At 44.5% G+C, this 72,089-nt stretch overlaps 1 protein-coding gene across 1 annotated transcript; it reads right to left on the bottom strand.

Annotated features, from left to right (window-relative positions):
• Positions 1 to 31,625: 31,625 nt before the first annotated feature.
• Positions 31,626 to 62,531, bottom strand: GINS3 (GINS complex subunit 3). The gene is made up of 3 exons (XM_086947795.1): positions 62,077 to 62,531; positions 52,847 to 53,080; positions 31,626 to 32,337 (listed from the first exon to the last, which is right to left on the bottom strand). Exons 1-3 carry the CDS (start codon positions 62,242 to 62,244, stop codon positions 32,107 to 32,109), a joined length of 633 nt encoding a protein of 210 aa, XP_086803921.1. The 5' UTR covers positions 62,245 to 62,531; the 3' UTR covers positions 31,626 to 32,106.
• Between the last annotated feature and the right edge of the window lie 9,558 nt (positions 62,532 to 72,089).

The following is a 72,089-nucleotide window of genomic DNA, read 5'->3' as shown; positions in this document are numbered from 1 at the left end:
TTCCCCCCTTCTCGATGATCACCAGGGCAGCATCTCAGGTCCGCAGGCCAAAGGCAGACATGGTCCTGATAACACCTGTCTGGGGGTCTCAAGAATGGTTTCCAGTTCTTCGGGAACTTTCTTGGGCTTCTTCAATCCGACTCGCCCACTATCCTCAAATTCTGAAGAATCCGGACAACGAACCACATCGGCTGGTGTCAGAGGGTTCTTTACATCAAATGGTGTGGTGGATTACAGGCAAAGAAGGAAACTCCCAGGCTTTTCGAGCCACACAGAGTTCATCTTATCCAGAGCATTGGCAGACAGCACAACAAAGTGTTACCGCTCTGCTTGTTCGAGATAGGTATGTTGGTGTCTTCGAAGGGAAGTGGATCCCGTGGGATTTGATATAATCCAAATCCTTGATTTTCTATCAAGCCTCGAGGAGGAGGGGCTGGCATATTGGTCAATCAATGGCGTTCATTCTGCCATTTCAGCGGGCCATGCCCCAGTAGATAGCGTGCCACGGGTAAACTCCTGTTTGTTTGTAGGTTGATTGGGGGAGGGGGGAGAATTCGGTATCCCTAACCCCTGAACCTTATTATGCAGCGCTCAGGGATGTTAATTTGGTATTAAATTTCTTTTTGTCATGCTAGCCGAATCTATTCTTGTCTCGGATAGAGATTTCGGCGAAATTGGCAATGTTGCTTTGCCTTATATCGTGCAGAAGGGTCGCTGAGGTGCGGGCCTTGGACATAACGGCGAAGGTGTTTTCCCCTGATGGAGTGACTTTTACCCTAAGCAGGCACACCAAGTCGAACACTCGAACAATTGCTTATCCGGCTTTCAAAAGACAGTTCGTTATTGCCCTCAGAAAACCGTACAGAGCGGTTATTTCTCCCACAATAGCCCGCTGGGTTAGATGGGTGATGCAGGAGGCTGGTATTGATTGATACAAAGGTTTTTGTAGCACATTCAGCTAGGGGGCAATGGACTTGAAAGCTTTTAGCCTGGGACCACGTTTGAAGGATCATATGTGTGCAGCGGATTGGTCTTCGATCTCAACTTTTAAGAGGTTTTATTCCAAACCAGTAGTAAACGTGGCTCATGTAGTGGTAAGTAAGCTTTGAATAGCATAATCCTCGCCTCCAGTCCTGACATAGAATGAAAATTTGCCTAGCTAAAGTGAAGGTAAGTTTCAATTCTATTAAGGACACGGAAGCGAGGATTATCACACCCGGCAATCAAGTCAAATGCTGACCCGCCCATACTGGTGTAAGTAGTCTGTTTTCATTCCACATCCATTTTTGTAAGGTATGTTGTTATATGCTCTTGATTAATCTGGTTAAACAATACGTTTATACTCATTGACCTATCCTCTCTGTTGTTCAGAAGTTTGGGTAATTGGTTATTGATGGAAAGTGTCTTTGCAGGAGGCGATGGGTTGAAACAGGACGCATAAAGAAACCTGTGGGCATGATTTGTGCGTAGATATAGTAGGAGGAGCAAAGTGTGACAGAGGACTGTTAGAACCGGCTGTCTCTAGTTGGCAGAGGTATACACTTCTGACAAATAGGGACACACCTTTTCTAGACAGGGCAAGGGGATCACACCCTTTGATAACCCCTGCTCACCTCCTCGGTAGCTTGGCAGAGCAGATAGGCTTATCTCAGAGGCTGTGTGTTAAGCATTTATGACCACATACAATAATAAAGTGAATGCACTACAAATGGACACGACACAGTAGTATTATAAAAATAAGTATTTTTATATAAGGCTTAGCACAAGACCAAATAACGACAAAAATGTACACAATCTTAATAAATACTCTGGGAAGGGAAAAATAGTTCAAAGGTAGTTTCTTCTTTAGCACAAAGTTTTTAGTATCAAAGCAAATCTTCTTCTTGGGAACACAGTTCTTAGCAACAGGGTAACTCACACGGGAGCTACACGACGTCGAGGCAAAGTTAATACAAAGGTCCGGCGTCGACCGCGAGGAGCGCTACGTCGAGCCCGGAGTCACACGGACCCCCAACAACACAGTACCTTAGGAAAATGAAGCACACGATGATCAGCGGCGTCGAGCAATCTGGCGTCACCTCTTCGGTGTTGATCAGGCCTCAGCAGGCGTCGTTGTCGATGATGCGGTTGCAAAGCGTGAGCAGCGCTCACGGCGTCGAGAGGGCACGAGGGCGATGCGATCAGCAGCGGTGCAGACACGAGGTCCCTTGGAGCGGGAGCCGTACTCACTACTCACTGGCGTTGCTGCTGGCGTCGATCGGGCCCGGCGGCCGGCGTCGAGGAAGCGGGACACTGGGGCCGTTACCCACTATGTCGAGCTGGGTTCGGCGACGTCCGTCGGCGTCGAGATTGCTGGTTCTTTCCGAGGTGCTGGATTCACAGGTTCCAGCAAGTAGCACTTTAAGCAGATGAAGTCCTTTAGCCCTGTGACTTCAGCAGGAGACTGGCACTCTTCCAGTCCTTGGAGATTTTCTTAGCAAGCGTGAGAGTACACACACAGTTCCTCTCTCCTGGTTTTCTTGGCAAAAATAAAGAAGCACTGCAGGATTCCCCCCGGCAAACAGCACACTGGCAGAAGGGGTAGGCAAGTCCTCAGATCAGCAGGCCTCTTGTCCTTGGTAACAGGGTTCCTTGTCAGAAGTGATCTGATTTCTTAGTTCAGGGGTCCTTCTCTTATACCCCTTTTCGGCTTTGATCCCTTTGTCCATGCCGGGGACTTTCCCAACATCCTGGGTCTGTTGTGGGTGGAGCCAGACAGAAGCACCTGGCTTATTCACTGAGCAGGGCTGAGTCCTCAGACGCCCAGCAGGAGGTGGAGCCAGCATTGTACTGGCAGGAGCAGAGCTATCGGCCTCCTGGCAGGAGGTGGGGCTAGGATCGTCCATGGCAGGCACAGAGCCATCAGCCGCTTGGCAGGAGGTGGAGCCAGCATTGTACCAGGCAGGGCAGGCTATCAGCAACTACTCTCCCCCTACTCTCAACGCAAATGTCCCACTCATCCCACACTGACTCATCCAGACCTCTGGAGCCACCCAGCTCCTGTCACACACACGCAAGACCAGCAGAAACCAGAAATGGTTAGACAAGAAAATAGGCACTTTCTAAAAGTGCTATTCTCGAACCCAGAGTCCAAAAACCATCCACACCAACGGATGCGTAATTAAACCCCGAGTTCAGGGATACCAAACTCGACATTGCACCATGCTCCCCGAGCCAACTAGGATCATAGCATTAATAATCCCGGCGGCCCATTCTAACTAATGGAGAGCAGGCTACCTCGCAATAGTGAAGAACGAAGATGGCCGTAGTTCACTATTAGGACATGCCAACTTGGTCAGGCTTGTCCTACCTTATACTTACAACGCACCCTGCTTCTGGGCCTACCATAGGGGTGACTAACATGAAGTTAAGGGGAGGTTTGAGGGACTCGCAAGTAGGTATACTCGCGCAGCCCGCGTGGCAGTACCAGACTGCACGTGGGTCTCGCAATGACCGACCCGTAGACATTCTTTTACGAGGCCGCTCTTGTGGGTGGCACAACACGTGCTGCAAGCCCACGAGCGGCATTTGTATTTACAAGCCCCGGCACTCCTGGTGCACTAGACTAGGGACTGACAGTAAACCAAATAAGCCAAACATGGATACAATCGATACATCAATTTAACATCGGGAGCACTTGCGCTGTGGCACTGATCAGCAGTGGCACAGCGCCCAAAGCATTATCCAGCAAAACATCGAAAAACAGTGGAGGCAAACAGAAAAAATGGAGGAGAGACTCAAGCCAATGATGTCAGGTCTAACACGTGTCCCCTCCAGCTGAAATGTGGGGAGAACTACCCTTGACCGAGGGAGTCCTCATCACTAAGGCGGAAAAATCTGGACAGACCATCAGCATTGGCGTGATCTGTAGCAGGGCGGTGTTCCACCGTAAAGTCCATCCCCTGTAGAGAAATGGACCACCTCAACAGTTTCGGATTCTCACCCCTCATCTGCATCAACCATCTGAGGGGCCTGTGGTCTGTCTGAACCCGGAAGTGAGTCCCAAACAGGTAGGGTCTTAGCTTCTTCAGCGCCCAGACCACAGCAAATGCTTCTCTCTCTATCGCACTCCACCTCGTTTCCCTGGGAAGTAACCTCCGACTGATGAAGGCTACAGGCAAGTCTCGGCCCTCTTCATTCACCTGAGCTATAACAGCCCCCACGCCATGCTCTGAAGCGTCCGTCTGGACAATAAATTCTTTTGAAAAGTCGGGTGCCTGGAGTATAGGTGCTGTGCACATTGCAGTTTTCAGGGTATCGAAGGCCGTTTGACAGGCATCAGTCCAGATCACGTTTCTTGGCTGCTTCCTGGAAGTCAGCGAAGTCAGCGAAGTCAAGGGGTGCACAATGTTACCGTAATCCTTGACAAACCTCCTGTAATAACCCGTGAGTCCTAAGAAGGCTCTCACCTGAGTTTGGGTTTTGGGCGGTGCCCAAGCCAGGATGGTATCAATCTTGGGTTGCAGGGGGGCAACCTTGCCGCTCCCTACTTGGTGCCCCAAGTACACCACCGAACTCTGCCCAATCTGGCACTTACTGGCTTTGATTGTGAGGCCTGCTCTGCGCAGGGCCAACAACACTTCCTGGAGGTGGCGCAAGTGTTCCTCCCAGCTGGCGCTGAACACTGCGATGTCGTCCAGGTAGGCGGCACTGAAATCCTCCAGTCCAGCCAAGACCTGGTTGACCAACCTCTGGAAGGTGGCAGGGGCATTCTTCATCCCAAAGGGCATCACCCGGAACTGGTATAGCCCATCTGGTGTGGAGAATGCGGACCTCTCCTTTGCCCCATCAGTCAAGGCGATCTGCCAGTACCCAGACGTTAGATCAAACGTACTAAGGTACCGGGCAGCCCCCAACTGATCGATGAGCTCATCAGCTCTGGGGATGGGGTGCGCGTCAGTCTTCGTGACCGAATTGAGTCCTCGGTAATCCACGCAGAACCGGAGTTCCGGTGAAGCACCAGGCGCTGCAGCCTTCGGGACCAAGACCACTGGGCTGGCCCAAGGACTGCTAGAGGACTCAACCACCCCTAACGCAAAAATTTTGGAGACCTCCTCCTTAATGTAAGCTCGGACCTTGTCAGTCACCCTGTAAGCCTTGTGCTTCACAGGAGGGCTGTCTCCGGTGTCAACGTCATGGACGCACCAATGAGTGACACCCGGAACCAAGGAAAACAGATCCGGGAATTGTCCCAACAGGTGGCGACAATCCTATTTCTGCTCAAGGGTCAGTGTGTCAGAGAGGACCACACCATCCACTTACCCATCTTGCTCTTTAGCACACAGGAGGTCAGGAAGAGGCTCACTCTCCTCCTCCATTCCAGCATCTGTAGCTAGGAGCATGCCCACTTCGGACCTCTCTAAGTGGGGCTTCAAGCGGTTGACATGCAGGACCCGCAAGGGGTTCCTGGGAGATTTCAAGTCCACCAAGTAGGTGACATCGCTCTTCTTCTCCACAACCTTAAACGGTCCAGTCCACCTGTCCTTGAGCGCACAAGGTTCCACAGGGGACATGACCCACACTTCCTGACCAGGCTGAAGCTCTACCAGAGTGGCATTCCGGTCGTACCAACGCTTCATCTCCTCCTGGCTGGCCTCCAGATTTGCCTGAGCAAGTTCTCTGAAGCGCCGAGTCTGGTTCCGAAAGGCCAGCATGTAGCTCTATACATCCTGGGGAGGTTTCCTGGGAGATTGCTCCCAGCCTTCCTTGACCAGACTCAAAGGCCCTCTTACCGGGTGACCGTACAAAAGCTCAAAGGGGCTGAACCCTAGAGACTTTTGCGGCACCTCTTGGTAAGCAAACAACAGGCATGGCAAGAGGACGTCCCATTTCCGCCTCATTGGTTCTTCAAGACCCATGATCATGCCTTTAAGGGTCCGGTTGAATCTCTCAACCAGCCCGTTTCCTTGAGGGTGGTAAGGAGTGGTGAACTTGTAGGTTACCCCACACTCCTTCCACAGAGACTTCATATAGTTCAAAATGAAGTTGGTGCCCCGGTCTGACACCACCTCTCTGGGGAACCCCATCCGGGAGAAAACACCCATCAGTGCCCGTCCCACCACAGGGGCCGTCACTGTTCGGAGAGGGATGGCTTCCGGGTACCGCGTGGCATGGTCCACCAAGACCAGGATGAACCTGTTGCCCAGGGCTGTCTTGGGGTCCAGGGGCCCAACAATGTCAATACCCACCCGGTCAAAGGGGGTGCTGACCACTGGAAAAGGTAAGAGGGGAGCCTTCTGCTTCCTCCCGCTTTTCCCACCTGCCTGGCAAGTGTGACAAGTCTTGCAATGGATGTCTACATCCCTACGCATCTGAGGCCAATAAAAATGGGTGACAAGCCTGTCATAGGTCTTGTCCTGCCCCAGATGTCCAGCTAACGGAACGTCATGAGCCAAACCCAGTAGGAAGGCTCTGAAGCGCTGGGGTACCACCAGCACACGGGCTGACCCAGGCTCAGCAGCCTTAGGCTCGCTATACAGGAGGTCGTTCTCCCAGTACACAAAATGTGACCCTGACTGATCACCTGAGGATTGGGCTGAGGCCTGCTGCCTCATGCCCACAAGAGAAGGGCACACTTTCTGTTCCGCACAGAATTCCTCCCTGGAGGGACCACCATCCTGCTGCCAATGGGTCAGCTCGGGCAGGTCTCCCAGTTCGGTAATTTGTTCCCCTGTGGGCTCCAGGGCATCCCCCTCAGGGTCTACCTCCTCCTGGACCACTGGAACTACGGGGCCGGTTTCCCGCGCCTCCTGCCTCTTCTCTTCACAGCTGGGTCCTGGGCCGTACTTTCAGGCTCCGGGACCCCAACAACACCCTTACTTGCTGTCATCGATCGAGTGGTTGCACACACCCACTCTGGCACACCCAACATTTTCAAGTGCGCCTCTCTCTCCACCTTAGCCCAAGGGGAGTCTTCTAAATCATTGCCCAGGAGACAATCGACAGGCATGGCGGGCCTCACAGCAACCTGAAGAGTACCTGAAACTCCCCCCCATTCAAAGGAAACCTGAGCTACCTCACACTCTTTCTGGGAGTTGTCAGCAGCTATCACAGGGTAGAATGCGTGGGGAACCACCTGCTCTCTGGACACTAAGTGACACTTGACATCTGTCACACGCTCCGGTGTCTCTGAGAGCTTCCACTCTATGGCCATTAATGGTCACCCACTGCCTATATTTACTAGTGTTACTAGGCAGAGGGGGTGGAGGGACCATTTGCATGTCTCCTAGCGAGACCAGGGACATTTCTACGGGACCCCTCCCACCATGGACAACCATCTCCTCCCCTCCCAGGGCTACACTCGCCAACTGACGGGGGGGTGCATGCGGCGGTGCATTCGAATCCTTTTTGGGACACTGGGGGTCATAAAACCGGTGTCCCACCTGCCCACAACCGTAGCAGGTTAGGGGGCCCCTATGAACAGGTTTACCCGTCGGGCCCCTGGCTTCTTCTCAGGGGGAGGCTGGGAACCTTTCCCTTGGTTCCCTTGGGGATTACTTTGGGGCCCTTTCTGAGGCTCCTTCTGTTTACCCTTGTCCCCCCACTCTTCTGCTGGGGACCCTGCCCACCTTTGGCTGAGTCTCCCACTGGACCCTTGTGGACCCTGGTACTGACCCAGCGGTCCGCATCCTCAGCAAGTTTTCTAGGGTTAGATATCTTGCTATCAATCAGGTGCTGGCGCAGCTCTGGAAAACAGTTATTAGACAAATGCTCCCAAGCAAACAAATCATAAATAACTTTCCACTTTGCTGCCCTTTACCCAACCATCCATGGCTCTGCAAAAATAAGACACATATTCAACCCACGTCGTACCAGGCAACTTCTTACATTCTCTAAAAGCTTGTCTGTACTTCTCGGGGGTTAGGCCATACCGCAACATTAAAGCATCTTTCATATGAGCATACGACATCCTATCCGCAACAGGCATGTCTAACAGGGTATCTCTCCCCTCATTCACAAAGCGACCCCACAACCCCACTCCCCAATTCTTCTCAGGGACCTGGTGGGCCAACAATGCTAACTCATATGCTTTAAACCACTGACCAATATCTTCGTTCCTATGGTAATCTTTTATCACATCTTTGGGAAAGTAAAACTTACTTTCTGCAGGCCCAGATGGGATGCTGCCACCAGAGAGATTCAATTCTAATTTCTTAGCTTGGATGTCCAACTCCCTCAACTTGGTATCACGCTCCAAAGCTAACTTCTCTCTTTCAAAATCTAACCTTTTGGTCTCCAAATCAGCTTCTCTTCTACCTCTTGCATTTTCTAACTCCAACTGCCCATTTATCTTTAGCCTTGCCATTTCCATGTTGTATGCACGCTCCTTCGCCCTTTCTTCTCGTTCTTCAGGGGAAAGACCTTTGGAGGAAACACTGCTTCCGGGAGAGGACTCAGGCCCATTCGCTGGCGCCTCCTCATCCCCTTCCACTGGCGGTACCACCACCGGATCAGTGGGATCTCTGGCCTCCAACCAGGCCTGCAATGCTTTGAGATATGTTTCCTTAGCCTTGAGACCTTTGGTAGGAACTTTAAACTTCTTACAAAAGGATTTCAACTCCTCCAATCTGTAGTCGTTTAACTTCGCTCTGTCGAATTCCTCCTCAACAACAACAGGGGTAGTGACTCCGGTGTCACTCATGGTCAAAACTGGCAGTGTTCAAAAAATCAAGTTTCAGAAAAGCGGAGAACCAAAAATAGGATCCTTCCCAATTAGATTGTGACTGCGTTATGGTCTGCTTTCACTATGTAGCGCACACTAATCACTGCACATGGGTCATAAATGCAAGGTTCAAATCCTCTCGCTGCTGCCAATGTTAGAACCGGCTGTCTCTAGTTGGCAGAGGTATACACTTCTGACAAATAGGGACACACCTTTTCTAGTCAGGGCAAGGGGATCACACCCTTTGATAACCCCTGCTCACCCCCTCGGTAGCTTGGCAGAGCAGATAGGCTTATCTCAGAGGCTGTGTGTTAAGCATTTATGACCACATACAGTAATAAAGTGAATGCACTACAAATGGACACGACACAGTAGTATTATAAAAATAAGTATTTTTATATAAGGCTTAGCACAAGACCAAATAACGACAAAAATGTACACAATCTTAATAAATACTCTGGGAAGGGAAAAATAGTTCAAAGGTAGTTTCTTCTTTAGCACAAAGTTTTTAATATCAAAGCAAATCTTCTTCTTGGGAACACAGTTCTTAGCAACAGGGTAACTCACACGGGAGCTACACGACGTCGAGGCAAAGTTAATCCAAAGGTCCGGCGTCGACCGCGAGGAGCGCTACGTCGAGCCCAGAGTCACACGGACCCCCAACAACACAGTACCTTAGGAAAATGAAGCACACGATGAACAGCGGCGTCACCTCTTCGGTGTCGATCAGGCCTCAGCAGGCGTCGTTGGTGATGATGCGGTTGCAAAGCGTGAGCAGCGCTCACTGCGTCGAGAGGGCACGAGGGCGATGCGATCAGCAGCGGTGCAGACACGAGGTCCCTTGGAGCGGGAGCCGTACTCACTACTCACTGGCGTTGCTGCTGGCGTCGATCGGGCCCGGCGGCCGGCGTCGAGGAAGCGGGACACTGGGGCCGTTACACCCTATGTCGAGCTGGATTCGGCGACGTCCGTCGGCGTTGAGATTGCTGGTTCTTTCCGAGGTGCTGGATTCACAGGTTCCAGCAAGTAGCACTTTAAGCAGATGAAGTCCTTTAGCCCTGTGACTTCAGCAGGAGACTGGCACTCTTCCAGTCCTTGGAGATTTTCTTAGCAAGCGTGAGAGTACACACACAGTTCCTCTCTCCTGGTTTCCTTGGCAAAAATAAAGAAGCACTGCAGGATTTCCCCCAGCAAACAGCACACTGGCAGAAGGGGTAGGCAAGTCCTCAGATCAGCAGGCCTCTTGTCCTTGGTTACAGGGTTCCTTGTCAGAAGTGATCTGATTTCTTAGTTCAGGGGTCCTTCTCTTATACCCCTTTTCGGCTTTGATCCCTTTGTCCATGCCGGGGACTTTCCCAACATCCTGGGTCTGTTGTGGGTGGAGCCAGGCAGAAGCACCTGGCGTATTCACTGAGCAGGGCTGGGTCCTCAGACGCCCAGCAGGAGGTGGAGCCAGCATTGTACTGGCAGGAGCAGAGCTATCGGCCTCCTGGCAGGAGGTGGGGCTAGGATCGTCCATGGCAGGCACAGAGCCATCAGCCGCTTGGCAGGAGGTGGAGCCAGCATTGTACCAGGCAGGGCAGGCTATCAGCAACTACTCTCCCCCTACTCTCAACGCAAATGTCCCACTCATCCCACACTGACTCATCCAGACCTCTGGAGCCACCCAGCTCCTGTCACACACACGCAAGACCAGCAGAAACCAGAAATGGTTAGACAAGAAAATAAGCACTTTCTAAAAGTGCTATTCTCGAACCCAGAGTCCAAAAACCATCCACACCAACGGATGCGTAATTAAACCCCGAGTTCAGGGATACCAAACTCGACATTGCACCATGCTCCCCGAGCCAACTAGGATCATAGCATTAATAATCCCGGCGGCCCATTCTAACTAATGGAGAGCAGGCTACCTCGCAATAGTGAAGAACGAAGATGGCCGTAGTTCACTATTAGGACATGCCAACTTGGTCAGGCTTGTCCTACCTTATACTTACAACGCACCCTGCCCCTGGGCCTACCACAGGGGTGACTAACATAAAGTTAAGGGGAGGTTTGAGGGACTGGCAAGTAGGTATACTCGCGCAGCCCGCGTGGCAGTACCAGACTGCACGTGGGTCTCGCAATGACCGACCCGTAGACATTCTTTTACAAGGCCGCTCTTGTGGGTGGCACAACACGTGCTGCAAGCCCACGAGCGGCATTTGTATTTACAAGCCCCGGCACTCCTGGTGCACTAGACTAGGGACTGACAGTAAACCAAATAAGCAAAACATGGATACAATCGATACATCAATTTAACATCGGGAGCACTTGCGCTGTGGCACTGATCAGCAGTGGCACAGCGCCCAAAGCATTATCCAGCAAAACATCGAAAAACAGTGGAGGCAAACAGAAAAAATGGAGGAGAGACTCAAGCCAATGATGTCAGGTCTAACAAGGACTTTGTGGAGACCGATCAAGGACATTAAAGACTGGATTTTTGTTACTTTTTCCCCTAAGTGTTCTTGGAAAAGTCGTTGGCTTTAATTGGCTGATGTGTTATGAATTACTGATTAAAGTGAAGACGGAATAAGCATAATCCTCGCCTCTGTGCACTTAATAGAACTGAAACCTATCTTCACTTGAGCTAGGCAAATTGTCATTCTCAATGGTTTTAATGAAATGCATACTGTCCCTTATGTATACCTTGATATTGCCAACAAATGTCTTGAAAAAGATCTGAACATATTGACACAAGGGCTTAAAGGATAGAGCTGAACACAATGGGCCTACCTGGAGGATTTTCAAGCACCTTGTGTATTTTGGAATGTAATGTAACAGGATCTTGGGAGGTTGTTTGTTCAAAATATTCAAATTTATTTCTACTCAAAAAGCATTTATCAAGTGCATGTGCTGTAGTTTCTTAGATGACTGCTCTGATCTAGTTGGCGCTTGGTAGGATCTGTACTGAGTTTTTCTAGAACAATCGGTTACTGAAAGTCGGTCGAATATTTCCTTCTGGGTCACTAGAGTGTTGTAGGAGTATACCCATCCTCTGTCTTTTGGCTTTAGAACGATTCTGTTGTTGTTCCTCAGGGAAAGAATAGCCATACGTTCAGTGTTGTTGTTGTTGTATTAGGATGTTTGCCTGTTGGTTCTCAGTAGGTCAATGTGATTCATTATTTTTTCAAAAGCTAATAACTCGACATGTAAGGACTGCGGCAGTGGAATAAAAGTAGATGGTGGTCATAATCCAGCAGAATCTGTCTGACCTTGATATGAGTTATTAGTAAGGAAATGTTTCAATCTCTGCTTACCAAAAAATGTTGCATTTCAGCTTAAAAACTGGGTCTATTGTGTTAAACAAAACTCAAGGACGTGCTCAGTACTGAAATTTCAGAGCATGTATTTAGAAATATTAGAATTGCGTGCCATTGTTGGAGGTTTCATGTGGTAGATGCAGCGGTTACCAAATGTAATGTTGGCATCAGGTCTGACGCTTGTCAGTGTCCTGTTGGGGGGAAAAAGCTCCATCTTTCGCCTCGCTCTCTGCTGTCCTAGACCTCTTCCCAAAGGAGGATTTGATTCAGGAGTAGGGCCTGGTGAAAAAGGGGAAGAAATTGTGCTGGTTTGTGAGTGGTGTCAGAAACAGAGGTAGCAGAAAAGATTACTATCTTTTGGCTGAATCCTTTCCCGTTGATAAATCTACCTACATCATCTTGCTTATAGTAGTCAAATAAGAAGGGATAAGTCTTACACTTGTCTTGTACTTGTCATATTTTTCATATCCTATATAAGTTTGCCTTGTTTACGATGTAGAGTAATAATGTTGAAATTGTTAATCAATTTCACTAGATTACCCAAAGATTCCTTGCCATCTATAAATCTCTGATAATAAAATATTTATTTTGTGAGGTCTGCTATTTCTTTTTCAACTCTATCCCTAGAATGGCAGGAGCATGTATTTGCACTGAAACTAAAGATCTCTCTGCATACGAGATCCTCAACAAAATTGCAGGTTAATGTTTGACTTCTAACTAAACAGGAATAATATTAAATTGCTAGTATTGTTTCACTACATGACCATGCAACTGGTTCAAATTAGTTTCTTCTTCAATTTCCCTAGTTTGTCTATTTGTATTTGTAAGTCATCATCTACAGGGTTAGGTACTTAAATCAGAAATGAAGGACCCTTCAAGAGTTTGTAATAAATTCCGCAGTATAGGAAAGGGTGCCTTTTTCAGACATACTGCTCACGCTACAAGGAGATAAGCAAAAAAAGCCCTTGCAGTTACGGGAACTGCTAATCAATGCAAAAAAGGGTACTGGGCACCCCAGTATTCCTGGCGACCTGGGGATTTCAATAATAGAAACAGTTGTTCCCTTGGATTAACAATCGAGAATGAGATCAGTCAGTCAGAGTTATTGATGCAGAACAGACAGTTTTAATTACTGTTAAAGCAATAACCAATAAAAGGTGAAAAACAGCATAGGGAACAAACACAAGCAAGTGCTCCAAAGGGACAGCGCAGTGCTGAGAGCTTATGACACGTGAAAATAAGTGTGCATCAGTGAAACAAGGTTGACAGCTAGAATGTCAAATGTTTAGGTTTTGCCCACAGCGTGCATGCTGACGGCGAAAAAGACCTTTAAAAAACAGCCTTAGAGACAGCCCATTACTTACCATTCTTCCAGGATTTTCTGTCCATGCCCTGAAGCACAGATCTAGCACAGCTCGCGGTTTGCGTCAGCGTCATCCCATGCAGAACCTTTAAAATTAGTTGCTTAATACTGCTGTTATGTGATCGCCCTTCTGAGGGTTTTTGCATCCTCTGCAGGGTTTCTTACCAGCCGGTCCTGCAGCACAGTAGAATTTGCGGTAGGCAACACAGGTAAGTTTCTAACTGTGTGCAAAATGTATTTACCAGGATCGTCATTAAAAGACTGCAGAATATTGTTCAGCCGTGCTCGTTGTGCATACACTCGCCCTTTGTGTGGTGAATGAACCAGTGAATATTACATTGTGCAAACATCATATGCCGATGTTTGTGCATTTGTGTGCAAGTGCACAGGCCAGCAAGAATGAAATAGGTAATGTGGGGCACTAGCATTTTTAAAGTGTAAATAGACCAATATGTAGCTGAAAACTAACATCATATGTCAATATCATATACTGCTATAAGCAGTTAAAGTACACCTGTAGGCACTGCTACTAACATATCCATGAAAGACAGCGGTGGTGCCAATGTGCAGACAGAGTTTTGTCCGTTGGCTTGGTGGGGACAATGTTTGAGACAGGTCTTTCTGCATACATTTCACTGGAACTTTATTACAGATACGGTTTCAAATTTTTAGGCACTTGCTTCCACTTCGGCAAATTCTGAGGGTAGGTCAGATGTTTTATCGAGCCTTGAACAACTGGCATTATTCGGTATCCGAGAGGCAGACAGACAAAATTCACAATTGCTCATTCAAAATGAAGAGATCCATCTACTACTTAATGCAAAGTGTGTGAGAGAAAAATCAAACAAAAATAGCTGCCACTTTCTTCAGCTTATTCTTTTTTTCTTTTTCTTTTTCTGTTGTCCTCATACGTGCCACCAGTTGGTAAATACTCTGATAAAAGTGCTCTTCAAGCCACTGACACAAACCTTCCTTTCCAGCCCTCGTGTTTGTGGATAGCCATTGAAGATTGCCCAGAGGTAAGGTTGTTTCCCGTCCAACTTCCTCTTGTGATGATACCGGCTGCATAGGAAGGACAGGACCACAAAACCTCTGGCATAATCATCGGACTATTAGTTTTCACTCCAGGCTTTCAAAGCAAACCACAAATTAGCAGACTTTTCACCCCCACACAAAGTATCTAGTTTACTCACCGCCATGATGTTTTTAAGGCAATCTGCAAATGTCGGAGGGAGTACCGACTTCCACACTTTACAGATCTCTCTTCTAGCGATCACTATTACAAAAAAAATAAACTGTGATAAATTACTATCGACAACATAATCGATCGGGAGAGTCTAGGAGTACATATGATTGGGAATGAAAGTACCTCCTCCAGAAACTTACACACTTGTCCCCAGAAGTTACATATATTAGGGCATTCAAAGAACATATGGACGTCATTTGCATCCTGAGACTTACATCTGGGACAACAATATTGGACTGTCGACATCTTGGAGAGTTTCGCTGGAGTCCAGTACACTCTATACATTGTATATAAATGATTTCTTCTTAAATTAGAAGGTTTAATTATTTTTTGAGACATAGAGAAAGAATCTGTCCACAGTTTCACCAAATTATCTGAAATCTGGACTGTAGGAAAATCCCATAATTTAGTAATCTCTGATTCCAGATTATCTTTGTTATCTAAAAAAATATTTTATACCATTGTGCCGTCTCCCCTTTCCTTCCTCTATAGCTATTGATTAACTCCAACAGAGGATTTTCGTCCTCTGTATCCCAGTTTTGGCTTCCCCACCAAGCCGACAGTTGATAAAACTTAAATCTCGTAAGGGTGCCACCAGTTAAACCAACCAAAAATTCCCATTTTAGAACTTTTGATGCATCACAAAAGTCCCCCCATTTAGAGAGACCAGCTCTCTTTAGAGGGAGAGCTAACTGGTCCATCAAACAGTCAGGCGTACCAGGGGAGTCCCAAATCGGGGCATATTGGTGATAGTAATGAATATGTAACAACTTACAGATCTGTAACCAATAATGTAAAGCAGCCTTCAAAAGCTTCAATCTAACCTTTTTAAAAAATGTTTGGTCTCCAAATTTAAACAAAAAAAAATCTGCGTCATAAGGGAGGTCTTGCAGCATAGCCTGGAAGAGTAAACTGTTGGAAGTGAAGTCCAATTTATTGGCTAAGAGCCTAAAGTTTTTGAGCTGGAAGGCATAGCAGTAGAGTAATAAATCTGGAAGAGCTAGACCACCTAGTTTTAATCCTCTCCTTAACTTCTTCCATGCTATCCTTGGGGATTTTGTCGACCAAATAAAAGATCCTATCCTACCTTGCAAGTTGAGGATATCTTTTTTATTAAATACTAAAGGAATAGAATTAAACAAAAACGTTACCTTAGGTAAGACAATCATTTTTACTAAGTTAACTCTACCGTAAATGTTTAAAGGTAGGGAATTCCACTTAGATAAAAGTTTTTTAATCTCCTTTATCACAACCTCCCAGCTGGTCTTAGGGATTTCTTCTAATTTGTGAGTCAATTGAATACCCAGATATCGCATCTTAAACTTAGCTTCTGGGATCGGGACTGGATTATTCCAACACATAGCGTCAGTTTTGTCCCTATTAATACTGTAACCTGAAAAAAAAACAAAATCCTCAGCAAGTTTAAATAACCTTGGAATTGCTTCTGTTGGGTTTGAAGTATATAGGAGAAGGTCATCTGCGTATAGTGCTGTCCTCATTGATAATTCTCCTTTATTAAACAAGGTAATTATAGGATCTTGTCTTAAGGAACAAACAAAAGGCTCAATATATACATCAAACAATAATGGAGACAAAGGACATCCTTGCCTTGTTCCTCTGCAAATGTTCAACCAATCCGACAAGCCCCCATTTACTAAAATCCTAGCTCTCGGACCCCTATATAAAGTTTCAACACCATTGATATAAGTCTCCGGGAAACCGAATTTCTTCATCACTTTCCATAGGTAAAGCCAATTCACTTGATCAAAGGCTTTGGCTGCATCTATTGCAACAATAGCAAGTGGCTTCTTCTTCTCAATTGCGTAGTCTATAGCAGCAATTACTTGAAATGTAAGTTCGTTCAATTGTCGACCAGGAATAAATCCCCTCTGGTCAGGATGAATGATAGTTTTTATAACGTTAGCCAGTCTACTTGCTAAAATTCCAGAGTAAATTTTTAGATCAGAGTTCAAGAGTGAAATGGGTCGGTATGACTATTCTTTCTGGATCTTTATTCGGTTTCACAATTAGTGAAATTGTAGCATCTAACCAAGAAGACGGAATTTGTTCTCCCTGAATAAAAATTTTATTGAATAATTTCTGAAGTGGAACTAGAATTTCTTCAATGTTATCCTTATAAACCTCTACTGGGAGACCATCAGGACCTGCAGCTTTATTTCTTGCCATCTTCTTCAGTTGAGATCTGATCTCTCCTTCAGATATTTCCTGTGCCAAAAGAGCTATATCTATACTGCTCAGCTGTGGTAAGTTACTCAAAATAGATACGTTTTCTAGTTCATTAGCTGACCAATTTGTTTTTTCAAGATACAGTTCTCCGTAAAAAGATCTAGCTTCATTCTTGATGTCTCCATCTTCTGACAAAACTGCTCCGGTCCCACGTTGTATCAGGGATTTGATCTTATTTCTGGTTCTCTCCGTAATAACTTTCCAAGCTAACAGAGATCCACATTTCTCACCATATTCAAAGTTACGTAATTTACTTGCTTCCCATTTATCTTTGAGTATTTTTTCAGTTCTTAGTCTGAAATTTGTTTGTAAATCCGATAATTCCTTTTCCAGTCTTGGTATGTTGATTCGATCATTAGAAATGGCAGAAAGAAGCTGCTGTTCTTTTGTTTTAATCAAACTAAGATCCTTAATATCCATTTCTTTGTTTAGCTTTCTATTAAGAGTCATTTGAGAGCCATATATTCCTCTTAAAAAAGATTTAAGTGCGTCCCATATAATACGATCAGGAGCTGATTCACGGTTGAACTAAAAAAACTCTAATACATTTTCCTTGATTTTAATATTAAACACTTCATTTAGCAAGATAGTCCTGTCCAAGGTCCACCTATATTCTGAAAAATTCTTTTGAAATTTAATGTTTAACTCAACTGCTGAGTGATCAGACAACCCAATCGGAATGTAGGAAATAGAATGAGTATTTGTTAATAATGATCTATGAAGCAAGAAAAAAATCAATTCTGGAGAACTGATGATATTTTTTACTATAGAAAGAGTATTCTCTCTGGGAGCCATGTTTAACTCTCCACACATCACACAACATATACTCTTTCATAATATTTTTCAAAGTTAAGAGGGATTTTTTTGGACAATTATATTTAGCTTTCGAGGTACGATCTACTTCAGAATCTAATAGCAAATTGAAATCCCCTCCTAACACGATAGGGATTGTATATTGGAACATATAATTTTCTAGTTTCTGTAGAAAACAAGCATTATCCTCATTTGGACCATAGTAAACCCCACATAAAAACTTAACTGCACTTATTGATACAATTGCGGCCAACCACCTTCCTGACTGATCTGTGGCCCAATCATGCATAACAATTCCTTTATTAGCATAAATTATAATTGCCACACCTCTCGTGGTGCCAGATTGTTTTGAGCACAAAATATCCTGAACCCACTTGTTCTTAATAAAGATTTTCCTACATTCATCTGCTTCCAGGTGGGTTTCTTGTAGAAGAATTAAAGAGGCTCCAGTATTTTTCAAAAAATGAGAAACATTTAATTGTTTCTTACGGCTCCCTAAACCATTCAAGTTCCAGGAAAGGATTTTAGTATAACTAGATTGGGACATCCTTGAATCTTACTCCACTTCCATTTGTGGCCAACAAAAAGAATAGTAACTTATAATAGAAAAAAAATCATAAGAAGAATAAGCTTTTATTGTGCATGAGGACTTTTTTATCTTATTTTCCTGCCCACCCCTAGGAGCCCACCCCTCCCCCCCCGAGGAACCCTACCCTCCTGATTGGCGAAATTACACCCTAGGAGGCCCTAGACCCCTGATGCCCCGCCTGTTGAAGAATACAGGTCTCTAGTTCCCAGTCTGTATAATAAAAATAAAAAAAAATAAAAAAAACATTTTTTTTCCTTTTTAACCCTTATTTTAACCGAATCAAAACCACACTGCACACTTTTTTTTTTCTTTTCCCCACTTAAGCGCCCCCCAGCACCCCACGGCACACTTTTTTTAAAAAAAAGTTTTTAATTATATTTCCCACTCTTTCCCTTTCCTTTCTTAGTTAGAATTGGACTAAATAGTAATAAAGTCCTAATACTGATTATTCTGTCTGCTCCTTCATCCTGGCTAATATTACATCCACTTCCTCAGGAAAATGGTACGTGTACATTTTATTATTCCACATTATTTTAAGGAGAGCTGGAAATTTCATCTGCACTTGTGCCCCCATGGAGCGTAGATCTGGCATCCTGGAACCGAGCTCCCATTGTCTTTGAGCAGTCTTACTACGTATATCAGATCTGATAGGGATTTGCTCGAAAATGTAGAGAGGTACGAGACAGACATCTAGTAAGAATCAGCTCTTTTACACTATAAGTTTGGAAGTATACCAAAATCTTCCTGGGCGCCTTTCGGTCAGGATGCAACCTAAATGGATCTCTATGGACCCGCTGAATCTCTGCTTCCAGATTGATGTCTGGACGGTCCTTAAGAATGTCCTCACGTAACAGTCTACAAACAAATCCCTTTATATCCTCAACTTCAGCCCCTTCCGGAATTTTTAAAATCCACAGATTATTACGTCGAGTCTGGGTTTCCAGCCCTTCCAGGTCCATTGTCAGGGTACGATTCTGAGCTTTTAAGGCTACTATATCTTTAGAGTTAACTTTTGAAGACTCCGTAAGAGATGACATTTTTCCCTCTAAAGCACTAGTTCTAACACGGATACCCTCAATTTTTGCCTCTAAAATATCAAATCTATCGTGTAATCCCCTCTGGGTTTTTTCAGAAATTTCAAATCCACTTAACAAATCTTCTCGCAAGGAATGTAAAAAGGAGCCCAAGTTTTGCTCCGTTGTTCTGCTTCCTCCGCAAGCCCCAGCTTCATCATTAAAGAGAGAAGATAACCCATTGCTTTTCAGACTCGGTATTGGCACTGTGAAAGAAGATTGGGGTTCCGTCGCTTGGGTCACTTGTTCACCATTCTGCAAGATCTCACCTGCTTGTTTAGTATTATAACTAGAGGGGGATTGTACATCTACCCCAGCTACACCAGATGTCTCTATGAAGGTGGCTGAATCTAAAGCAGCATATTTATTACTCAGAGGGAAAGTAACTAGGAGAGGGGAGTCTGCCATCACATTTGAGTTATCAGTTATCAGATATGTTTCTTGTGAGATTCTCTGATCCATGTAAATCTTTATTTATTTCTCCTTCCTCTCTGTTTATTTCTATATTGTTCACTTTAGAGGACACTGCTTGCTCCACGATTTTAAAGTAGCTCTTGAGTGAGGGGGTCCCTCTGAGTGTTTGAGTCTGTTTTGAGCCTTTAGCTTTCCCTCTTCTTGCCCCCCCCCCTTCCTGCTTTGCTTATAGGGAGAGATAGGTACCGGTCCGCTACTTCCACTTTCAACCAAGTCAATAGTATTAAGGACACCTTTCTTCTTAAGCTCCTGTTTTGAGCGTAGCTGGTAACGATTCTTAACTACACTTCTTTTTCCACTGTCAATAACAGGCTCTTTAGGGACTGGCTCTGGAGAACAGGCAAGTACAGGTCCGCCGACTACTAATTCACAGCTAACAGTACTCTCTAGGCTGGGGTTGGCATGCTGTATCTCAGGTAAATCTTTATCAACCGCCATACAAACAACAGAATCGCCGCTGGTAGAAGACGCTGAGCAAGGAACTTGATATGCAAATGCAGCTGCCCGATACCAAAAAGCTGCTCTTGAACGCTTCCATATATTGTGACAGCTTACCCGCAGCCCAGCGTCTTTGGCAGCTCGTGTAGTAAAATTACCGTGACTTGCCTCCCCCAGTTTCAAAAGCTTACTGTCTGCTTCACTCGTGATCTGATACAGCCGCCCGGTGCTCTGCTCTTCGGCGTACCTCCTCTCGCACTCTCGCATCTTTACGAATGTGCCGCGTGGGTCCTAGTGCCTCCGGTTTCCGTGTGCTGTATACTGCAGGCTCGTAAGGCAAACGAAGGAGAAATACGGGGGAACTCAGTGAAAAAGCATAAAAACGGCTAACAACAAAAACTCTCCTTCTCACCGGTTAGTAAGCTTTCATAGTCCGTGATCATGATGGGGTAGAGACCTAGTTGGAACTCATCTTAGGGCGTTGGGATCAGAGCCTCGCAGCAGCCGTTAGCCTGCCGCCGCCATGTTCCTCTCCTCCCAAATCTGCACTCTTCTTCAGCTTATTCTTGAAAACGGTAGCCAGTGGATTCATCTGACCCTTGAATGGTGGAGGTGTGATATCGCAAAAAAGAGGCATTTCCACTTGCTATAGGAAAAGATCAAATGACCCATAGGCTGTACTTGGCAGTTCGAAAACCACTTGCAAATTACAAGTCGGCGAACCTCAGCAGCACTGATTCATGCACACTAGAAAAGAATGAACCCAACAATGATCATATGATGTTTCTACGGTTTCATAATTCCCTTTCATTTTGGTGAAGCTGTGCTTCGGTAGATCTATTTAATGTTGTCAGGTTTTGCCTACAGCGCGCATGCTCGGTTAATGAACTGTAAATATATTATATTTTTAGGTCGAGCGTAAGACCTCTTGTATACTTTAGTATACATATATCTCTGTGGGCAAAATGCCATTCCTTGCTTCTCATTTGTTTGTTTCAATGTCCTTTAAAATAAAATGCTTGCTAGTGGCCAGTCCTGCCTCTTTGTCCTCCAAGGAGCAGGGACTTACTACAATATAATTATGCTTTGTTCTGTTGATCTGCTTGAGGGGAGACTATTATGTTTTCAACCTAGTGTTACACTGTGGCTGCTCAGACCTGTAGCTGCATACATTTTATTGCAGCATTAACCCTCCCAGTTCCCTCCATGTGGGTAGCATTCTTTTGTATTCTTCCTGAAGACAGCTCCCTAGCTGGCTTGGAATGCAAGCAATTAATTATTGTGGTTTTAAGTCTGCCTCCTTTAATTTCCTGCAGAAACAGGCACAACAACAGTGCAACAACATGCCATCTAGCTACTGTAGCTCGAAATCATGTAAATAAATAAAATAAAAAATTAAACCACAACTTAAAAACATCCATTGTTTCAGTTCCATTGAATCAATGCTTCAAATGATACTTTAATATGTATTCTGCATGTGTTCTTTACTCCCTCCACGGCCTGTGATTGGCTGCTCGCTGAGGGGTTGAAGTCTCCCCTCTCGGTTGAGCACTGAGGTCAAAATGTTCTTTTCTGGAAGAATGTCCCCTGTAAATGTGCATTTGAATGTAGTACATTAAATAAATGCAGAAAGCAGGGCTGGCACAAGGGCAGTGCGATCGCACTGGATACTGACCAAAGCAGAGAGGCTGTGTGTCAGAGTTTATTTTGCTTTGAAAAGCACTCTCTTACACATTCCTGGCCTCAAAGCAATTCCAGACAATAAAAATGTTAAGATAACTCCAGTGATTAATGTTCTTGCTGGAGAGATTGAGTTGTCTAGTGGAAGAAGTTTTGACTCAATGCAAGGTAGCAAAGGGTGAATATGCACTGCAAAGAAAGTGTACCATGCAGAACCCAAAGTGTATCAAATGTAAATGGGTTAGTGGGTTACTTCTTTTCTGGTACTTGCAGCTCATAAATTAAAATCCTAAAATAGAACAGTGAATTTAGAACGGTCATCAAAGAACTGCATGCACAGCAAAGTACAGATGAAAGCAGATATTAATGTAGCAAACAGGGTTCATCTGGGTAGGAATTTGTTGTTTTCATTTAAGAGCACCCACAACTATGGTATTTCAGATTAAATTCTTAGTTAGTGCTTCTGGGGCCCAAGCACTCTTTAGCAATGCTGCCTACCAATATGCATGACTTGTGACTCCTATACCCTGTAGTCCTCTGTCTTATGTAACTTTCCTTTACGCTAATTTATACACCTATGATTGATTGTCTCTGTGCAATTTGTGTGTGATACAAAGTGCTTGGACACCCTACACTGGTATGAGAGGCGCTTTATAACTAATTAAATGCATCTGAACGCTAGTGGTTATGGAGCCTTAAAGGACCCTGTTAAAGGGTGGTGGTGATGATGATGATGATGAAGGAATCCGCACCACTAGGCCTTACCTCAACATAACCCCAGCACCATCTCCGCTTCAGCGCAGCACCATCTTAGCTTAAGCACAGCACTATCTCAGCATCAGTGCACCTCCACCAAAGCAGCCTCACCTCAGCAGCAACTCAGCACCAACGCAGCATCAGTGCACCACCACCTCAGGACAGCACCAACTCAACAGCACTCAGCACCACCTCCTCAGAACCAGTGCATCACCACCACCACCACCACCACCACCACAGCATCAGCACAGTACCACCTCCTCAGTGAGCCACCACCAGTGCAGCACCAAGGCGCACTAAATAAGCATCAGTGCAGCACTACTTCAGCATCAGTGCAGCACCAACCCAGCACTATCTTCACATTAGCACAGCACCACCTGAATATCACCACCTCAGCATCAGCGCAGCACTGCCTCCCCATCAGTGCAGCACCACCTCAGCACCAGTGCACCACCACCTCTGCAACAGCAGTACCTCCTCAGTGCACAACCAACTCAGCACCAGTGCAGCACCACATCAGCACAGCACAATCTTCGCATCAGTGCACCACCACCAGTGCAGCCTCACCTCAGCAGCAACTCGGGATCCATGAAGTGTCACTTAAGCATTAGCGCTGCACCACTTCCGCATCAGCACAGCATCAATCAATCAATCATTCAACAGTATTTGTATAGCGCGCTACTCACCCAGTAGGGTCTCAAGGCGCTGGGGGGAGGGGTTCGTTACTGCTCGAAAATCAAGGTCCTGAGTGGTTTCCTGAAGGAGAGGTGGTCCTGGGTCAGCCGTAGGTGGATGGGGAGGGAGTTCCATGTCTTGGCCGCCAGGTAAGAGAAGGATCTTCCTCCTGCAATGGCCCTGCGAATGCGTGGTACGGTGGCGAGGGCGAGGCTGGCTGATCGTAGCTGGCGGGTGGGTGTGTAGAAAGTGAGGCTGTTGTTGAGGTACTTCGGGCCCATGTCGTGGAGAGCCTTGTGTGCGTGGGTTAGGAGTCTGAACGTGATCCTCTTGTTGATGGGAAGCCAGTGCAGGTCTCTCAGGTGGGAAGAGATGTGGCTGTGGCGAGGGATGTCCAGGATGAGTCGTGCGGAGGTGTTCTGTATGCGCTGGAGTCTTTTCTGTAGTTTGGCAGTGGTTCCGGCGTAGAGGGTGTTCCCGTAGTCCAGTCGGCTGGTGACGAGTGCTTGGGTGACTGTCTTCCTGGTTTCGGTGGGGATCCATCGGAAGATCTTACGGAGCATGCGCAAGGTGTTGAAGCAGGATGATGATACGGCGTTGACTTGTCTGGTCATCGAGAGGGAGGAGTCCAGGATGAAGCCAAGGTTTTGTGCGTGGTCCGTTGGCTTGGGGTGGTCCCCAGGGCAGGGGGCCACCAGGAGTCGTCCCAGGCGGAGGGCGATGATCTCAGGATGAGGACTTCCGTCTTGTCTGAGTTCAGTTTAAGGCAGCTGTACTTCATCCACTCGGCAACGTCTTTCATCCCTTCGTGTAGGCTGGCTCTGACGGTGGCGGGATCGTTGGTGAGGGAGAGGATCAGCTGGGTGTCGTCGGCGTAGGAGATGATGTTAAGGTTGTGTTGGTGTGCGATGGCTGCGAGGGGGCTCATATAGACGTTGAAGAGGGTGGGGCTGAGTGAGCATCACCTCAACACAGCATCAACTCAACACCACTCAGCACCACCACAACATCACTCAGCACCACCACAACATCAGTGCATCACCAACTCAGCATTGGCGCAGCACCACCACATCATCAGCACAGCACCATAGCCACATCATGGACCACCACCTCAGCAAAACATCACATCAGCATCACTTAGCACTAACAGAGCACTAGCTCAGCACCACCTGAGCACCAGTGCAGCAGCACCACCTCAGCATGACTCAGGTCTACCTCAGCATGACTCAGCACCACCTCAGCATGACTCAGCACCACCTCAGTACCAGTGCAGCACCACCCAAGCATTAGCACAGCACCATCTCCGCATCAGTGCACCAACACCAGCATATCTCCACCAAAGCAGCCCCACCTCAGAAGCATCTCAGCACCAATACTGAACCACTTCAAGATCAGTGCAGCAACTCACTCAGTACCAACTGAGCACGAGTGCAGCAACACCACCTTAGCATGAACCACCACCTCAGAATCAATCAGCACCACCTCATTATCACCTCAGCATCAACTCCTCATCAATTTACCACCAACTCAGCATCAGCACCACCGCATCACAAAGTAAACATCAGCACAGCACCATTTCTGCATCAGTGCACCATCAGCAGAGCACCACCACCTCAGCATAACTCAGCACCACCTCAGCATCATTCAGCATCACATCTGTACCAGCACACCACCACCTCAGCCACACTTCAGCATTATTTAGCACCATGCCAGTGTGCCCTCGAAATCTGGCATCTTTTGATTTTCTCCTAGTGCCAGTCCACTGCTAGTGTTGTAATTCAGGTACTATTTCTTAATCTCCACCCTCCTATTGTTTAGGTCCCTCCATTCATAACAACAACAAAAAGCTATATTAAACACACATTACAACAGGCAGGAAGAGGTTGCCATCATTGCATGGACAAAAAAAACTAGAAGACATTTTTTGTTAATTCTTTTTTTAATTGAGTAATTCAACTGTTCATAATGTCTTCTTTAAACTCCAGTACATAACTCCCCACAACACAAAATAACATTCCACATACTTACAATCCATTACACACAGTCCCACTCCACATAATTCCAATACACTCAAAAGAACATAATTACTATCCACATAATACAACTGCTCATCATACCACTTAATTCCACTAAACAAATCCACACCACACCACACAGTTTCACAACAGAATTTAGCTCCATACATTTCCAATCCACACCACGTAATTTAACACCAAATCACATAATGCAACTCAACAACACAATTACACTACACACCACATACATCCAATCCACACCACACAATTTCATTGTGCCACAAAATTCAACAGCACAACACATAATTAAGCGGACCTACTTCCCACTCCACAACACCCTGGGCGGTGAACTCCGCTCGCGGAGTGTTCAGCACTCCGCATAACGCAGAGCTCGCGGAAATCCGTAAAACTCTGCTCCACGTAGCAGAGTTTTTTATCCACGCTTTAGTCAATGTCAAGTTGGCGAGCGAGGAAAATCAACCTCCCGGAGAGATTTTTCCTTATTCGCGATCGTCAACATCAAGAACCTTCGTTTGTAGGTTCATCCCAAAAATTACAGTTAGTAAAGGTATTTTAAAGGTGGAAGGAGTTTCTCTTGCAATATGAGAACAATTAAGTAGACTCCTCTCACATGCAAATAACTTGTAGTCTGATTTCTCCTTCACCTTTAAAGGTTTCTGATATTTCAGACAATATATTGACGTACCATTTAATTATGCACAGCCAGCCTTTGATTTGAGAAATCATGAATTACGTATAAGCTGCTTACGTTATTTAACCAGCAGTAAACTGTATAAGCAGGAAAAACGTACTAGTTTTTTGTTTCAACAAGCTAGAAATGGTGAGGTGAGGCTGCCGGACTGACGGCCAAGTAGAATTTGCTGAAAAGGTTTGCCAGGTGTTGCGGTATTACTGAGATTGGGAAGATGAAAGTCGTTCCGGGCCTTCCTGCATTCAAAGCTTTAACCCATATGTCACTGCTGATGTCACAGGGAGCCGAGACAGACACTCAATACAAAGAAGTCGAACAAAAACAGTCATACACACAGATTATAAATACACATATACCTGCACAAGTGCGTGCCAAAACAGACTCAAATAGAGGAATGCACAAAAACAGGTACACCAACACACAATGGCTGCAGCCACAAACATATAAAGCATACACATAGACCCAGCCACACAAACACATGCAAACCTTCAAACACAAACCTGCACCTATGCACACAATGCGACAGTCACAAACATACAAACAGAACATCTGCCTAAGAGCCTTCGACTTGTGGACTCTCTTCTGCTTTCAGCTCATGGACAAATGTCCATTTCCCATCTGCGATGCCAGCGGCAGGCACTGGTCAAGGTGAGTGTCTTTGTCTTTAACTTGTCTGCGCAGAAAAAAAAAAACGCCTGGTGCCACCCGAGTGACTGCAATCACAACGCAAGAGAGATTGAGAGACACCCCCGCCAGTGGGCAGTGAGAGAAGGAAATGAATTGTTGGATGCGAGTAGATGTGGGAATGATAGGCAAAGTGAAATAGATCATTTCAGAAGTAACACAGCTGCCAAAATAAGAGCATTCCTGACAGGTTAGTGTTCAAAACCTGCAACAATTCAAGAATTCCTCAATGAAAAGACGGATATGGGTGTAGAGGAAGAATTGCAGCATTTTTCAAACAGAAAAGCAACTTAACATCTGCTCCTGCCAAGAAGGAAGCAAGCACACTCCTAGAAGTGGGTGCAAGATGTTTCAAGTTAGGCTGCGCGTGCAGTCTGACGTCTGATGTAGCACGACAGGCGGAAGCTAATCACACTTCAAACCACAGCAATAAAAACAATAGAACTCACAATTTACACATTCTGACTTTAGTCTTTGCTTCTCTTTGAAAGGTTCTGCAGTGTAAGCCGAGCCACTGTGAACCACAACAAAGCACTGGCAACGCAATTAGCGCTGGCATTTTTCTTATAAATGATTGTGCGCTTTTTAAGTGTTCTGTGTGTTTGCAATCATACCTCTTGCACACACGTACAAAATACTCTCAAACACATGCATGCACAGTGCTATTGCACACAAAAATAAGAGTGCGACTGGGCCGTGCAGTGTGGGGGGCATAATGACCAGCTACATTTCTTTTTTTTTTAAACACACAGATCTGATGCTTAGCTCCAACCTTTTTGTCCTTTTCCGTCACCAAAAATGCAAAGCTATACACATAGTTCCATTCCGCAGAATTTAGCTCCATACATTTCCAATCCACACCACGTAATTTAACACCAAATCACATAATGCAACTCAACAACACAATTACACTACACACCACATACATCCAATCAACACCACACAATTTCATTGTGCCACAAAATTCAACAGCACAACACATAATTAAGCGGACCTACTTCCCACTCCACAACACCCTGGGCGGTGAACTCCGCTCGCGGAGTGTTCAGCACTCCGCATAACGCAGAGCTCGCGGAAATCCGTAAAACTCTGCTCCACGTAGCAGAGTTTTTTATCCACGCTTTAGTCAATGTCAAGTTGGCGAGCGAGGAAAATCAACCTCCCGGAGAGATTTTTCCTTATTCGCGATCGTCAACATCAAGTTGGCGAGCACGAGCAAGATTTCTCAAGGCGTGGGTTCAGGTTTCTCATTGTGAGTGGTCGCGTATGCTCGCAACCTCTCGCGTTGAGAAAGCTGCTGCTCTAGTAAATATCTACACGAGCGGTAGAAAAGGAAAGCTTGCGCGGGTCATGGTGCCGTTCGCAATGATTGCACAGTGCGGACAAGCATCCGGCACTGTGCAATCACAGCGAACTGCATTTTTCTATCGTACTCCGCTACTGGCGGAGCTCCGCGTGGTGTGGTGGAGTATTTTTGCACTTCGCGGACTTTCGCGTAGCGCAACTCCGCCCAACACACAATCCCACTCTACATAATGCCACCACACTGAATGCCATGTGGTGTTACCATATATTTTAACAGCACAGCATGCCACTACACAAATCCACTCCACACAATTCCATACCACTAATTGCATTTCCAATGCTTGTTTTAAATGCTTAAAAACGGGTGGGGAGCCTAACAATTACTTACCACTACTTACCATTGCTTGGCTTTAACATCTCTCTCGTTTCCTTGCTATTTACTGGTCATGGCTCCTGCTTTCTGCCTGCTTCTCACCTGCTCTTGCATTCTTATGAGGCTTTTGTCCCTGCCGTGGAGCATGGACCTAGCACAGATTCCTGTTTGCTGCCAGTGTTCCTCAACTTTTGCTAGCACTTTCTTTTTGTTTTTCAAACTTTTGGCTCTATCCTCCTTACTTGTGCAGCTTGAACCCCTCCCCCCAAACTTCCATCCTGGTTTTAGAAGTATTGCACAGATAACTGGAGTTAAATAAACACTTAAAGTGCTACGACACAGTGAATGCTGGCCCGCAACAGTGCTATTTTTATTTTTACTTTAGGCCATGTTGCACAGCATGCAAATACAACCATTAACAAAACCAATAGATCTCGTATAGGCGAAACCTATTGGCTTTGCAAAGGCTTATTTTGAACAATGAAAACATTAGTACATTTATGTTTCGACCCAATGACACAAATTTTATCTGCCTGTTATATTACAATTATGTTTAAAGCAGAGAGTTTGCCAGGTATAGCAGCCACAACCACTGGGAAGTCGTAAATTGTTTGTGCCCTTTCACCCTTCCTAAATTGTGAAATCTGGAGAAAGTGGTTAAGATTGCTGGCATAAAACACTTATCGATACAAAAGGGGATGATGGACGGAGCGTTTGAGCAAATCAAACACTCACCCCCAGTCAACTGATCTGGGTTTAATCCATCACCATTCTTTAGCTCACTCAGCCACCCCAGTTCAGACATGACCATATGCAAATCAGTCTGACCCTGTGCCTCATGGGAACAGTCCAGCCCGAACTGCCAAGCCATGTCTTCCCTGGACCGGAAACAAGCATCCTGGGACCGGTTTCGGATTCATAATCCTCATCAGCCAGGCTATCTTGAGTGGCCAAGTGAGCAAGGGACTCACGTCTGAGCATAGCCTGCCAACTTAGGGTGAACAAAGCGATACAAAAGGGGATGATGAACGGAGCGTTTGAGCAAATCAAACACTCATCCCCAGTCAACTGATCTGGGTTTAATCCATCACCAGTCTTTAGCTCACTCAGCCACCCCAGTTCAGACATGGCCCTATGCAAATCAGTCTGACCCTGTGCCTCATGGGAACAGTCCAGCCCGAACTGCCAAGCCATGTCTTCCCTGGACCGGAAACAAGCATCCTGGGACCGGTTTCGGATTCATAATCCTCATCAGCCAGGCTATATTGAATCCAGTGGACAAGTGAGCAAGGGACTCACGTCTGAGCATACCCTGCTCAAACGCTCCGTCCATCATCCCCTTTTTGCATCGCTTTGTTCGCCCTAAGTTAGCAGGGTATGCTCAGACGTGAGTCCCTTGCTCACTTGGCCACTGGAAGAGGGGCGGGTTCAAGCCCCCATACTGTAGACATAAAGTTTCAGAGCTAGACCTAAAAAAGGGTAGCTCCGTCATCTCCAGGTATAAACCCTAGAAAAACAAGGCACTGTTTGCATGCAGACCCTATTAGCCACGCATCGGGTCACAAGGTCAGCTGACATCTTAACTGATGAAAGCACTGGCCATTCTAAGAACCTAACATTCTTTAAATTGCTCTTCCTGCCTGGAGTAGCCAAGCAACATCGACCCATTAAACCACATTGCAGCCCCGCAGTCATGATTAAGGAATCCACTAGTGACATTTAAAAGTTAGGAGCGCATGTCTGTGCACCCGGAACTACTCCAGACAAAGCACTGCATGTTCTTCTAGAAAACTGCAAAAGTAGACCCATCATACCTTCAGGACCACCACCTACAGATGCACTGCCCATGTGCATGGTATGAAAAAGGATCAGCAATGCAAAGGATTGTGGCCTGTGTACTCTGAACTTGGAATCACATCAGAAAAATGCTGGAAAATCATGTGAGAAGGCAGTTTTTAGCAAACAAATCACTCTTCTGGGTACATGTGGTGTGAGGCATTTCCAGAATACATCGCCAAATGTGCCCTGATCATCTGAATCTCACCACCTGGGATGAAGATCATTTATAAATCTTCCCACTCAAGAATCATCACTAATGAGAATTCTTCAAAAAGTTTTGAGGTGTACGGAGGTACTATGCAAGACAGTCCTTTACATGGATCTCTGTCTCTTGACTTGAAAATTTCCTAACATTTTTTTTAAACCCTTATTTATGAGACATTTTCTTAAAATGTCAGGTTTAAAGTATTTCTTTGTGATAATGTTATTTTAACTCCTTTTTAATACTGTGTCTCTTACTCTATGATAGGTTGAGATGATTTTTCAAACATTTCAAGTTTTGGCTATGTCAAATAATACTAATGCAATGTGCTGGTTTGGTTTTCTACCTTCAGTGGCTAGGATTAACGAATACACCGAAATGAGGTTGGCATTGTACTCAAGAGATTTTGGTTAGACTGAATAGAATCTTAATTAATGTTCTGGTTGTTGTCCTATAAACGCGATACAACACACCAATGCTGGCATACTTCTTTAGATAAAAGTCCTTACCAAAAAGCTTTTGCAGAAAATTTAAATATTCACTTAAACTTTACAAAAAGAATTTTTTGCAGTTGGCAGAAACTCGATAAAGATTGTTTTAGGAGGATGTTTGATGATGTGCAAAACATTTTTATTTGTGAGGATGTAGTGGCCTGATTTAATTTAAGTACCAATCTGCTAGTCAAATAGTTTCCAGAATGTTGGTAAAATCTACTCTTCTGGAGAAAGGAGGTCAGATTTGACCCACCACACGTGAACTCTGGAAAGGTGCACGGCCACTTCTGTACTGGAAATAGAAATGAAAAGTATCCTCAGATGGATATCTGAGAATCTAGGAGAATTGATCATAATCTTCACAAGTGTATAATGTTCTGTTCTGAAGCTCTTCAAAAAGACATGAAACATTTTGGAAAATTGGAAAAGAAAAAAAAATTAGATGTAAGCCTCAGCACATCCGAATGATGGAAAAATCTGGCCAAAACAAATACAGATATGTCACAGACACTCGCGATATTTGTAAATGTACATGGATGTGTTGCTACCACGTAAAACATACAGTTTCTGGCTTCTATGCTCAAACTTTCATTAGTGCTTCAGGGTGGCCAAGTGCCCTATCCTTAACATGCAAACACTATATTATAGCAATTACAAAATGTCGTTTTATTGCAAGTGCAGCATGTAAAACGGAAGATCCTGCGGGGCACATTATGATATACTTACTGCAAGACATGCAACAATGCCTCAGTCATACACAATGAGGAGACAAGATCCTATGTTAGAGCTGTGACTAAGCAATTAACATGTTGCACCTTTTAAATACCATATTATATCTTTTTGGAGACAAGTCTGGATTTTATAAAACTGCACCTCCACCACTCAGATCTAGACTTGTAACATGTACCCATGAGTTTGCCAGTAAGTACATTAGAAACCACAAATTCCATATGACGCAGCAGCAAAACAAAGAGCTTCAATCTCTCCTCCTGCTTGAGTTCATACACTTAACTTTAAAACATTGCACCTTTCGTTATTTAAGTAGTCCCATTAAAACTGCATATTGGTACTGTTCACAGAAATGGTATGTGGTTAACGTGCCCTTTGGCTGCAGTCCGCACCTTTCGCTCAGTTTTCTGTATTAGCAAACTTCCGTTTCTTATAGTTCTGAACCAAGCAAGAGGCAGTGATTTGGGATGCCTTTCCCCTCTCCCAGCTCTGGAAGTCATTGAGTCCTTTCTGTCCAGCTTGGAACAAGGCCCGTTCCAGCTCGTCAAGCCGTGCTACTAGTGTTGACGTGTCCTCATTGTATGCGTTCTGGGAAGAGTCCATGATTCGACGGAACCTTCCAACAAATGTCTGGCAAAAAAGGGATTAAAGAGGATTATCAAAAACTCATGGGGAAAAAACAATCAAACGCATATATGTAAACAAGCCACACCATTAGTAATGATTGATAATTCAGTCAAAAAGACCATGGTTAGAAGTTTGTGTTAAAGGCTGGCAAAATGGGAGTGACTCGTCTGGTCAGGCAATAAGGAAAACATCACTGTTTTTACTCGGAGCGATTAGAGGTAGGGCAAGTTTCAAAAAGCAACCTAGCCAGAATTTTACTTCCGGCCACTTTGAATGATAATCAACTAAAACTAGCGCAAAACGAGAGTTTTCTGGTAACATGTTGAACGGACCAGAAATGTCAAAAGCTATTTCCTGCAAGGGTTCTTTAGGCTGTTGAACCATTCTTAAAAGAGGAGTTTTAACACTCAAACATTCTCTCACTAGATTCACAAAACACACATTCCCTGACAATGCTGTCAATACATTTGTCCATTCCTGGCCACCAAAAGAAATTTCTAACTAGACATTTCATAGATGAAATGCCAGGATGTGTCTTGTGTGCTATACTGAGAATGACATCTTTCATTTCTTTTGGGGGAATACATTTGCCATTTTTAAAAAGGAAGATCTCCTTCAAACTCCAAATCTTCTGCAACTTTGAACAAAGGTAATAACTCTGGTCTAATTTGATTTTTGTTGGGCCAACCTTCCATGATAAACTTCTTAATATTTAACCAATCTTTGTCCTTACTGGCACACTCATTCCACATGCTTTCACTTATATCTTGAAATTGTGCAGGCATAATGTCACAGATGGTTAAAACAAAGTCAGACTCTTTGACTGCACTTACTCCATTTTGAGCACATGGCAATCTAGAAAGAAAATCAGCTGTAACATTTTTCTTCCCTGGTACATACTCTGTCTTAAAATTATATTCTTGAAGTTTGGAGGATAGTCTGGCAATTCTGGCAGTTGAATTCCATCCTCCACCAGGAGACAGAATATTGACTAAAGGTTTGTGGTCAGTCCTTAATGTAAATGTACTGCCCCACACATACAGCTTGTAGTGTTCAATAGCCCAAACACAGGCAAGGAGTTCTCTTTCTATCACAGCATACTTTCTTTCAGTCTCATTTAGTGTCCTTGAAGCAAATGCTACATTACACTCTACTCTACTCTACATTCCTTTGTGAAAGAACACCACCAATACCATAAAGACTTGCATCCACTGTGATAATACATTCTTTCTTTAGACAAAAGGGTTTCAAAGTTGGTGCACACACGATCTCTTGCTTTATATCATCAAAAGCTAACTGTTGAGCAAAAGACAAATCACATTTTGGATCCTTTCTGAGTAATTCGCTCAAAAGGTTCCATTTTGCTTGCAAAGTTATTAACAAATTTGCTATAGTACTCGCACATTCCCATAAAACTTAACAACTGTTCCTGGTTAATGGGAGCTGGAGCTTTTACAATGGCATCCACATTAGATTTTGTTGGAACTACCCCATCACCCAATAAAGTATGTCCTAAGTAGTCTACACTTTGTTTATACAATTTGCATTTCTTTTCTTTAAGTGCGAGTCCATGCTTCTCCAATTTCATGCAGACTTCATTAAAATGTAAAGTATGTTCAGACTCACTATTAGAAAAAATATATCGTCCTGAAAACATTTCACATACTGATCTAAATCCCTGAAAATTTTGAATATAACTCTTTGAAAGACAGAAGCGGCTGAAGCCAAACCAAATGGCATCCTTGTATAACAATACAGGCCTTGAGGAGTTATAAAAGCTGTCAAATTTTTCGACTCCGCGGAAAGACAAATCTGATGGGGCGCCGACCTTAAATCCAATGTTGAAAACACCTTAGCACCTTCCAACATGGATACTACCTTGTTTATATTTGGAAGTGGATAGCAATCAATAATTATATTAGCATTCAAAGCTCTACGGTGCACACATACTCTCATATTTTTATCAGCCTTACACACTAAAACTATGGGTGAAACCCATTCTGAAGATTCAATCTCTTCAATTACTCCTTCTTTTGTGAGATCGTTCAATATATCTCTAAGCTCCTCTCTCACATTAATGGGAACACCCCTGAGTTTTTGTATTACAGGTCGTGCATTTCCTTTTAAAACAATTTTGTGCTCAAAATTCTTACAGTTTCCTAACTTGTCACTGAAAACATTCTCAAATTTTTCAACTAAATCTTTAACTTTGTCACTTGAATCTAAAACAGCTACATTGTGTTTCAACACATTATATCCTAAAGTAACTGGTTCAGACGAGCGTGAATTGAGCATGATACCAAGTTTCCACTGATCTTGCCATCCTAGCACATTCACGCCCTTCACAGCAATGTACAATTTAATATCAGCATATCTTCCTTTAAATAACAAAGTAACATTAAAATAACCTTCCATGTCGATTCTTGACTCACCAAAACTTTTCAGAAATGATGTCACTGGCATGTAATGTTTTCCCATTACACATTACTGATAGTTTATCTTTAAAATATTCCTTTGATATGATGGTCCATGGCAATCCTAAATCAGCCATGAGTTGTAATTCTACTCCAAATACTTGTACGATACATTTAGGAGACTCAAGTAAAATTTCTTTCTTCCCTTCTACATTTTTCTCTACGATGGACACTACAAAACAGACACAAATTCTCTTCTTTATCAAAATCATCAGGTAACTTCTCACTTCCAGTAATCGTCGAAATTGATCCTGTAGAAGATGTGTTATATCTTCTAACATCTCTGCAAATGTTGCTAAAATGACCTAATCTCCCACACTTTCTTCCCTCTCTGTTAATAGCAGGACAACACATGAAAGATGCTAAATGTGTCTTACTACCACATTTATAGCATGAATGTTGGTTTCCAAATCTTCCATTACCTCTAAAAGAATAACTATTATTGTTTTTATTTCCTGCAAATTTCTGTTGAACATTTTCTTGATTTCTATTATAGCTCTCAGGTCTATCTCCAACTTTACTTTTAATTGCACACACTTTTTCTACACTTTCATTCTTTTTAGTGTTTTGCCTAACTGTTTGCTTCCAACTTTCAGATTGTTCTACAGCTTTGGCATTCGCTATGGCTTCAGATAAATTAGGATCACCCATAACCCACACATTTTCTTGAACCTTCTTGTTTTTTACATGCACTATTATCTGATCTCTAATCATTTCATCTGCCATTGCGCCAAATTTGCAATGAACACATTAAGATCTTAAAGCAGTTAAAAAATCATCAAAAGATTTGTCTTCTTTTTGTGCACTAGTATAAAACTTAAATCTGTTCAAAGCAATGCTGGTTGTTGGCTTGAACCTCTTTCCTAGTCTCTGTAAAGCTTCAACATAAACATTTACATGTTCTTCTCCTATTTGTGGTGTGACTTGTGGTGGTAATGCTCTAAAACTCTTGTCCTTCTGATCCCAAACAGTGTAGTAGAATACTTTTCTTTCTCTCTGCACCCATGCGTTCTCCATCAATTGCCCTCATAGTTTAAAAATTCCTCTTTCCCCCTTGTCCACAGTAACGGAGGGTCACTCTTGTTCTGTAAAAATGTACCTGGTGGATCAAATTGCATTTTTATATATATTCCAAATGTTAACTTTCTTTACCCTTAGTAAAAAGTATGTTTTCTAAATAGAATAAATAAACATTATTTTCATTGATAGTCTGTCTTTTCTTTCTTTCTAATTTTGTTATTCTGTCTTTTTTCTCTTTAATGAGCCTCTGTATGTTGTTTTTAAAAATTGTTGCCTTGAAAGTATTTCACTCACCACAGAAATGTGCCACCCTTTCCGTTCTGCCACGTGACAAAATGCTTCCTTCTAACTTCTTAACATTTTTTTTTTGTTATTCGATGACGAACCGGTCTTGACACGGTTCCTCTTTCCGTGTATTGGTTGCTAAGGAAGCTCAAAATGGCTTCGACGTTGCGTACTGCGTCAGCGTGCGTCTCCACATGATTTTCCTTGACGCGATGACGTGTATGTTACCAAAACTAGATGAAAATTCTTCACTGTCGCCAGGATACTTGCATGTTCCGTTCGTGGCGTTCTTCCTCTTCGGTTTGAAGTTTGATGGCATTGCGGTATGTTTTCTTTTGAACTCCTTCGTTAATTTTTGCTCCGATTCCTCGTAATGCAGCGATTTCTTCCAAATAAGCACAAACTAGTTCAGGACGCCTCCAAGAGATGTGTGTTGTTTGAAAACACCTTTCTTTTCCTTAGCTTTCTTTGAAATCCTCTGCAGCACTGTCCACAGTTTAAAATATTTTCCGTTTCACAAAATTCCGTTAGTTTCTTGAAAATCTCCGTTCCTGTGCTGATGCGGACAGTAGAAATTCTTTCCTTTCCCTCTTCTCCAATATTAAATCGTTCGGACTCAAATATATTTTTAGTTGCTTTATTTAATCAACAGCACTGCAGCACATCTATCCAGATGTAGACTCCAGGCGCCACTGAAATCTCTCATTAGATAAATTCACAGAGATTCCAAATGGAGCTTAGAATAAGAACTGAACAATAACAAGGCACATGCACAGAGTGTTAACATGACCAAAGTAAATTAAAGAAACAGAAGATGAAATGCAACAGTAAGTTTCCTTGTCCCTAAAATAAAACCTGAAGAAATTTAGATACAATTAGGACTGAAGTTTACTGCAGAACAAAGCCTGCATTGAGAAACTGACTATAATTTGTAGGTAATGTGTTTATTAGCCAGATTCTGTACATCAGAGGAGGATTAATTCAATCTTACCTATGTTATGAGAAAAAAACATTAACATCTGCATGGCAGTGGATCAAAGGGTCCAGTGCCTGGCTGAACAAGAGGACCAGGCACAAAAAATAATAATGGAACCCTCGGGTGTTCAAGCAGACAGGCAGTTCTGAAGGAGCTACTGAAGGCTCAGATGGACAAAGCTTTGGAGTAGCCGTTTTCAATATTAACAGTGTTCTGTGAACTGTTTCTTCCACTGGAATAATGACCGTTAGTACTGTGGAACGCATCGGAGAACCCACATGAACTGTAGATAAAAGCTAATATTTTGTGGGAATAAACTGGTCTTGCATCAAAGTTATAACAAGGTAGGACATCAAGTGCATAGTCATAAATGTTTGCCTAGCAGTGGAAGCATGTCTTCATATCAAATACTGTTTTGTGTCAAGACATCGATCTAAAGGTGATCCCACTCTTGCTGGTAAATAAATTGGACAGTACCAATTTTTGACATCAAGGTGTACAATGTAAAATGGGAGGGGCATGAACTGTGGGAGCTACTATGCCTCTTCTTCTGACTTGATCTCTCACTATTCGAGTTGTTCAGGTGGAGAGTATTGTCACAGCGAAATAAATATCTTCCCCGATTGCCTTGTTTGCCACCTTGGATCTGAGGCAGATGCAGTTCCAATCCTCCGACACAAAATTTATTCCTTTGAGGATGGGAAGCAGGTCAGCATATTTACCATAACCAGAGCGTACCAGAGGCTACTTACACCCCCATTGCAAAACCACTTCACGAAACCCAAAGACAAGTTTTACTGAATAACTATTATTAAGGAAGGGGTCTGAGTTCGACGGTGAGAACATCCGAGGGTGCCTTGGGGCTGTTTTTAAATGGTTCCAGCTTAACAGCCTCAAGTGTAACTCAGACAAATCTGAGGTGCTCTTTTTCGGCTGTCGATCTGATCCAAGCTGGCAGGACTGGTGGCCTGTAAATATGTTCCCTCCATCGGCGGCATCTACGATGGCCAAGAATCTTGGAGTTAAAATAGATAACGGCCTAACACTGAAGTCCCAGATTCTTGGCTTAGCAGGAACATGTTTCGACCTCCTTAAGATGCTCAGTAAGTTCCTTCCCTTGCTCTCGTTGGCACACAGGAAAACTACGGTGCAAGCCCTTATTGGATCGAGGCTTGATTATGCCAATGTCCTGTACTTGGGCCTGCCGGAAGATCTTCTCCAGCGTTTACAGGTGGTTCAGAACTCAGCGGCTCGGGCCATTTTTGGCCTACATAGGCGAGCCAGAGCGTCTGACCTCCTGTACACTCTCCACAAGTTGCCTATCCAGAAACGGATAGTTTTCAAGGCACTTACTTTGGCCCACAAGGCTTTTCATGCTACTGGGGCCAAATTCATTCAGAAGCGGCTGGCTCTCTATCAACCTGCCAGATCTCTGAGGTCAGAGTTGCAGGCTCTGGCTGTGGTCCCAGCTATAAGAAAAGTACGGACTGGTGGCCGATCTTTCAAACGTCTGGCGCCTCAGCTCTGGAATTCCTTGCCGGTTTCTCTTCGCAGGAATACCAAACTGTTGGCCTTTAGGAAGGACCTTAAATCCTGGCTTTTTGCTCAGTAGGCCTGCCACCCTGTTTCCATTGTAGGTCACTAAGAGCGCCAGGACACTCCTCGGAGTAGCCGAGCGCTATACAAAACACCACCTAACATTAACATTAAGGTGATAAAATGGGTGCAAACGATTCAAATAGGTTAAAGATGTCAAACAACATAAGGAAATGAGGGACCACTATAAGATTTAAAAAACTTTCAAAGAACAGTGACAAAAACTATGTTCACAGATCCTACTCACACAGGCCAGAGAATAAAACCTTAACAGCAACTGTCATAACAAGGCATGCCACGATATAGAAGCCACTTGAGCCTTAAAAAAACAACATTTTTACCTGTTACAGCTGCATTTACCTTTTTTTATCTATGTGTGCTCTTTTTTATTTCAGCTGCAAAGGCTAAATAAACAAGCATTGGCATAGCCAATAGGTCTCGCATTTGGGACCTCATAAGTTTAGCCATGTATTTTTAACATTGCAAATAACAATGCCTTTTATTTTTAAAACAAATAAAAGGCATTGTCATTTACAATGGCAATGGCATGAACTTGCGTACATGCGAGACCTATTGAATTGCAAATGCTGGTCAGAAAATGTTACCACGTTTCTGGTGAACACGTTTGACAGCCGAAAGTCTAACACTTTTCACCAGGTGACCACGTGGTCATCCCGCTGATTCCCGCCTCCCTTATATTGATTACTCCAACTGGTCAGACCAGGACATATCTTAAGAATGAAAATGAGGTTGCTTGACCTTTCGGACCCTGGCCGGCAAAGGGCGCGCTCGGTGGGGCATAGAGGTCAGAGCAGGGCGCCCTGGAGTTGGTTGCCAGGGTGATGCCGCTGGTCCCCAGGGAGGTCCCTACCGGAAGAAGCGAAGTCCCGGTCAGCGTTGGAGGCCATTGAGCCAGCTACGATGCATTAGTCTGTGGTCGAGGAAGAGGGGATTGTGTAGCCTGAGAATTTCTGCTGGATTGATACCTTTGCTCCCAGCACGGGGCAAAGACGGGGCGTGGAGAACCCCAGACTCGTCTCAGCACAGGCGAGAAGGCCGTTGAACACTGACACCAATGTGGGCGGGAGAGCATGGGACGTAGGGTAAAGGAGAGTGGAGAAGGAGAAAAAAGGGACGAGTGGGAATGGAGAAAGTGTGAGGGAGAAAGGGAGAAAGAAAACATGTGAGAAAGTTGATGGAGAGGGGCCATGGAAAGAAAGGAAGGAGAGAGACCACAGGAGCAAGGGAGAAACGAGGTGTTTACAAACATTTGAGACAGATGACACAAATGTGTGAAAGGAGGATGAGAGGAACATTAGCGAGAGCTAATTGCATCGGGGAATGGATAATGTGACATCAAAAGAGGAAGATAGGAACTTGCAAGAGATAATACGAATGATGTAAATAATAGAAGGTCCTTGGATAGGAGAAGATTTGAAAAAATAAGAAAAACCGAAGGTTGGGAAGATAGGGAGAAATTAAAATTGGGAAGGCGGGAATGAGCGAAGGGAGTTTAAAATCGATGGAGGACAGGAAGAAATGAGATAGAGAAGGGAAAGATAGGGTCTTGGAGAGAGAACGCAGCGGCAGGTAGAAAGAAGACTGAGGAGGGTAAAGAAAGTCATGGGCAGTCCTCCTCTGTGCCGCATTGTGGGTAACAATGATCCCATAATGGAGGACAGCTGTGGGCTTCATCACAAAGTTTCTAAAAACAACTGACCTGCTCGCCGAGGACCAGATATCCCAGTTCAGTGACGTCTGCAGTGCTCCATCAGAGGTAAAACAGACGCCCCTTCAGCAATTGTGGCCAGACTGCTCTCTGTGTCTTTGTCCCTACTGGATGAGTGGGATAATTAAATAGAGACCGTGGCATGGTGTTGCTGTGTCGTACAGCAAGAGTTTGGGTGGGGTATAACAGGTCACATCTGGCAAACGCTTCGGTGGTGGTGCAGGCATCTTGTAGATCTCGGTTATTTCAAGTCTGTGGAACATTGGGAATGATGAGATGGTTAAAGCAATTTAAAAGTGGGCGGCATCTCCAAGAGCGAAGTGAGAGGTGTGCAGCTAGTGGGTCTAGCGAGGGGAGCAGAATTGGTGCACTGGCTCAGCACAGTACGCCTTCCGTTAGTGAAGAAGACGTTAACGCGAAGGGGCGCCCCCGGCTGCCAACATGATGCGCTTCAACTGAAATTGGTACGGAAAAGCAATCTATGATGGTATTCTTTGGAATTACTGATGTGGAGAAACTAGTTACCACATGACAGGTTGGCGAGTTGGTAGTGATGGTACAGGTGGAGTAGACGTGTGGCGGCGACTGAGTTGGAGTGTTGGCAGCGTTTGATTCTGGCTCAATTTCTCTCCTGAAGGGTAGCAGACTTGTGTCTGTGAAAAAAGGAACATTCGCCAGTAGGCCTTTGGTCTATGTGGCAGTCGTGGCCATTGCTACTTAATGTGGTGGAGGCTTGTTGCACACGTCAGGAGGGCACTACCCGGACAGATTTGAGACACGGTGCCAAGGCAGCCAGCGCTGGGGGTCCGGAAGAAATGGATCAGGAGCGCTGGTGGGAACGTCGCAATGTGTGCCAAGTGACTATGTTTTGAGGAGACAGAAAGCAATAACAAGTGGGAGGGGTTGGGGGAGTGCGGCCGAGAGCACACAGAGCGTTTTCCTTGTGGGAGCGAGCTGGGGCACAATCTGTTTGAAAGTTAATTACAAACAGATGGCGCCAAAGCTCGCTCCCGCACAGGAATCGCCAAACGTGCACGCGTTGCCATTGAAAGCAATGCAAAGCGTGCACGTTTTTGGCAGAAAAAACGAATCGATTCCTAAAGGTCTCCTCCTATTCAGCGCATGAGCGCTGCGTAAGCGAGACCTAAAAAGGGAAGATTTCACATCAGTAGAAAGTAGGTTTATCTGCTTTCAAAAAGGTCTCCAGTGGTCTTTTCATGCTTTCCTTTGGCTCCTTGTGTCTGATTACTTGCATTTAAAAGTGCATACTTCTTGCAGTGGACGTCCAGTATTATCATCATTATTACCTGCATGCATTTTTATCCCAGGCATTTAACAGTTGCATTGGACTTGTAAGTGTGTTATTATTGTCTGCACATCTATATACATTTACATGTGGTTTCACTTGACATCTGGGAAAACCTTTCTGTTAGAGAGTGTCGCACAAACAAAACCCCACGCTTTATTCCGAAAACTGTCTTTTGATGTGCCTCGTTTTAGGAGTGAACCCTTTTCCAGGTGTATTTACTTCGCCAGGTGTGCCTCAGTGGGGGAGTGCAGCATTTCTATTATTTGTGAGTGAAAAGCAATACAGGTGCTTATATCAAAAGCTAGCTCATTAAATGCCCATTTATGGAATGAATTGCTGTCTAAAAATAGCAGTGCATCAAAGTTCTATTTGCAAGAGTCAATAGATCAAATAGGCCTATGTGATCTCTGGTATGCCTCAGGGTCATACAAAAGCTTGTCAACAAAAATGGTTCAAAGGATTTCCTTGGCAGAGAGCAAAGTACTGATGTCTGGAAGGGGGCATGGATGGTTCGCTCTACACAGTTATCCCAGGGCAGTTCCACTATCTTACCTAGATGCAGGGTTTACCAAAGCAACTAAAGAAAATATCTATAACACTGACCTGCCATCCTCCCATCTCTTTTCCATTTACCACTATGGAAACTATCACAGACAACCTTCAGCAAAAAGAATGCAATAGATCTGATGTGCATATGTGGAAAACATATATATGAACACAGATCACTACTAAAGCCCCTCTTCAATTGCAAGAGAATAAGAATAGGCAGGCAGTGAAAGCATGCTTTGCTGGCGGAGATGTTAAGTTAGCCTGCCGCATTGTACAATTCCCGAGCATTGCTGAAAAGAAATTAAAACCCCAGTAACAATTATTCGCTGAATAGATCGTTGACCAATAGATAACTATGTACTTGGTCAAAAACTGAAAACGCAGGATGCTAAAACAACTTGGAAAGGATAATGATTCACAGTCTAATAGGATTTCTTTAATTAATTACTAATTTGCACATTCAACTGGAACTTCTATACTGCCTGTTTTTGCACAAAACGGTTGCTGCCATTGGTAATAACAACCTAAACGCTGCTGACTTTGCACATTGTTTTTTGCAGCCTATACAGAACCTTATGGCCTTCCGCAGGCTATACAGAATCTTACGGTCTTATGGTCTCTTAATCTCAATTTTAGCTGCTAAAAGCAGTTTTACTCCTGATAAATTATCTTCAATTGTTTCTGCTTTTGCTATTTGTAAAAAATATTTTAAACGCTGCGGACTTCGCAAATCAATTCCTGCTGTCCATACAGAATTATGGTTGTATGGTTTCTTATTTTTAGTTGCTAAACACAGGTCATACCTTTGATAAACTGTTCTTTACTGTTTTAGCTGCATGGTCTTTGTATGTTTATGTTTAGGCAATTTTTATAGCGCACAAATACCCAGGGGTCTCTCGGCGCTTAACTGAACAGATGATGGCTATAGCAGATCTTAATGTGGGAACAGCCAGGTTTTTAATCTCTTCCTAAAGCTAAGGAGAGTTGGGGCAGTTTTGATGGTAAGAGGGAGTGAATTCCATAGTCTGGCTGTGGAGATCACAAAGCATCTGTCACCCCAGTTAGCTTTCCTTGTGCGTTGGACATTGAGCAGCTTCGCCGAAGATGAGCGAAGAGTTCTGGGGTTTTCGACAGGACGGAGGGCATCTTTGAGAAACTGCGGGCCTGAGTTGTTGATGGCTTTGTATGCAATGCACAGTGCCTTAAATTTTGTACGGCTTTTGACAGGAAGCCAATGGAGCTATCGGATGTACGGGGGTGATGGAGGTGAACTTGGGAATGCCCAGTAAGATTCTGGCTGAGGCGTTTTGCACTAATTGAAGCCTTTTTAGAACTTTTTCCTGTGCATTGAGAAGAAGGGCATTGCAATAGTCCGTTCTGGCAAAAACGAGGGTGCTGATCAGAGTTTTACCAGCTGAGGTGGGAAGGTAGGGAAGAAGCTTCTTGATCTTCTTCAGAATGAAGAAGGAGGTGGAGACTACAGAGTTGACGTGTTGATGGAAAGGCAGTCTGTCATCAAACATCACTCCGAGGTTGCGGACCTTAGTGACAGGCTCTGGTGGTGGTCCCATGTCGTTGGGCCACCATAGGGGGGGGACCAGGCAGGTTCCAATTTCCCGAATGTCATAACCTCTGTCTTTTCAGAGTTCAATTTTAGACAATTTGACGACATCCAGGAGCTGATGGCGAGCATTTCCTCTTGAAAGTTTGCTGCAACTATAGGTCCATCATTGTGTACAGATAAGACCAGTTGCGTGTCGTCGGCATAGGTAGTGAGACTAATGCCGCAGGATTTAATCACCCTCGCTAAGTCTGAAACATAGATATTAAACAGGGTCGGACTTAGCGAGGTGCCCTGTAGTACGCCGCATGGAAGGGAGAATGTGTGGGAGAAGAAAGGGCCCAGTTTTACGGCCTGTGATCGGTTTGCCAGAAAGGAGGCGAGAAGTTCTTTGGCATTGTTCTGGATGCCGATTGCTGAGACACGGTCGATCAGAGTAGCATGATCGACCATGTCGAAAGCTGCGGATAGATCAAGCAGTATTAATACTGCTGCGCTGCCTTTGTCTAACGTATAAAGAGAACTGTTGCACCTGAATATTGGTATAAGACCAAACTGTAAATTTTGGATCTTAATCATGGTTGACTGTTCTGAGTGATTGAATGTTAACTGTTATCCCTAGTGCAACGGTTTTAATTAATCATGCAAATAAAGATATTACTTACAGTACTAGAGATATCACAAACATATAAGCCCAGTGCCCAAACTGAAGGAGATTTGAAGACCTACTGGCACTACTCGGAAATTATATTGTGGACAAACTCCCACCGTCAAGTCATCAAAGGAGAGGACTTCAACATGAAGCTAAGCAATTGGTGTGCGCACAACGAAGCCCTCATGAAAGTTAAATAAGCCATGGGGCCCGATCCTAATCCACCCTTTTCATGCCAAAAGACCCCAAAGAAGGGCACTTGAAAAATACTCCTCTAGAAACAGAATGACCTCAGCATCCCACACTTCAATGCTCAGATATAAAACTGTCAGTGTTGAAAGTGATCATAATCCACATACTCAAGTAAAGAATCCCCCTGCTAAGATCATTTATGAAATCTTTGCCCGGAAGCCCTGTGAAATTGGAGGGCGACCCTGCCAGTAATGGAGATGAATCAACTCAGAAGTCCTGGGGGAGTCACTGCCCGAACAAAAACTTTCACGTTAAGACACAATACCATAATGAAGATGATGGTAATTCGCCAACAAATACAACAACATGAGAACTTGGCCCTCTTCAAGGAAATAGCAGAAATATTTGCTTAAAAGCCATAATTCCCTCCCCTCTTCCCAGAGAACAAAGCCCAAAAACACAAGCCAATCCAAACAATTACTTGGTTGGATAAATGCACCCAAGAACAAATAATTGATGTGACAATTGATAGCACAAACCACTTCATCCTAAAGGAGATAAAAATCAAAATCTTAGGAAATAATACAGTCAGCAATAAAAAAAATGTAAACTTCTTGATGAATGGCTGGTGCGGTTTGTGAAATCAATAAAAATCTATTTATTTAAAAAAAATGTTAACTAAATTCTATCACAGGAAATGGAAAGACATCCAGCAGACCAGAGCAGTCAAAGACACCAAGGCCCATATGTATCAAGCACTAATGCGTTTGCAAACGCCGAAAATCGCAGAATTTGCTAAATGGTATGTATCAAAGAAATCTGCATGCAACATAAGGAATCGCAAGATTTGCGATTCCTTATTTTGCGATTCCTTAAATGCAATGTAAGAAGCATATAAAAATGCAAATTGGCCTTAAGGAATCGCAAATTACCACCAACTTCACGTTGGTGGTAATTTGCGAATTCTTTGAAAAATTCACTTTTTTGCATTTTTCAAAGTGCAATGTGAAGCACATACATGTCCTTAGGACATGTATGTGCGCCACATGTGCACCCATGCTTATGTCAGGGGTGCAACAGGGTGTCCTTTGGACACCCCTGCACCCTTGCAATTGCATTCTCAATTTGTGATTCGCTAATTGCTAATCGCAAATTGAGAATGTCTTCCCATTCATTTTTATCTAGGCCCATAGGAATAAATGGGGAGGTATTCCTTAATTGCGAATTGCAATTAAGAAATATGTAGAATTCGCTAAATTTATTGCAAATCCTACATACATAGCATTTTGCGATTCTCAAATAGCGATTCACAAAAATCACTATTTGAGATTCGCAAAATGGCTTCTTGATACATATGGCCCAAAATGCTTTGGGAAGAGGAGTCCAAAATTTCCAATGGCTGCATGGGTCAACCATTTCCAAAACAAGCTGCGCCAGAATTTTGAGTCCCACTACTGCAGACCGAGCAGGCGAACTTTCATTTCACCTAAACTCTACTCATGAAAAACATCCAGGAAGCAAAGTCTGTAAATAAAAGAAATGGCGGCGCATTAACTGAACTTTCACAACATCTGAAAACTATACCAGAGAGAAACATTAATATAAATGAAATTAAAAAGTGGTTCTCTCTCAACCAGATTGAAGAGGCAATCTCAAACCTGAAAAATAAAAATGGCCCCGGACCGAACATCGCCCCAAACAAATGGTTCGAATCTTCCCCAAACAGCTGGTAAAAATCCTTCAAATACTATTTCATCCATGTATAGAAATCATCTTCTTCCAAGGCTCATGGACCAATAACATCATAGCCCCAATTTAAAAAAAAAAGAAAAAAAGTCAGGCTCACAGACCAACAAATTATACACACCCTTAGGTTTCATAGACAAAGAGGCAAAGGTTTTCACTAGCATAAAACTTGAAAAACATCACAGAATGGCAAATGAAGGAATTCTAACCCTTCGGCGGATTCAGACCTGGCCTCCTCACTATTGACAAACCTTCCCACCCGAACACCAGGAGTCAACACATTCAAAACAGATTAAAGTGTCCTCGATTTGTTATTGGTCTTTGACTGCGTAGACTGTGACACTATGGTCAAAGCAGGGAAAAACATTCATCAACCCTTTCCTGTGGAAGTGTGGTTCGGGTCAAACAGTCGTCTGACTCAAAATCTCGCCATCAAATCTCGATTAAAACAAGGCTGTCTCTTGTTCAACATAAACAGCCTACCAGATGTCCTACTGTAGCTTGTAGTAGATGCACCAAAAATCCAAAACATCTACATCCCCATCATCCTGTACGCCAATAACAGTCATCCTCGGACGTACACCAAACGCTCCAAAAAAATTACTTGTATACAGGGAAAACTTGTTAAGAGAACAGCATCACAATCAACAAAAGGAAAAGCAAGATCATAGTTTGGGGACCCCAGTCCAAGAATTCAAGAGCCACACAATTCTACTGGAAAAGACCACCATTACAAAGGGTGCATACCTTCACCTACAAGGGCATTAACTTTGCTGCTTTGGGCTCTTGGAACCACACACAGAGACGTCCATCGGCCAAACGGAAGCATTTTCCAGTTGCATCCTATGCTTCACACACTGTTTTGAGAAGAAAACTGTTCTATGTGCCAACCAAAGAACAAGCAAAAATGGACTTAACCTATACCTACGAAGAATAGGTATAGTCAGACATGTAGAACATCTTGGATCTGTGAACATTGGAGAAGAAACATTGGGAATACATGCTCAGATCCCGCAGCCTTCGCTAACAGCAGCCCTCCAAGCAGACTGTGCATTTACTCTGGCTGAGCTACAATGCCGAAGACGGGTAATGAGCTTCGCAGCCTAATGCAGCAAAATATGCACAGCCTAGCCGATCTACAAGAGCTAGGGTAAAAGGTAATAATACTGAATATAAAACCATCATGAAAAGTCAAATAGTGCAAGAAACAAAACCGAAAATGAATATCCTGCCTGAGTTGTTGATAGCTCGCCGTTTCCCTCAAGAGCAGAAGGCCTACAAAACAATTAGAAAAAGTAATACTTGGAACTCAACCGGCAAGAATAGCAAGAAACGGCAGACATGGTCAATTTCATCCATCACTTTTTTGTACTCTTTAGTTTGTCGCCCTAAGTGGGACGGGTACGCCCAGGAATGGGTCAGGTACACACTGTGCCACTGAGACCAAGGGGTACCTGGCTGATGACCCCTAACTAAGGCAAAACCGGCCCTTGATTGAAAATGTTCCAGTTCAGGGATGGCTGGGCAGCTCAAGCTGGACTTCTCTCATTGGACCAGGGTCAAGACCGAGTTGCATATGGCTTTGTCAAAATTAAGGTGGCATTGCGAGCAAAAAAAATGATGTACCGGGACGCAGTCCAGAGTAGCTGCCAAGAGTAATTTAAGAATTTCATCTCCACCTTTTATGTATGCGATCAGTATAGGCATTCAAATTATACTCACAACAGCAACCATATCGCACTACTCAACACAGTAGAGAGGTGCGCAGAAACTTTGTGTATCAAAGATTCAATAGGTCAGGCAATGGGAATTCAACTGAAAACATTAACGTGAATAGAATTAAAAAAGCAGAAGGACATTTCTAGAGAAATTGAAAAGGCAAACCAAACTAAAAAGACCATATAAACTTCCACAGTGCATCTGGGTAATTGCCATTTTGAATTCACCCACAAAGTTGCTGCATTCTTCATAGTAGCTGGGAAAACCACAGGAACCAAAATCGGTCTGAGGTCTCATCCACGAAGCAGAAATTAGGTGGATAAAAATTCTCTCTCTAACCAAGAACAGTGCATGACCATCCACACTAGCAGGGTCCTCCTCCAGGGAAAGCGTGGACAAGTTATTAAATCTAAGCCAAGCACCTGCCAGCAGCTTCCATCTTTGTCCTGAACCATAAGAAACAAAAGTCAACTAATAATTCAACTGGACAAAATTAAAGAGGCAACAGCCATAAAAGGTTTCTGGCAGAAAAACAAAAACTGAAAACTACCATTGCAGACAACCATCACAAGTGACCATACTTACACTTTGCATAAACAATGCAAGGCTAAGAAAAGGAAGATACAAACTGAAATTATCTTCACATGGGCGTTCTCTTCCGATCACAATGAGCGGCGAAAGCCCTCACTCTTCTCTCCACTTCCAGGGCCTGTGGACACATGGCTCCCCTGACATGGATCCTACTCATCCTTCCTACTCTGCTCCATTTTTATAAAATTTCAACAATATGTTTTACATTTTTATATACAAAAGTCTAAATGACAAAGCGAAAATAAAATGAATTAATGGGGCTCCATCTAGGTGGGAGAAGCATATTTTTTGGTGGAGGAAATTTGGTATTATACCATGAAGGGCAAGCTATGCAACATATAGGGTCACCAAGATCAGGCGGTCCAGTGGTGGCCAGAGAATAGTCTGCAAAGCCAACTAAATGTGATCAAGGGCACTGGAGATGGTTTCTTGTAACAAAGATCAGATTCCTCTTAATACGGTGCAGGTGGTGAGCTGGGGTGCCATGTGAGCAGAACTAGGGACCCCAATACCGTAAGTCTAGGATGGGCTATTTCAAAATGAAGGGCACTGCCTTAAGTCAGTACTTAGAAATTCGGCTTTTTGCCAGGGCTTAGGTTCAAGTGCTTTCTCGTCAGCAAGAGATTGACTGCTAGAAGTAATTATAGCATGGATGAGTTCAAGTTAGAAAGATTTTTAGGTTTGAGGAAGATCTTAGCGTCATACGTGTAGTTACAGCAGATTAGGCCAAAGAAGAAGTTGGATGAGGAGAGAGGACTTGCACAGAATAGGGAAGGGGAAGAGATAACACTAAACAGCAAGCCCTATGCACACAAGTGCGAACGAGGAGACCCGGGAGAAGAGGGAAGCAACAAGACGCCAACAGACACCAAGTCCGGAACAGGCTACGGAATCATTCCCAATAATCGAGATACATCGAAATTTCAGACACAAAGTGATCGAGAAGTACGCCTTCCCCCGGGCAACCCATAACAAGCGCACTACGCTTACAAGCGAATATACCTCATTTCCCAACAACGTTTGGATGGTCTTGGGCCCTTCCGGGTCGGAAGTATCACCGGAAGAGCGGCCCTACGGTCCAATACACAACCAATGGAGCCCTGAAGATTCGCAAGATGCGATGAAACACGTGTCGGCTGGTTGTTCACATGCTGTGTTGGAATAAAGCAAGGAGACCAAGACTTCTTTATTGACATTCAATCACTTATATATATTTAATTGCATATTACTGTTGTTTCTCTGCAATTTTGAATTCTTACATCAGGACACTGTTTCCGTTTTCTACTCGTCAAGTGTGTGCATAGGGCTTGCTGTTTAGTGTTATTGTGGATTGGTGAGCTTGCTCGCTTCTCCTTGAGTGGTTATATGGTTATCCACTCGCCCAGTTGCACCACACTCTATTGTTCCTACAGTGCTTCTATACTGGCAGTGCGCCCGCTCTCTGACATCCTAAAAACCATCCTTCCCCTTTAAGGGGAAGAGATAAGTTGGACTTCATGTATTGAGTAAGCTGTAGAAAAGCTCATTTCAATAAGTTTTGTCAAGGCATATACATTTTGAATTACATCTGCAATTCTGAGTTTTAGATAGCCAGTCTCGCTTCTTTAACATATGCATGCGGTACAAGATTCGATAGAAGAGGTTCCAGTTTAAAAATATTAATGGAGAAAGCTTCTAGCGCTGGAAGAATTTGAGGTAGAGCCTAGGACTTTCTTTAAAGGGGTCAGAAGGAAAGGGTTTCGCTGGAGATTCAGATTTTTGGCCAGATGGAATGAAGCCAATAAATTCTTCGACAGAAAACAGAGTGAAGGCCTTCAGCCTTTTGTAGACTGCGGTAGCAGGGCTGAGGATGGTGGATTGAAAATTATCTAATGCAGACATTTTTCTTGTGAGGAAGGCGCCCATGTTGGGAGAATTTTTAATTTTCCTCATAGTGATTACAAGCAGTAAATGATACATATTGAAAACGCCTTTTGGACAATCGGGATCCCGAAACAGTTATCAGAATTTGATATAGAGCGAACAGCTCACTCCAAAAGGAGTATCCCGGAGCTATAACCTAATACAGAGAAAATGCACATGAAGAAGAATGTGGGCAAGTTGGTGACATTGGCAGGTCCAATTTTCATCGTTTACCATTCTTATCGTGAGCCCCCTAATCTTTGTGGAAAGATTTTTAAGTGTGTACATTGAATGGTACATGCTACTCCATTATGCACTATCTGGGAATCAGATGACTGTCACAATCATTAAAATGCCAAACGGAAAGGATCCTTAAATCATCAAAAGTAGGCAAGAACCTTCACTAAAATGTTAATATCCTCAAGACAACCTGGTATCCATTTCACATCAGTACATTAAAAGCAACTACAAGTTGATTTTGTGCATCATACGAAGGTTAGTAATGGATACCTATAGAACAGAGTTCCAGTGTGGGACACTATCTACCATCAGCCTACGAAAATATTCTGCCAGACAAAAACAATTCCAAAGTGATTCCTCTACAGTTTGCTAGCAACGCAATGGTCCCATGCAACAAACGCTGGAATCATTCCATATTGCCAGCGGTAGGCACAACACAAACTTGAGCAAATAGTACATTTCTTAAAACAAATTTGCAAATATGCTAGCTAAAAAGCCACTGGTTTTATATGTAGTCTCAGAGTAACTAATGGCCTATACTAATACTTCTGGTCCAATATTGTTTCAAATTTCAATATCCTTCTGTGGAATCAAATCATTGTTGTGCGTCTAATAAAGCTGAATTGAATGCCCGTTATAAACACTGACGTATCATTAGTATCACATGTTACCGCTGGCACTCTGCTGCCTAGTCCTGCTTACAATTATTATAATTTACGTTTCTATTTCTCAAATAGCCTCAGCAATCACACTGACGTGCTGTATCCCATACAACGATAACCGCACCTCGGTGGTCATCACGCACAACATGAAAATACTTCCATAAAACCTCACAACAAAAACACCCTTTTAGTCACACATAGTACACTGTGTAACTTGCTATCCGTGAGGTTAAGAGTTCCAATACCCTACATATGGGTAGTAAGCTCTATTCAAATGCTACAACATATTTACAGAGCCAACAAGACCGCATTCTCTACTGGGGCATGGCTGGCCTCACTAATTCATTAACTGAAAAGACTCCAGTGATAAGTGAATTGTGCCTGAATCCAGTACACTATAACGTTAATGATTTATATTTAGTTTAGGTCCATCTGGAATTTTTCTACGTATCGGCCATCTTCTTCACTACTGCTAAACCAAACTCAGCACTCCAAATAAAGGTATTTGTCCCAAGATTGCCCCCACTCTCCCGCAGGCCAATTTATTTCATGTGTCATACCCTTCCTCTGCAAAACGTCTTGATGGGATAAAGGGAGGACGTGGCTATACCAAAGTGCCTTGGCTATACTAAAGAACCTTCTCTTAGGTCTAGGCTTACACTATCAGCACTCCTTCAATTTTCCAATCTACCAAGAAGCCCCAAAAAGAGCAGATGATCAGTAAACTATACAAATAAAGCAGCGTTCAGTAGTTATGACAGTTCCCTAAAAAAAAAAAAAACTTACATATACACATTAGAGAGAGAGAGATAGTGCAGAAAATCTTCCATGTTTTACAAAGGTTTTCATTTGTTGAGATGCAACTCTTACCGCACTCTTCCTGAAATGTGAGGTAGGTCAGATACTTCCATAGATCAAATAGGAGCCCAAGTATGTAGGTGTATTCCAAACCACCGAACATGAGGGCTCAGAAACAATAGGTTTGCACCAGACTACGTTGCTGATGTTTGGTGCTCAATTTAAAATTAAGCATTTTAGTTTGTTTATTGCTTTGTCAAACCATTTGTGTGAAAGATGTGCTGAAGGCAAACAGTTGACAAGCATTACATTTAAAGCGGTCTTTGAGGTAAAATAAGAATAGCTAATTTTACAAAAAGCCCCAAGAACAATTTGTCAAACAATGTTTTTTTTTCCTCACTGTCCAGGACATTAGCTTAAAGGAAGTTAATAGACCTCAGTTTGCAAGGTTTCTATCTCATGAAGAGGCTTCTTACACCCAAAGAGAATGCCAGGAATTGTTCGCACTGACCTGCAAGATAGTCTTTGCAATCTCTGTATTTTCTGGACTTTCGAAGTGAAGAAGTTGCGAGCCAAATCCATAATAATGTGGACCCATCTTGTGAAGATCAACAACATTAGCATCAGCACTGAAAACAGTCCTCCAACCTGCTCTGTAGATCTTAGGCAGCTCCACTGAGATAATACGCCGCTTGCTGTCATAAAGACCCTTCACCAGCCATAGAGGAAGCTCCATCTTTGAGCCCTAGAGGGGATAAAAATTATTATGCATCAGCAGCTAAACTTTAGATTACAGATCACCCCCACCAGTGCTTCACACTCAGGGTCAGTTGCTACCTACAAATCATCCCACTAGAAGGATCACAAGCCCGAGCAATAGGGAGACACCTTAATGCATGCACCCAATCCTCAAAGTACAGCCATTCTAGAGCACATCCTCTATTTTCTAAATCCCATGTAAGAGCAAAGACAATTTGGGAGAGATGTTGCCCGTGTGTATCTTCACACAATGCTTCCTAGAAATACGCTAAAAAAAAAAAATCACCAGAGATGTACAGAGAAACACCCACCTAAAGGTTCCCAGAAGGACATTGTCTTGCTAGATCCAAATAGCCTGCTTTCCGAGATTACCTACAGCATGCATTCCATCCAGGAGAATACCAAGTATGGCCCTGTCCACTGCAAACAAAAGAATGACCTTTGTATGATACACAGGAGTCCTCATGTTTCCTCTATGTTGTCCACATGCCCTTTTCCTTCTCCACCTCATTTTCAATTCAGAATCATTTCCATATGTAACCCCTCCCAGAGGAACCATCGAGTAACTATCAGTCTGAAATCCAAAGTGCCATTTTAGATCTAAAATTTGAAGTGCTGACCCTGTGACAAAGGTCGGTCTTTCTTTTGTATGTAAGGTCCAGTGCATAGCAAGCAAGGAAGTCAGTGATAGTCCAATGCTTTATATAATGCGCTTTTTTTTAAATGATGGTTTATTTTATCGAGATCACAGAATGGTTTGAACCAAGCTCAATAATGATATCTAGACATTTAACAGGATAGATGAGTTTTTTGAAGGGTTAAGGGAAAAAAGCATGGGCTTGAATGAGGAAGTGGGTAAGTTAGATACTAATATTGTACTCAAGAACTACAGAACGCAGTTGTGTGGTCACAAGAAATCTAGGTGTTACGAGCCATGCAAAATGGGGGGACTGCAGCAGAAGTCAGCGGTGTGCTGGGTGCATTGTCTCCCAGCATTCTGCCTTCAGAGGAGATTATTGGCTCTCATTCACTCTAGCCAAGCCCCCGCTTTCTCTCCTGCCCACGGCTCCTGGAAAGTGCAGTCCTGCCAAGTGCCACCCATCATGCATTAGACTAACGCATTTCAGTGTGGTACTCCGCATTACCGCACTGAAATGCATTGTTAAACATATGCTGTGTGTCAGCTGTCACTAAAATAGCTGATAAAACGGAGTATGTGGCAGCCTGTGGCTTCCCCATGCTGCTGCATCAAGCTTGGGCTTGCTCACTGAACTGCTACAATGTATCATGACTGTGCTTCCAATCCCGGCGGCCCTTACTAGCAGCCTGACGTCAATGGGAGGAGATGTTGTACCCTTCTTCAGAGAACGGGAAGTGTATTTTGCGGGCTAGAAGGCGGCTCGACTGGCTAGTTTGCAGTGCATATAGTAATTGCCGGAGCGCTTTAAATAATCATGGCGCCGGCTGAGGAGCTCGCAGCTCTCTTTTCTGCAGCGTGCACCGGCCCGAGCCACCACATCCTTTCAGCTGTAGTTATTACTTCTCCCCGCTTCTTTCAGTATATTACAACAGCCGAGGAAGACGGAAAGAAGTCAGTGTCGCAGCGGCCACCAGAACGGTCTGTTACTGGACGGTTCTACCCGAGACTCACAGGAATCAGGACAGCTGAGCATCCAACATGACTATCACTGGAGGCAGGCTGGACCCCAGGGTGGCAAATTCAAATTGCCAGGGTCCGCTGTGACTCACAGTCTGACCCTGTCTGCAGCCAGCCTTACACCTCTGCAGACCGGAGTCGCTGCCTTCAATTATAGAGCACTGAAAGTGCAAGGCCAGAATTGATTGAGAGGGCTAACCATTGTAGGAGCCCGGCAACCAACCTACTGCCTCTGAAGGTGTTGAGGTTCTAATCAGCCGGCACTGGACATGTATACTTCATCATGGTAAGCCAATTTTTTCATAATTTGATACTGTGACGTGCATATAGAGAGGTGCTAACCTCGAGCTTTGCAAGGGAAAGGTTTGTGTTTTTATTGAATAGAGGTCCCATACAGGGTCTGTTTCCTAAATTAATTTAAAGCAAGATCTGTATTATATTAGATTATCTCTTCTGCTTTTGCATTCACCGTCCATTGTCACTGAAAATCGTAACATACTTTAGTGTCGTTGAGCAACAGAATTTGAAAAGTCATTCTTGATAAATTCATGCTAAAAAAACTATTTAAAACAGTGCATGTTATATTGTATCACCCAAGGCAACATTTGTGGCCCAGCATCAGTCCACAGCCCTGCAGGTACATGAACTCACTGTCTCACGAGTGCAGCTCTCTTTTATTCTCGCTCTGTTTGGCTGACAGCACTTACCTGTTTATGTGCTACAGTACATCGATATATAGCTTTTTGTGCTCATGACTTCTCTTATACATTACAAATGGGGAATGTCATTTCTGAATGGCCATTAGTCTAGACGCTTTCCACAATATTACCATTACACTTTCTGACTTTAATAGTTGTTCCAGGCTTTCGTGTTTAACATTAATGGGCCATCCGTCCTCAGCTGGGAAACTGATAAAGTGCTCCTCCTGCCAAAACGTATGGTGGATTAATAAAAAAAAAAGATGAAACTGCACACCCCTTTTGTAGCCCATGTCAAACATTAACCTGTCCTCTTTTGGTGTGTCAGTGTCTGCCATATGTTCATATTTTCTCTTAAGGGGACATACCATTTTACACACAACACCGCCCTGGCTGGCTGTAACTTATGTGTGCCTCACCCTCACTCTCCTGAGCCTTGCCTGATGCAGAGTGTCTGAGGCCACTGTCCAATCAGGTTAGATGGGCAACATGTTAGTTCCCTTTCATTTCTGGTGCTTTGCAGCTGTTTTAAGCGCTCCTTAGAGTTTCTCGTTGCTCAAATGGGTGTAATGTAGGATTTATATACGTTTCCCTCATCTTCATTGCTTCATTTTGCTCGGGAGAAAGTGTCATTCAGTCATTGAAATGTCACTCATAATACACTAAAATTATGAAAATGTCACACATAGCAATCTGAAACCTTGGCAGCTATGAAAGTGCACTTCTGTGGAAGCTTTGGGGCGGTAAACAGAGCACCGCCATGGGCCCTCCCCTGCTAATTCGGTTCTCCCGGCCAGGCGCTCCATACCTTCACCGAGATGTCATGACTTCTTGGGCCTCGACTTCTGGTCCTCTGGAGTTCTTGCTCAACATTGGTGTCCACTGCCCCAGATCCTGAGCACCATACTAATTGGAACCCCTCAATAATTGACAGACAAAACTAAGCGGAGTGCTAAAGCCAAGGGAACGGAACAGGTGGGAGGGGGTCTCCCTTACACTTGGCACTCTGCTATAACTATTTTGTGCATCTGAAGGCTGTGACTCGCAACATCCAGAACCCGAGAATATCATACTGTCTGCTCTGACTGGGGCATATTAGAGACCTGTAATAGGCGGAGGATTGTGCGACCAGAATCAACTACAGAGTTTAGAGAGTTGTTTAAAATGGGCACTCTGCTGTGAGCCTCACCATGCGACTCAGTGAGGCACTGAGGTTCAGCGCACAGTGGTGGAAGAGGCTGTAGGCCTAGAGTCCTCAGCAAAAGGCGTGTCCCAGACCCACTGAAGTGGCCCAGCTAAAGGAGTGTCACTTGCGGAGGTGGAGCACTAGAACTCCCGGCCTAGAGTCCTCAGCAAAAGGCGTGTCCCAGACCCACTGAAGTGGCCTAGCTAAAGGAGTGTCACTTGCGGAGGTGGAGCACTAGAACTCGCGGAACGCGTTGCAGATTTGTTTGTCAACGGGGGAAACAGTAGAAGCGCCACCCAGTTTGTCTGCCCATTGTACACCATCACCTTGATTCACATAAATCCTCAATTAAACTTCACTCAGTTTCTTTTATCCTTTAGATATGATCATACTCGTGCCAGGCCACTAATTTAAGTTTTACCCTAGAAGGTTGGTACACTATACTAAGAGATCTGGAACGTTCATTGTTGTGGGTGAAGGTGGGGATCAACAACAACCAAGGGGGCGAAAAAAGTCATCCCTTCACCATGACAATTAAAAAGCTAAGAAATCCCACAGTTGTAATGAAGCGTCAAGGAACGGTACAAAAAATAGGAGAGGCAAGAAGGACTAACATCGATCCCTGAAGTCTTCCCTGTGATAGCTCCTACAGCACCTGGGAATGGGAACACATCAAAAGGAAGTATAAGGATTGATGCAGAGTTAAGTGACATCACAGCAATTGGCTTAGTGTGGAACAAGTACCAAAAGCAGAAGTCAACGCAGAAATAAACAGCACCGCTCTTTTCAGTGAATCAAGTAACCAGTTGATAATTCCAGAAGTCACCTCTATTCACACCTCGCCAACAGATACACTACCCGATACAGAACCGATTCAGATCCCTTATACTGCTGGGAGCAAGCCATTGAAAGAGACTTAAGAACTATTTAATAGTACTCTGAGCAATATAACAGAGATATAAGTGAATCAATCCCGCCCCCCACATTTTCCTCTATTAACATAATTTCAACCTGCTAATGAGCATGGAATCATCTCCGAGTCTCTTCGAATATTACAGAGGGTACTTGAATCTATACTACTATTGCTGGAAAAAGTAACATTCAGTACCGATCACACACTAGAAATCCAAACTGCAATACCAAATGTCTAATTAATCAAAATGGCCTATCCACTGCCGGAAGGGTAGATTTTGGAATGGAAGTTCAAACAGGTGAGGTTGTAGACTGCCAAAACCCACAATCTACATGGAATTCTCACAAGTAGTCAAGTGCAACTCAAAGAAGCAAAAGAACACAAAAAGGGAAAAAAAGAGAATGGGGAAGGAACAGGAGCAGTTTTCTCGCTACGCAAGCTATTTGCAGAATCATCACTTGATCTGAAGGCAAGTATGGAGATAGCTTCTCCTCCCTTACCAGATATTTAATTGCCTCAATGGAGCAGGTTCCTCTCAAAATCCCTCTTCAACAGCACAAGAAACAGACCCAAAGAAGGCTAACAGAAGCAAGGCAAAAGTAAAGAAGTCTGTGAGGAAAAAGAAAAAAGCAAATTGCAGAATTACTGTCCAGAAGAATAGTTTGCTATAACAGACGCCCACACAAGCGCTAAGGTAAATGGAGCAAGTAGTTTCACAAATAAAAAGACAAATTCACAAGATGTGCAAGTACCAAATATGTCCCTCCTCCAATTCAAAAAAGTAGTACACACGCAATTAGACCCACAGGCCCAAAACTTTGTAAGATCAATGTTTCTACTGGATAGCAGGTCCCCTCCACATGCAGTCCTGGCAGTAAGCTCTAACGGTGGGTCGTCTTTCGCAGAGCCAATATTAAATCGCTATTGAGATTTCAGATCTTTTTGCAAACAGGAATGATCCTCAAAATAGGCAAAGAATTTTACGGCTACTACATATCTTCCTGCTACTCCAATCTCTTACTTAATGCTACTCCAATCTCTTACTTCCTCTGAAACAAAGTTTATGTCCATTCCTAATAAGCAATACTTTCTACAGTGCACGTAGATTTTTGGTCAAATTTGATCCCCATGATAGCGCTTCAGGAAAGTGAAAGACTTCATATAAATGGCTTTTACGAAGTGGGTATACATTATAAGTCTCCTGCCTCGCTGCTACCAAAGTAGGCACCTGTCAGGGGAGTGAAACATTCAATTTCACCATCTAGTCGGAAGGGCCATGAGTGCAATAATGGGCCCGTGGACACACACAATTCACATTGATGAAGGAGGTGGACAGATATAAAATTAAAGCCTGCTCAAAGTGGATAACACAAAAATAGAGGTCTCTTGGTCTTCGCTCTGAGGGAACTTAGACAAAATTAAATGAGGTAGTCGCTCTTAACTTCCTTTTGAGCGATGATCTGTTGATTATCTCGTGGAACCTGGCTAGACTGGAAATATCTAAATTGCACAGCCTGATGAGATTATCACCAGCAATCATTTGTCTTCAATAGACCTGGTCTGTCCCTAAATTTGACTGGAACAATTACTTCGCCATTGATGTTCCTGCAAGAAAGGTTAGGAAAGGTCATCTCAAGGGTGGCCTCTCTACCCTACTTACAATCGAGATACAGTGAGACTTTGAAATAATCTAACTCCAGTGCAACAACATACAATGAATCAAAATAAAACTTTCCAAAGTCTTTACTCTGCTGACACGTTATTCTTATTCAACATTTATGTTCCTTCCGGCCCAGATTTCAACTAGTTGATGAATGAGATATTTGATCTAAGAGAACCCATCCTCGAGTCTGGAGGAAATTCCCATAACGGGCGACTTTAACGCAAATATCTCAAATGCCACAGTAAAAGCATATAAAAATAAGTATAAGGAAGAAGAAGAACGTTACTGGAATCGCTGAACAGAATAAACTCTGTAGTTCTAAAGGAAAGAACGGACGGTGATGTCCAAGCTGCCTGTGGAATGGAATCTCTATGTATGTTTCTGCATATTCTTAGCAGTTTTTTTTAACCGGACTAGTATTTTTTGCTATTAATAATTACCTACTTGTTTATGCTTTTATTTTCCACTAAAGATTTTAATTATATTCTTCAGGTTTAGAACATCCTATCTATTTCATACTAAACAGTACCACACAAGGATGTACGTGGTTTGAGGGAGGTTATATAGGGGTTATATAGTTACAATGTATTAAAAGGAATAAAGAATCCTCTGCTGTACATTATAGGGTATTGCAATTCACACTGGGGTTCCATGACCTTCGGCTTCATTCCTCAATGGTCATGGACCTTCTTTGTGATTTGTACTATCCTTAGAATGTACGGCAGGGGAGTCCCGTACCTCATATATTATTATTTCTACTAAAGTGAATGACGATAGAAGTAGGTAATAAAAACTAAAATAAACTTGCATACTTATGCAACCTTCTCACCCTCAACCCTCAAGCCTGACGATCCGCCAAAGAAAGCAGCAGAATTCGCTATATTCTTGGATGAAAAACTGAAATCAGTGGTGGGTCAGGTCATTCACCCTACCCCCCTAGGGGTGCACAGATCCTTAGTTTATTTGGCAGAACTTTGACGTCATCTCTGAAGATGTCCTCCTCAAATACATTCTCAAAACAAAACCCTCTAACCATTCTTTCGACCCCATCCTGAGTGACATCACCACTGACTTCTCCACCCACAGTTATTCTTATTGGACCAGTCTGGTTAACCTCTAACTCAGCCAAGGCTCCCTTCCTGTTGCCCTTAAAACAGGACAGGTTACCCCACTTCTGAAAAAACCCTCCGCTGATGCGAATGACCTCAACAACTTCCGCCCGTCACCTACCTCCCTTTTCCTGCGAAAATCACACAAAGATGTGTAGTGAAACAACTTTCCCTACACATTAAGGATAACAATCTTCTCGACAAATTTCAATCTTGTTTCATGCAAGACTGCAGCACTGAAACAGACCTGCTGCAAGTGATCGACGATGCCCTGCCTGTACTTGACATGGTGGGGGGGGGTCTTCTGGTTCTTCTAGACCTTTCTGCCGCCTTTGACACTGTTAATCACAACATTCTCCTTAACATTTTAAAACAGAATATGGGTTTGGAAGGCACAGTGCTTAAATGGTTTTCTTCATTCCTCTCAGACAGAACTCAAGTGATTAAAATAGCGAACAGCCTTTCGTCTTCAATGGCGGTAGGTCAAAGGCGTCCCTCAAGGATCTATCCTCACACTCACTTTGTTAATTCTTTATTTGGAACCATTGAGAAATCTCCTAAGTAAATCTGGGATCCTTTACCACCCCTATGCTGATGAACACAAATATACTTTAAGGTGTCTTCCGCACATGACTTCTCAATCCTCAACGCTACTCTCAACTCTATTCAAAACTGGATGTTAGATCATCAACTCATTCTGAATTCCTCCTCCCCTCTACCCCACTCTCTCCTCCTCCCATTCAATCTTGGATAGAAAAGCTGAATTTACTTAACAACAAACCTATTGTTGTCGACAGTGCTAAATCCCTTGGTGTCATACTTGACAAAGGCTCAATCTACACTCCCACATCAATTCCATTGCAAAGAATTCATGGTACCAGCTGCGCCTTCTCTGGGGGATCTGATGTTTCTTTCCGGAGCAAGACTTAAAAACCTTGGTCTAGTCTCTGGTTCTCTCTAGATTGGACTATTGAAATTCTCTTCTTGCCGGCCTCTCCAAATCTCACCTTTCCCCTCTTTTATCCGTACCCCATTCAGCGGCTCGTTTTGTGTTTGGGACCAACAGAAGTGACCACAAAACACCTATTCTGTTTTCTCTTCAATCGAAGCAAGGTCAACCAACAAGACTGTGTCACCCACAAAGCGTTGCACACTTCCTCCCCTCGATACCTGGTGAATAAACTTACAATCTCTGGAGGCTCTAGACCTTCACATAATGCAGAAAATGTACAGCTTGAGTCCCCCCCCCTTTCAAAAAGGGAAGATCGATGGCTCAATCCTTCTTAGGCAATGCAGTTAGAATTTGGAACTCGCTTCCTCCACTACTGCTTACCACCTCCTCTAATCCCGGGTTTCAAAACGGACCTCAAATCACTTCTCTTCCAAAGACACTTCCAGATACATCCCTTTTCATGTTCCTCAAGGAAGTTATTACAAGGTTGTAAATATGTAATCTATGCCTGTAGTTGTTTTATTTTACTTTTTCATCGATCTCGCTTGTATCTGCAACGTGTGTAAGTATGTAAATTTCCTCATGTAACGTACTTGGTTCATTGTGAAGCGCCACTATACAAAAATGCATTAAATACATAATAAATAAATACACTTGGGGAAAATGCAGCAATTGGGCGCGTCACTTTAATGGGGGGGGGGGGGGGTAAATCTCTAGATGTCGCTTGCAGCAAAAAATAGCACCCATCCAGTGAATTTAAATTGCCAAATGTCACTACCCGTGGGAATTAACCCTTGCCATTACCTGCTGGATGCTGTCTCCCTCTCCGCTCTTCTCCAGGAAACCTAGCCGAGGTAATGCGCTCTCAGTCACGCAGGGCAGCCGCTCGTGGGACATAAGGATGTCATCCAGGGAGAGCATACTCTCCTCGCGGCCTAGTCCAGGAGGCACCGGGGAGTATGCTTCAGACATGGCGAGCACAGGGAGGCCTCAGTGGTCGTTCGCTGAAGAGTTGCAGAACTCGAATGAACCAAAGCTTCAAATCTCCCGCCTCCGGCGACGCTTTTACGACGCACCGACTCGCCAGGCAACACGCCTTAAACAACCAGACTCCGTCCCCAGCTATACCTAAATATGAGAAAGGTTGCCAAAATGTAAAGCTGTGCACCTCTCACCATAACATTTATATTTCTAGAGTACAGTCCAATGTGTCTTATTCAATTGACGTATTTTGTTCGTAAAATTCGGCAAGTAGGAACAAAGTAGACTGACAACCAATAAGGTAGGCGGAAACAATGTACATTTGGCATTGGCCAGTTGCGCTGGTAACACTCATTCATTGGCTATGGATTCGATTGGCTGGGGCATGCTTGTCAGTTGCGCTCGTAAACACTCATTCATTGGCTATGGATTCGATTGGCTGGGGCATGCTTGTCAGTTGCGCTCGTAACAGTCATTCATTGGCTATTGAGTGGATTGGCTGGGGCATGCTTGTTACGGATTGGCTGTGTGACTTTGGCACGTGCATGCGCATTTCTGATAAACAGTTTAGCGGCTACGTTAAACTTTTATTTTCTCTGTAGGAGCCGGAGGCTATGGCGATGTCACTGTAGTTGGTCTGTTTACGAGTGAGTCTGTTAATTTTTGGACGGTGCCTAAACTCCTATTTAAGCACGGGTCGGAAAAATTACGAGCTTTCTTTTATTTAACGTTTCCGATAATAATGGCTTGCCTTAAATACCTGGGCATTCGTTAAATTTATGCAGGTCAAAACCTGCCGAAATAGGGACATAGTATATGGTATTTACCGTATCATGAGTATTTTAGTGCGTTAAACACCCAAATCTGCATTTTTATAGGTGTTATTTATCGCACCCCATAAATAACGTACTCTGTGGTGTCATTATTTTTCAGGTCCGCTAAATACTGCCTAGGATTGTAATTACGGCCACTGACCCTGAGGGCCTCATTACGAGTGAGGCCCTAATTACGACTAGAGCTGCTATATACCGCATATGATTAATAACAATGCCAGAGGGGTGTTATTTATTGAGTGCGCTAAATACCACATATTACGGGTTGTTGGGGAATAACTTACTAAAATCTGCATGATAACAGTAAATACCGTGTAGTTTATCCCCCGTTAAACTTACTTAGGCAGGTTAGACGTGCTGAAATTTAAGAAAGGTAGAGTTATTGAACGCTTCGCCGCAGCGCACATTCCGCCGCTCTGCGGACGAATTGCGCGCGCAGATCGGACAGCCCCCGGCCATCCGATGCCCGCCGTGACGTACGCATGGAAGTGGGTAATGCATCGGATAATTCTATTGCAGGACCGGAGGCTTCAGATTATGCTTCTCAATCTTTATTGAAGCTCACAGCAGCCAATGAAAATGCTTGCTTTTCATTAATTAAACGTTAAACAACTACACATCCCATCATGACTAGCACATGGGCACGCCCCCCTAGTCCATAAGAGGCCTCTGTCTGCCGCCATCTTCCTCTTTCTTTGCTGCTCACAGCAAGAGTTAAATGCACGTTGTTTTCTCCCTCTGCTGCTTAACATATCTTAATGATGCCTACTTGATGAGTGTTTTATAGTATCTCATTGTGCTGATTAGACAAGCCCTAGATTGGGCAAAGATTGTTTATAGTCATTACCTGTCTGAAGGGTTGTTCAGCATATCGGGTGTCTGTGTGCATGAGCGCTAGCGTAGCGTCGGGCCGGGCCGGGGAGGTCCACTCAGCGCTTTACGCCTACAATCTCTTTTCTCAGTGGCTTTCAGTGCGCCTAGCGGCGCGAGGTAGCAACGGTCTCTGACCGGGGGCAGACGGACACCGCGCTGTTCACTTCTGAGCCTGTGTTATTGCCCCGGCTTATTTTCCCAGTTTGGCGCTATGGCGTACCTCATAGGCCGATGACGCGAGTAGGGTCCGGGTGGCTCTCGGCCGTGGCGTGCGCCTAAACGCGCTGAAATTGGGCTCCTTTTTAGTAGGATTTCAGTCGCGTTTGGGCTGTACGTCGCGACGCGAACCCTTAACTGATTTTCATAGCGTTTTTGACATAGTTGCATACCGGTGGCCCCTCTGCTCTTGTGAAACGCCTGAAAAGGTTGTAAAATATTGTGGCCAGTGTTTAGAGTGTGCACACGCTCTGTGTATTTAGGATTTGGCCTGGGTCTCTGACCCCTGTGACTACAGCTTTGCTGAGGGGGTTTGAACTTCTTGAAATTAAGTGTGCTATCAGGGCTGACCCCCCCCCCCCCCCCCCCCTTGACCCTCCTTGTGGCTGACAGTGTTCAGGAGAACCTGGAGTGCTGACTTCTCTGAAGTGCATTTTAGATCAACCACCCCTGCAATGTCGAGTGGGAGCAATACAACGAAGAGTATGCTGAGGAGGAGGTTTATGATGGACGGCAGGAGGCTGTCCTTGAGGACAATTTGGTCAACGCTTTGGACGCATCTGTCCAATCGTCGGTCAATAGGGCTATGGAGACTACAGTCCCACAGACAGTGCAGCAAGCCCTAGCCTCAGCCCTTCGCCCTATCAGAAAACAATTGGAGGGCTTCGCCAAGAGGCGTGGCTATGACAAGCCACAAAAGAAAAAAGCTGACGCATCCACTTCTAGTCAACCTGCGGTTGACTCTGCCACATGGCCTCATTCTCAGGCCCTAGCTACCTTACCAGACACGGCGGAACATTCCTATTCCGGCGGCAAGGCCAAGGCAAAACGTAAGACCCATGCAGACACGGACACTGACACGGACACTACCACAGGCACAGACACAGATACTTCCGAGGAGCATCCTCCTCCAATGAAGGCGAAGAAGGCGCAGGCAGGTATTGCCCCGGTGAATACACCTTTTACTTTCGATCCGTCTGAAATTATGCACCCCAGGTCACAGGACTGGGTACCACCTCCAGCGGTGGCAGCATATATCCACGACAACCTTAGACGGAGCTTCCCCAGGGAAGTGAGGAACCGTCTTAAGTCCGAATGCCCACGCCCTGACATCCCGGACAAAGTAGCGGAGACACCAAAGATTGACGCAAGTCTCTTGACCTTCCTGAAGAAATTCTTGAAGGATCCAAAAAGAGGTTTGGATAGGGCATGGTCAGGATGCCAAGACAAAATGTTGGACGCAATCGGACCTTTGGCCAAAATTCTGGAGATGGCTCTAGCGGCCAAAGAAGCTTCCTCACCGGTGGACCCGGACGTGCTGGCCGGTTGGACCCAGCGAGCCATCTGCTTGCTGGGCAACGCAAATTGTGCCATTTCATCGAAAAGGAGGAAATCGCTACTCATGAAAATGGATAGTAATTTGACCGAACAAGCGGATGCTGAGCCAGGACCCCTAGCAGCGGGTCAACTGTTTGGAGACAAATTTGTTAAGGACGTCTCCAAATATGTGGGGACTTTTACGGCGCTGGACAAAGCGCAGGCAGGCATTAAGAGAGCTCTCAGCCATGGAGTTTTTAACAGGGCCGGACGAGGCGGGGGTCGCTCGTCGGGCCGTGGAGGTCCACAAGGCTCCCAAAGAGGCGACTTTGGCAGGGGCAGGAACGAGTACGATTCCACCCGTGGTGGGACCTTCTACCCCTCCCGTAGGAGGTTCAACTGGAGCCGTTATCAATCGAATAACAACAGGGGGAACTTCAAACACCAGCAGAACTCAGGTGAGAGTAGCAGATGTTTATCTTCTTCCATTGGGGGGACGGACACAACACTGCCTGGCGCAGTGGCGGGAGCTTACACAGGACGCCTGGGTGTTACAAACAGTTCAAGGTTTTCACTTGGAGTGTTATTCTTGTCCTGTTCAATCAGGACTTCCTACAGGTCTCCATTTTTCCCAACAAGATCTGAGTTTTATAGACGAAGAGATCGCGAGTTGCTGCAGAAACACGCGATAGCACCGGTTCATCAGGGTCCTCGCGGTTTCTGCAGCAATATCTTTGTTATACAGAAGAAGGGAGGCGGAAACAGACTGGTTCTGAACCTCAGGGAGTTCAACCAGTTTCTCACATAGAATTACTTCAAGATGGAGGGCATCCATCTTTTGACATATCTACTACGGGTAGGAGACTGGATGGTCCGGCTGGACCTGAAGGACGCATATCTCTCCATCCCAATTTTTCCCCCGCATCTCAGATACCTCCAATTCCGGTGGAGAGACCAATGGTACGAATATTTGGCTCTGCCTTTCGGGCTCTCCTCGGCTCCTTGGTGCTTCACCAAGGTGATGAAGCCAGTGGTGGCATACCTCCGAGAACGGGGTATTCGCCTCATAATCTATCTGGACGACATCCTGATAGTGGATCAGTGTCAGCAGACCCTCTTGCGACACCTAACCCTGACGACAACGTTGCTTCAGAATCTGGGCTTCGTAATCAACACCAGGAAATCGGTCATGGTACCCACTCAAGTGATAGACTTCCTAGGTTTCACGATCGACTCCATGACAGCGCAGCTATGCCTCCCGAAGTACAAGCTGAAGGACCTGAAGAAGGAAATCAGGAGACTGCTGAACAGTCAGACAGTTTCACTCAGGGCGATTGCCAGAGTGGTAGGAATATTGGCGTCATCAGTACAAGCGATATTCCCGGGCCCTCTGCACTACAGGGCCCTGCAACAGCTAAAGATCAGACACCTGCAGAAGGGACTGTCGTATTCGGACAGTATCCCTCTCACACAAGAGGTGAGAACCGAACTGCAATGGTGGCTGGGACACGTAGAGGCCTGGAACGGCCGAGCTATCTTCGGCTCTCTCCCAGAAATAACAATAGGGTCGGACGCCAGCCGTTGGGGCTGGGGAGCTCGTTGCGGAGACATCTCCACAGGTGGCAGATGGTCTCCATAGAAACTTTCGCTTCACATAAATTGCCAAGAACTGCTCGCGGGGTCGTTCACGGTGCGGACGTTGTCCCCAAGGCAGACATCTTGTTGTATCCTCCTGCGATTGGACAATGTGTCAGCAATGAGATACATCAACAAGTTGGGCGGCACGAGGTCGTCGATGCTTGTGCAAATAGCCAAGGACTTCTGGCATTACTGTCTAGAGAATCAGATATCGATAATTGCGGAATATCTACCGGGTCAGTCCAATCAGGTGGCGGACTGGAACTCGAGATACCTCAGGGACTACAGCGACTGGAAGTTGCTCCCGAATGTGTTCCAATGGCTGCAGAGAATTTGGGGTCCGTTCAGGACGGACTTATTTGCCTCCAGACTAACGTATTAGGTGCCCCGGTTCTTCAGTTGGAGACCGGATCCGGTGGCGCAAGCAACGGACGCATTTCTCCAGGATTGGTCGGAGGGGATACAGTATGCCTTTCCCCCCTTCATGCTGATCCCCAGAGCGATGTCTCAAGTGATCAAGCAACGGGCGGAAGTAGTTATGGTGAGCCCATGGTGGACGTCACAATCATGGTTCCCCAAACTGATGCAGTGGAGTTGCAATCGTCCCAGACTCCTCCCGGAATCGGAGACGCTATTACTGGGCCCTCATCAGGAACAGCATCCCTTGATAATGGAAGGCAGACTTCAGCTGTTGGCTTGGAGGCTTTCAGGGAACAGTGGCAGTTGCCAGGCGTTTCGAGCAGGACTTGCGCTTTCTTCAAGCAGGCCTGGGCACCATCCACGCGGAAAAGATATTCCTCGGCCTGGATGAATTGGGTGGATTGGTGCATGGAACGACATCTGGATCCCGTGGGGGCAGACTTACCCCACGTGCTGAATTTCTTATCGGACAAGGCTTCCGAAGGTTTGGCTTATAGATCAGTCAATAATTTTAGGTCAGCCATATCAGCAGGCCATGCTCAGCTGGATGGAAAACCAATAGGCATGCACCCAGTGGTGTGCAAATTGCTTAAAGGAATTAGGGTGGCTAACCCACCAAAGCCCAAATACACCGGGTTGTAGGATGTGTCTTTGGTTTTAGAGTTATTTAACAAATGGCCAGTAAACTCTCTTTTATCCAGGAAGCAGTTGTCAGCTAAGTTAGCCATGTTACTCTGCCTCTCGGCATGCAGGAGATCGTCGGACGTGCGGGCGCTGGAAGTTACAGGTAGAGTATTTACTCCGGAAGGAGTTTCTTTTTCCATTTCGGGAGGCACCAAGACATTATCTCGTCATATTTCATATAATGCTTTTCAAGAGAATGACAAGTTATGTGTTGTTAAATGTTTGAAAACTTATGAGGAAAGTACAGTGGCTAATAGGCCGCAGGGCTGTTCTCAATTATTGATTGCCATGCAAAAGCCTTTTAAAGCGGTGGCAGCTGCCACCATTGTCAGATGGCTTCGTTATGTCATGAAGGAAGCTGGTGTTGACGTCACCATTTTTGGTGCTCATTCAGTCAGAGGAGCCATGGCGTCAAAGTCATTTATGTTGGGTTCCAGTATACAAGATATCATGCGTAGCGCAGATTGGTCATCAGAATCGACCTTCAAAACGTATTATTATAAGCCGGTGGGGGATATTACCTCTGTTGTTTTTAATAAGCGTTAAACAAGCATAATCTGAAGCCTCCGGTCCTGCAATAGAATCACAAATTTGCTAGCATTCGCGACAAGAATTTGCAATTCTATTAAGGACACGGAGGCGAGGATTATCCCACCCGGCATGTTATGTATAAATGCTTGCCCACCCAGTTGTTATGGTGGTTACGGTCGCATATCCTTTATTGCAGGTTCAGATAAGAAAAGCGACTGAACGCCGAGGACTGACAGGATATTACGCCTGAAAAGTTTATGTTCTTCCACGTTGGAGGAGTTACCAAGTTATCCAAGTTGTTGTTGGAGGTGTTCGCCTTAAAGAAAGAGGAAGATAGCGGCAGACAGAGGCCTCTTATGGACTAGGGGGGGCGTGCCCATGTGCTAGTCATGATGGGATGTGTAGTTGTTTAACGTTTAATTAATGAAAAGCAAGCATTTTCATTGGCTGCTGTGAGCTTCAATAAAGATTGAGAAGCATAATCCTCGCCTCCGTGTCCTTAATAGAATTGCAAATTCTTGTCGCAAATGCTAGCAAATTTGTGATTCTCGGATGTGTTAAATACCTAACAAATTATAATTCCAACCCTTGCTTAAACGGATTTACGCATGGGTAGGAGCTAACCGCCCAACCCGTAATCAGTCCTGTTTTTTTCCACCTGTGTGTAAACCCCTGTTTACACACTGGTCGGAATTACGATTTGAGTGTTATTTAAAGCATGCAGTAATGATCAAATGCATTAAATACCTCAACCTCCCTCAACTTTCAGCAACATTTAACAAGAGAAAACCATTTTGTAATTACAGTCTCATGCGGATTCTGGTGCGTTAAACACCAACATTCTTATGTTATTCTCCAGAATCTCAAATTAGGTGCTATTAATCACACCCAACAAATAATAAACTCCATTGTATTGTTGTTTAGCAGCAGCGATAAATAGCACCTATACATGGCGTGGCTTTAGCCCAATTAAAAACGGGCACCTGATCTCACAGCTCCGTCCCAACCATTCCAATAATGAACCTTTTTAGGACTTTTCAAGACTTGTACATCCTTTAGCAGTACAGAACTCCAAAACCTTGCTGAAAAGCAAGCACGAGTGGGTAGCGCACTGCAGCAGCCTGCTGTTCCGGATTCCACATCATAGTTGCCATTATGACTGAAATAGCGATGCCAGCTGCCTGCTAATAGACCCCAAGGCTCACCAACGCGGAACCCTAGCAACTCTGTAGCCCAGGAGATTACCCATATACCTGCACTACCTTATAATTTTGGATCAGGTGTGTTAGAAGAGTCAGCCCCAACAAAATAGGAACTACTCATATGGGGACAGAACTCTCTCATCCTGCATCAGACAACACAGGAAGGTTCTCAACGAACACATGGCATGCAGCAAATACAAGGCTAAGGCACCCCACGAGACCGCAGGTTATGGTGCATAATTTTAACAATGCAGCTCAACAGAACAGCCTCCCTCTGCACGCATATCTCAAATTGTGAAAGGCACTTCTATTGTTTCTAGTTGATACCTTGTCATCTTAAATCAGAGCCCAGTCTCATTAGCTGCTGTCCTCGCTGTGAGTACGCTCTGTATCTGTGCCAACAAACTTTGAAAGGGTACATGAACGTCTGTCCCAAGAAGGTTACATTTTGTGCAGTAAAATAGCAATCTCACATGATGCTTAGCTTCCACATTACCCACAGAATCCTCATCTCATACGAGGTTCATAGAGAGCAAATTCATACCTTGACCCATGCCTGCGGCATGGCTGAGAGAGGAGCTCTGGCCAGGTGACAACACAAGTGCCCTGCTCTTATGTGATACACAGTGTTGTGCACAGAAAAAAACAGCCTTTGTAACCTTCAGAAGGAAATACTAGCAGAACACATCAGTGAGATCAGTGTTTAGTAGGGAGGCACTCATACGCACCACAATTGCAACTTGCAGAAGTTAATTTACAGAGTGTGATTAAAGCGCTCAAAGGTCACAGTGAGAAACGCACAGTATATTACTCCATAACACACCTCTCCTGTCCTTCGCTATGGTGGACTACAGAGGGAAAGGAAGTAAAGACGCAGGAGGCCATTAATAGATAAAAACAGGTCAGAAACGTACCAAGGCTGATCCGCCAACTCCAGAATCACTAATTAAACCAAAGGTGGATATTGCCACAAACATGGACAATATCTTGCAGGTTGGGACCTATCATGACCTAGTGCAAGACACAAAAACTAGCACCAACATTATGAAAAAACTATATTCACGCCATGAGGAAAGACATCAGAGGCCTAACAGGGAGGATCAATGAGGCAGAAGGCAGAATAAGTGAACTCGAGGATTCACACACTGCAATCGAAAAGCAATCCATTAATTCTTTGGCAAGGATTCACGTCCTGATGAAGGAGCTAACTAAATTAGAGGATCAATCAGGGGAATTGTAAGCGCGCTACTCGCCCATAAGGGTCTCAAGGTGCTGAGGGGGGGTCCGCAGAACTTTTTAGCCGAAGAGCCAGGTCTTGAGTGTCTTCCTGAAGGTGTTCAGGGAGGGGGCACGTCTGATGTCTACCAGTAGCTCATTCCAGGTCTTGGCTACAATGTGAGAGAAGGATCTTCCCTCCTGCTCTTGCTCTATGGATGCGCGGGGTTTCAGCTAGTGCGAGCTTGGAAGATCGGAGGTTTCTTTTGGGTACGTGGAAGTTTATTCTGTTGTTGAGGTACTTGGGTCCATTGTTCTGTAGGCACTTGTAGGCGTCAGTGAGGATTTTGAAGGTGACTTTTCTCCACAGGGAGCCAGTGGAGTCTACGTAGGTGTTGGCTGATGTGTTCCTGCCGGGGGACACCGAGGACGAGTCTGGCGGCGGTGTTCTGTATTGTCTTGAGTTTGCGAAGTAGGGACTTGTTGATGCCTACGTAGAGTGCGTTTCCATAGTCCAGTTGGCTGGTGATTTGTGCGTGGGTGACTTGTCTTCCTTGACTCAAGGGGATACATTTGAAGGTCTTGCAGAGGGTGTTGAAGCAACTGGAGGTGACAGCACTGACCGGACCCGCCTATCCCAGTATCTCAGGAATCCTGCTATCTGTAGATAATGTACAATGAAAAGCATCCATCTTATGTTTTTGTTTTACCTTTTCTCCTACCTGCTATCTAGAGAGTTTGATATTTATTACATCAAATGGCGTGTTCTCATGTTGCTCTGCACAAACGCTCCCTTAGTATAACATGGCTCCCCATCCCATTACCCGAAATTTTTTTGTTTTAACGTTGGTTCAGAGATTGCCCATCTTACTATATTTATGTCCCCTTGATAGTATAAGTCCTGTTT

This window comes from Lissotriton vulgaris, chromosome 12 (assembly GCF_964263255.1).
Source record: "Lissotriton vulgaris chromosome 12, aLisVul1.2, whole genome shotgun sequence".
Classification (NCBI taxonomy): Eukaryota; Metazoa; Chordata; class Amphibia; order Caudata; family Salamandridae; genus Lissotriton; species Lissotriton vulgaris.
This window is presented reverse-complemented; position numbering and strand designations above follow the sequence as displayed.

Coding starts and splice junctions, on each gene's coding strand:
- GINS3 (XM_086947795.1), bottom strand. CDS start 62,244: ATGTCTGAAGCATACTCCCCGGTGCCTCCTGGACTAGGCCGCGAGGAG. Junction 53,081..62,076: donor AGGGAGACAGCATCCAGCAG/GTAATGGCAAGG, acceptor TATCCCCTCTAG/GGCTCAAAGATGGAGCTTCC. Junction 32,338..52,846: donor TTGCAAAGACTATCTTGCAG/GTCAGTGCGAAC, acceptor CTTTTTTGCCAG/ACATTTGTTGGAAGGTTCCG.